Source organism: Zootoca vivipara, chromosome 2 (genome assembly GCF_963506605.1).
Source record: "Zootoca vivipara chromosome 2, rZooViv1.1, whole genome shotgun sequence".
NCBI classification, from domain to species: Eukaryota; Metazoa; Chordata; class Lepidosauria; order Squamata; family Lacertidae; genus Zootoca; species Zootoca vivipara.
In genome coordinates, this window is record NC_083277.1 from 16959958 (window position 1) to 17032046 (window position 72089).

Sequence of the window (72089 nt, forward strand, 5' to 3'; positions counted from 1 at the left end):
CGCACCCCCCCCCAAAAACAAATAAACTCCACATAGGAATAACAACCTAAAACACAACCTCACATAACCAACGTACAGAAAAACCTCCAACCGTCCAAACTTACCCCACTAATCAAAAACCACACAACACATAAACAACAACCACATTCAAACCCATTATCACCTCCATGTAACACCAATTCACTTAAAAAACCCACCCAATACAAAATAACAACATGCCCAACTCCCACACCAATCAACAGCAAACCCCAAAACAGAAAAAAACCCACCAATCACAACACAACAACACCCACCAATAAAACCCCCACAACCCCCACAAACAATTCCACTACAAAGAATATTATCCACCTAACCCAAAACCTCAAAACCAAAAAAAAAAAACCAACCTCCAGTCAACCACACTTACACCACAACCTACACACCCTACAACACACACAACAAAAACCACATTCAAACCCCTTACCACCTCCAACTAACACTGCGTCAAAAACAAACAACACCCTAAACAAAATCACAATACTAACCTCTATAACTTACACAACAAATACTATACCAAAATATCCCTAATTCAGTTTATAAACAAATTTGTACAGGGTGGAGGGAATCACAGGCATGAACTGAGGGGTGGGGGGAGGAGGGGGCAGGATAGTTCATGGGTTGGGACATGGTGGGAACACTCACACGGATGACCTGGGGGGTAGGGTAGGAGGGGCCAGGATACGTCATGGATCGGGACAGGGTGGGGGGAATCACAGGGATGAGCCATAGCAACGCGTGGCCGGGGCAGCTAGTAACACATATACACACACATTTAAACCACAAACATATGCATTTAAACCATAAACAGTCTAAAAAGAAATATACTGCCATGGTGAACAGAGCAGGCTTAGCACGCCCTTCCCTAAATGCACAATACACCCAGAGGCGCCAGATTCTCTGGAAAATTGAGGGGGCCCAACACAGTACCCTGATATCCCAAGTGAGGCCCTCAGAGGCCCAAGGTGTTCATAAACTGAGGTTCCACTGTATGCCTAATAAGCTCATTCACCAAAGACATGAAGAAAGATTGGTTTATTACATGAAATGAAAAGAGACAGCAACGTTATCATTACAGCAAATACAATCTTTCGAGTAAATACACACCTTAATAATATAGAGAAAAGAGAGTCCTAACTACTTAAGCCTGAAAAGTTGAGCGTGATAATGTGTCGCAAAGCCACACTGAAAGTAGAATAAAAAGGGGGAGTGAGTTGGTATACCTAATCAAGAATGAAGCAGAACACAATGCCAGGGATCAGAGATCGGTGCCTAATGTCAGAGTTAAACTCTCGCATTCTAAATCCTATATCAGCAAAGCGGCAGCGCCTCTTACCCATTCCTTGGCACAGTGGTACCTTGCAAGACGAATGCCCTGCAAGACGAATTTTTTGCAAGGCGAATGCGTCTTGCAATCTGATGGTGACTTGCAAGACAAATTCGTTTTGCGAAAAATTCATCTTGCGGATCACGGTTTCCCATAGGAATGCATTGAAATTTAATTAATGCGTTCCTATGAGCAAAAAAGTAAGGGGCGCAGGTGGCGCTGTGGGTTAAACCACAGAGCCTAGGGCTTGCTGATCAGAAGGTTGGCGGTTCGAATCCCTGCGACGGGGTGAGCTCCCGTTGCTCGGTCCCAGCTCCTGCCAACCTAGCAGTTCAAAAGCATGTCAAAGTGCAAGTAGATAAATAGGTACTGCTCCGGTGGAAAGGTAAACGGCGTTTCCATGTGCTGCTCTGGTTTGCCAGAAGCGGCTTAGTCATGCTGGCCACATGACCTGGAAGCTGTACGCCGGCTCCCTCGGCTAATAACGCGAGATGAGCGCGCAACCCCAGAGTCGGTCACGACTGGACCTAATGGTCAGGGGTCCCTTTACCTTTTATGCGCAAAATAAAAAATAAATTAAAAAATTCAATGCATTCCTATGGGAAACTGCAATTCGCAAGATGAATTTTTCGCAAAACGAATTGACTTGCAGAATGAATTAAATTTGTCTTGCGAGGCACCACTGTATGAGGTTCATATATGAGCATAGGGTATGAGCATAGGGTTGATCCTTGAAAACAGAGCAGAGAGGGGATCCCATTGGGGCTTGTGAGCTACCTAACTATTGATAATGTGGAGGGGTGAAAGGTCTGCCTGAGTGAGCAAATAATATGATACCTCAATCCTTTTAAATCATTGGTTATTGCTGCTCATTCCTGCTTATTTGACATTCTGCTTACACAGATAAGTTTGAAGTTGAGGGGACATGATTTTAATTTTGGAAAACCATATGGTTAATTATACGGTTCTTGAATAAAAAATGTATCTTAAAATGAATATCATTGTTTGTGACAAGTCTGTTTCCTACTTACAGGAGAGTGATAATTAAATTTTGCTGGCTAGCACCAGATTAGTATGCTGATCTGACTCTGTATCCACCGCCCATGTGCTAGGGGCTTCCAGATCACTTGGGAAGACAGGCGAACTAATATCAGTGTACTGGAAGAAGCAAAGATCACCACTGTTGAAGCAATGATTATTCAACATCAACTGCATTGGACTGGTCATGTTGTGAGGATGCCTGACGATCGTCTTCCAAAGCAACTACTCTATTCCGAACTTAAAAATGGAAAGCGTAATGCTGGTGGTCAACAAAAGAGGTTTAAAGACTGTCTCAAGTCAAATCTTTAAAAGCGTAGTAGAAACACTGACAACTGGGAAACACTGGCCTGCGAGTGCTCCAGTTGGAGAACAGCCTTTACCAAAGGTGTCATGGGCTTTGAAGAAACTCGATCTCAGGACGCAAGGGAGAAACGTGCTAAGAGGAAGGCAGGCTTGGCAAATCCACACCGTGAGCAACTCCCGCCTGGAAACCAATGTCCCCACTGTGGAAGGACGTGTGGATCCAGAATTGGTCTCCACAGTCACTTACGGACCCATTGTTAAAACCGTGTTTCTGGAAGACAATCTTACTTGGGTACGAGTGATCGCCAAAGAGAAGAAGAGAAGAGTATGCTGGTCCTTTCAGCAAGCATTAAGGGTGTAAGGGTGAGGATACTTGCTTGTATCTACAGGAGTTTACACCAGGGTCATATATAAATTGTGAAAGGTATATTTTTATAATAGACTCATGCTAACTACACTGATGCTATGAACCACATAAATAAACTATGAGCCAAGAACATGCTAGCACCTATTGTTACACATCACCTTGTTATTTTATAAAAGGACAATAGAGTGGTACCTCTGGTTATGAACTTAATTAGTTCTGGAGGTCTGTTCTTAAGCTAAAACTATTCTTATCCTGAGGCACACTTTTCTAATGGGGCCTCCCGCTGCACACATGCCTCCAGTGCGCGATTTCCATTTGCATCCTGGGGCAAAGTTTGCGACCAGGAGCAGCTACTTCCAGGTTAGCGGAGCTCGTAACCTGAAGTGTTCGTAACAAGAGGTACCACTGTATAGAAATGCTACTATACATCAATAAATTGTGCTACACCGAAGGGGCGCACATTTTCACCACAGCTGCTTGATAACTCTAGTTTTCAATTACTGTGGTACCTTGGTTTACGAACAGCCCTGTTAACGAACTGTTCAGTTTACCTCGGTCTACGAACGGAAGCCAAATGGTGGAAGGGCACCAGCGGTGGGAGGCCTCATTAGGGAAAGCGTGCCTCAGTTTAAGAATGTATTCGGTTTAAGAACGGACTTCCATTCGTAAACCGAGGTACCAATGTAAATAGATGGTGTAAACAATGCAAAGAAATAGGATGAATGTACAGAGCAGACCCACAATTCTGGCAAACGCTCCTGTCCAGTATACAGACCCACAATTCTGGCAAACGCTCCTGTCCAGTATACAGTGATGTTCAGATAGAAACCTAGGCACAACTCATTGTTCCATGTCCCTAAGACCCCCTCCAGAGTGGGTTTTTATGGTGGGGGTCTTCTGCAACATGTTCTTGACACAACGATAGTGTATTAGTGCTGGATTTCTTCTGCTTTGCCTTGTTCTGTGATTTCCCCCCAACCATACCACATTATTGCTGCCCAGAGGAGCTATCGTGCCACCAAAGTGGTACAAAAATATACTACAACATTTGTGGTTTTAAAATATCATGGGATTTCATCAGAAAGTTATGGTATATGCATGAACCACTGAGACTGCTCCAAAACCTTTGCAGGTGCAAAATGTGTTGAAAGCAAGATCACAAGCAACCACCTCAGCAGCATCAGGAGCACAAATAATCATCAGTGCACAATTTAAAAAGGAAGTCAGGAGGAGCTCTTAATATAAATTAAAATCTAGACTTGGGAACTCAAGATATTAGCGTAACCCGAGTGTTTCATGATGTTTCTCCCAGTTCTTGCACTCAGGATCCAAAGTGAAATTGATTCAGCCAAATGACTAACCAGCCAACTAACCTGCCATCTCTCCCCAGTTGCATGCATCAACTGTTTTGATGCTACAGCTATATGGGCCCAGTGAAACAAGAAATATGAGGGTGGACCGAAAACTTATTAAAAGGAAAAATAATCCCTTCCAAGTCAGACATTGTCAGGCTTCAGGGAAGCGGCTTCCTCCCTCCCTTTGCTCCTAGATAAGCAGAACAATGCAAAAATACAGTGGTACCTCGGTTTATGAACTCAATTGGTTCCGGGGAGCCATTCGCTCCCCGAAAAGTACTTAAACCAAGCGCCATTTCCGTGCGTGCACACAGGGCTGGTGCTAAAGTTTTTTGCGCCCTAGGCGAGATCACCTTCTGGCGCCCCCCCCCCATTTCCCACAGTTGTTGACCTTTTTAAGAAAAAATAAAAGTGGAATAAAAAATAAAATAAATAGAAAATAGAAAAAATAAAAATAGAAAATAGAAAAAAATAAAAAGTAGAACAAATAAAAATAAAAATAAAAATTAAAATAAAAAAAACAGCTGAGAGGTGCAGCGAGGCGGCCCCAGGCTCGCGCTCCCCGTGCGCCTCCCGAGCTTCACACAGGGAGCGCGAGCCTGGGGCCGCCTCCGCTGAACAGCTGAGAGGCGCAGCGAGGTGGCCCCAGGCTTGCGCTCCCCGCGCGCCTTCGGAGCTTCATGCAGGGAGCGCGAGCCTGTGGCCGCCTCCACTGCGCCTGTCAGCTGTTGAGCGGCTTCAGGCTGCTCTCCGGAGGCATGCGCGCCTCGGGATAGCAGCCTGAAGTTGCTCAACAGCTGACAGGCGCAGTGGAGGCGGCCCCAGGCAGCACCGGGGGCGGCAGGCGGTGGGCAGGCTGGCCAGCACCCCCTCCATTTTGGTGCCCTAGGCAGCCTATAGAGCGCTTCTGCGCGTGCGTGCGCCGCAGAACCTAAAAGTAAACACTTCCAGGTCCGCTGAGTACTTAAACTGAAAGTACTCAAACCGGAGCGTTCTCAAACCGAGGTATGTCTGTAGTCTCTTACCATTTAAAGAGATTTTAATGATCACAGCAAAAGAACAAAGAGTCCATTCTCGGAGTAAAGGTGCTCCCAATTAAGGGAGTCACTTCCTCATCTTGCAACCTGATCTCGTAACCCTTTGGTTTCTGAGCTGTCACCTTATCTGCTCGTCGTGACCTTGGGCTGGGAAGATGTAGGCTCTCCAGCGAGAGTGAGCACTCACACTTTACACTCTAGGTGCCCTTTGCGGGATCGCACGCGGCGCTTCGGACCCCAGGGAACTTACTGGTTGTATGGGCTGGCCTGCCTCTCAGTGTTATTTTTTGGAGGTTCACGCCCAGCCTCAGTTAGTCAATTTACACTGCTGGGAGGTGGGGCCAGTTGCATAAATAGGGGGTGGAGCCGGCAGCAGCCAGGCAGTTGGCTCAGGAGCTTCACCCACCCAACCCTCCCTTTGTTTAATGTTTCTTGTTTGCAGGTTAACCTTTTTTCTTCCTGTTTAGTGGGCGCTGCTACGGTCTTTTGACTGTGTTGTTGAAGAACTGGGAAGAAATTTTCCTGCTTTGGCAGGTTTTGTTTTCCCCGTAGCAATTCATCACAACTTTGGCGGTTTAAGGCCTTGGGTGGAATCCTTTAGTCTTTTCTTCCCTAAAATGGGAGTGGTGGTTGTGACTCACCCCTCCCCACCAGGACGGCGATTCCAGGGTTCCCTCTTAAAACGGTTGTAATATGGGTGTCACTGGCAATACACTGAAAGGTTGTCAGTGATCTGCCCTGCATGCTGGGATATGGGGCGGGGTGCCTGCATACACATGGGTCTTGCAGAGCACCCCCATATCCCATTTACCCTGAGGAGCCCCAGTTCCCCCGGCTGGGGGGGCTGGGGGGGGTACACGCCCAATGCCTAAGCCAAGGTCTTCCTACATTTGAAAGTTTAATAAAGTTGTGGCCAAATTTTAATTCCATAACACGTTGTCAGAGTCATTATTCATTTCTGGTGGTCCTTGGGGGCGGGGGTGGTTACCGCCTGATCACACAATGAGTTAACTCTCCCAGTTCTTCTTCTCCACCCAGTTCTTCCCAACTTTTGTCTTCTGAACTATGTCCCTCTGCGAACCACTGTTCCAAATCTATACTGTCCCACTGCTCCTGGGAATATCCGGGATCCAGAAGAGGGACAGGGGGAGGGGAAGGGGGAGGCTCCCACCATTCCTTCTCAGTGCAGCCCTCTTCAGCATGGTCCCTGACAGACATAAAGAGGTCTCAGAGATCAGAGTATGACCCTGAATGATAGTTGCTGGGAATCACATGTGAATCCTGTTGTGTTCACGTCCTGCTTTTTTGCTTCCCTTAAGCTTCTTAAGCTTCCCAGTAGTGATGTATGGAAGTGAGAGCTGGACCATAAAGAAGGCTGATCGCCGAAGAATTGATGCTTTTGAATTATGGTGCTGGAGGAGACTCTTGAGAGTCCCATGGACTGCTAGAAGATCAAACCTATCCATTCTTAAGGAAATCAGCCCTGAGTGCTCACTGGAAGGACAGATCGTGAAGCTGAGGCTCCAATACTTTGGCCACCTCATGAGAAGAGAAGACTCCCTGGAAAAGACCCTGATGTTGGGAAAGATTGAGGGCACTAGGAGAAGGGGACGACAGAGGACGAGATGGTTGGACAGTGTTCTCGAAGCTACGAACATGAGTCTGACCAAACTGGGGGAGGCAGTGCAAGACAGGAGTGCCTGGCGTGCTATGGTCCATGGGTTCACGAAGAGTCAGACACGACTAAACAACAACTAGCTTCTGGATGAATCATTGAATTGTAGAGTTGGAAGGAACTCTGAGGATCATCTAGTCCAACCCCTAGTAATAAATAATAATAATAATAATAATAATAATAATAATAATAATAATAATAATTTATACCCTGCCCATCTGGCTGGGTTTTCCAGCCACTCTGGGTAGCTTCCAACAAAATTTTAAAATACAATAGTCTGTTAAACATTAAAAGCTTCAGGGGATCGAACCTGAGACCTTGGTGTTATCAGCACCGTGCTCTAACCCAGTGTTTCCCAACCAGTGTGCCTCCAGATGTTTTGTGACTACAACTCCCATCATCCCTAGCTAGCAAGACCAGTGGTCAGGAATGATGGGAGTTGTAGTCCCAAAACATCTGGAGGCACACTGGTTGGGAAACACTGCTCTAACCAACTGAGCTATCCTGTGAGAACAAGATGCTGGACTAGAAGTTCACTGGCCTGATCCAGCAAGCTCTTATGTTCTTATCTAGGGCATTCTGTACAGGCTTCAGCTGATTCATCAACCCACTTGAATTTATCTGAGCGATCGGTACATTATGGCCCAAATATCCCAATGGAACCACTGCCCACATCTCTGCTTCTCTTTAGGGCCACCCCAGCATATTGCCAGAGGCTTATAGCACCTTTCAAACCCAGCTGGGCCAGGTGATCTGAAAAGCCAAGAAGGCTCCTCCCAGTCTCATATAATGGACCATTTGCTCCTGGTTCCTCAAACTGAGCAATGTGTTGCTTTCCGGAGGTTACACGACTACGGCCGCCAGGAATCTGAGTTTGCCTTGCAAGCCTGCTTTCTCTCAGCTGAAATCCTTCAAAACCAGCCTCCTCTCAGTACAAAGAGGCTTTCTGATGCAGCAGGCCTTCTTCTTTGATAACTGGGGGCCAGGATTGGCTCAGAAATGGCTGCTTGCAGTCTTACTCTGCCTCAGGTGTGGAGGTAAGTCCCGCCTACCACCTTTCTTCCTAAAACCAGAGAAATCCCCAGCCTGCTTTTTGAGCTTTGATGGGCAGTTTGGGATGTTTCAGCAGGGACAACCTCTGAGAGGCTAACTCTGGAAGCCCAAAACAAACAGAAGAGGACTATGGCTGCTACTGTGTTGGTAAATACCATCGTGGGGAAGCGGGGCTTACTTCAACATTAAATTGGTGTCTGCAGCCAGCATATCCGCATAACTCACCTTAAATATCCAGCATACTTTATTTGAATCTCCAAAGATATGGTTCAATCTTTTGGGAAATAAATTAGCAGAAAACAAATCTGCAAACAAACAAAAACACACCTTTAAACCAGTGCTGATGGTTCGCCATGGAACTGTAACACAACACATTATGGACTCCCTCAGAAGCATGCCTAATTTCGCCTCCCCAGGGATGACCTTAGGCTACAAAACTCCCGCCTGTGCCTTTGTTGCTATGCTATGCTATGCTAAGTGTAATGCTATGCTAAGTGCAAAGCTATGAGCAATGCAGGTGGGGTACCAGCTGTTAGATTGCTAAAGGGAAGTAACTGGGCTTTAAAATTTTCATGGAACTTTTTCCCCCTCTGGAAGCATCCTCTCTACAAAGACCATGTTGGCTTTGAAGGGGAGGGAGTAGGGCTGGACCTACATTGACCTGTTTAACGTTATCCCCCCCCCATTAGTACAATATTAGATACGTCGTTCCAAAATGTCACAGGCCATAAAAAGGTAAAGGGGCCCCTGACCATCAGGTCCAGTCATGACCGACTCTGGGGTTGCGGCGCTCATCTCGCTCTATAGGCCGAGGGAGCCGGCATTTGTCCGCAGACAGCTTCCAGGTCATGTGGCCAGCATGACAAAGCTGCTTCTGGCGAACCAGAGCAGCGCACGGAAATGCCGTTTACCTTCCCGCCGGAACGGTCCCTATTTATCTATTTGCACTTTGATGTGCTTTCGAACTGCTAGGGACCCGTGCCCATTAGGTCCAGTCATGACTGACTCTGGGGTTGCGGCGCTCACCTCGCATTATTGGCCAAGGGAGCCGGCGTACAGCTTCCAGGTCATGTGGCCAGCATGACAAAGCCGCTTCTGGCGAACTAGAGCAGCGCACAGAAACGCCATTTACCTTGATGCTTTATCTACTTGCACTTTGTTGTGCTTTCGAACTGCTAGGTTGGCAGGAGTTGGGACTGAGCAACGGGCGCTCACCCCGTCGCGGGGATTCGAACCACCGACCTTCTGATCGGCAAGCCCTAGTCTCAGTGGTTTAACCCACAGCACCACCCACGTCCCAGGCCATACTTGTCAAGTATAACTTTTTTAAACCTTTCTCTCTCTTTTTTGGTTAAATGTACTTCTTCTTCTTCTTCTTTGTTTGGTGATCACTCGTAGCCGAGTAAGATTGTCGTCCATAAACCCGGTTTTAACAATGAGTCCGTAAGTGACTGTGGAGGCCATTTCTGGATCCACACGGTCTTCCACAGTGGGGACATTGGTTTCCGGGTGGGAATTGATCATGGTGTGGATTTGCCAAGTGTGCCTTCCTTTTAGCATGTTTCTCCCTTGTGTCCTGAGTTGGAGTGTCTTCAAAGCCCATGACACCTTTGGTAAAGGCTGTTCTCAAACTGGAGCCCTCGCAGGCCAGTGTTTCCCAGTTGTCAGCATTTATACTATATTTTTTACATTTCCCTTTAGACAGTCTTTAACCCTCTTTTGTTGACCACCAGCTTTCCATTTTTAAGTTTGGAATAGGGTAGTTGCTTTGGAAGATGATCATCAGGCATCCGCACAACATGACCAGTCCAACGAAGTTGATGTTGAAGAATCATTGCTTCAACGCTGGTGATCTTTGCTTCTTCCAGTACACTGATATTAGTTCACCTGTCTTCCCAAGTGATGTGTACAGTTTTTTGGAGACACCGTTGATGGAATTTTTCGAGGAGTTGGAGATGGCATGAATGCAGCAAAAATAGGGTAAACCGCCACACAAGGACATATGAGCGGTGTTTCACCAATATAGCAGCATAAAACGATTAAAAATTAAGCAATTAAAAAAGACGAGGTAATAACACATTATGAACATAAATAGCAGGACATCATGTGTCCATTTAGCTTATCGAAAGCATTCCTTAACCTTTCCTTAGTGTTAAAAACCATGATTGTGGACCCGCCCTGGGTTGCACATGGAGAGCTTGGTGCCTGTTTTGCTACATTAGATTCTGCAACCTGGGGTTGATTTCTGGGACAGGCTGACTTGCCAACCGGGCCTCTGCAGCAGCCTTACTGGGGCTAAATTGCTCTAGGGCTTTGTTTCTTAACTGATTCACCAGTTAGAAAAAGTTATGTTTGGTCTTGTCTTCACTGATGGAAAGAAGATAGAGTCCCTACCAGAGAGGAATGGCAAACTAAGCTGTTAGACTATGCTGAAATGGCAAAGCTGACCTTGAAACTCAGAGACCAAGAAGACAAGAAATTCAAGGAAGGATGGGAGAAGTTTATAATTAATTTAGGAGACCACTGTAAGCAGATGAAAACATTAGTAGGATTTAAATCACACTTGTAATGTAACAAATATCATGATATTATGGATATATATAAAACATAGACTATGAAATAATATGCAATTGGAAATGCTGACAATAGGACTCATGGAAGGGATGGGGAGGGGATTCACAAGATTAAGAGAAATCTCATATTATGGATATGTATTCAGCATTGTAATTATTTTTTCATTTGTAAAATCAAATAAAAATATATATATATTTTTATAAAGGTCTTGTCTTCACTGTTCACTAATGTTCCCTTTCTTTCTTTTTCCTCCCTCCCCCCACCCTTTGATGAAGTTGCCCCAGCAGTATCGGAAAAATGGCATACTCTGCGCAATCTGTGGATTACATGTTTAGGAGTCTGGATGTTAGTGATGGTGGTGGATGGTAAAGAAATTATGCAGGCAAGGGCTCCATTGTTCCCACGCAAACCTTTCGTAGTGCTATGGAATGCACCAACCAGACTGTGCCAGCTGCGATACAAGGTGAATTTAGACCTCAGAACTTTTAAAATTCATGCAAATCCCAATGACGATTTGAGTGGCTCCACCGTGACAATATTTTATCACAATCGCTTGGGCTACTACCCCTATTTAAAGAAACCCGCTAAGCCTATCAACGGCGGAATACCACAGCATGGAAACCTTTACAAGCACATCACCAAACTCAAGTCTGATCTCAAAAAGGCCATACCTATGAAGCAATTCAAGGGACTTGGAGTCATTGACTGGGAAGGCTGGAAGCCCCAGTGGATGAGGAACCGGGGCACTAGAAATAAATACAAAATTTGGTCTCTTGAACCTATTAGAAAGCAGAATCCTCACTGGTCTAGTTACAGAATCAGGAGCATCGCTAAGGAAGCCTTTGAAAAGGCAGGGAAGATGTTTATGAAGAACACCCTTATCGAAGCTAAAAGAATGAGACCAAATGGACTCTGGGGTTACTATCTATACCCAGAATGCGGTAATTATAATTTCATGGTTCATCCAGAGAAATACACAGGAAAATGTGGAAAGATTGACTTGAAATTGAACGAGCGTCTGCGTTGGCTATGGAAAGAAAGCACTGCTCTATATCCTTCCATATACCTGCAGCGCAGGATGCAGTCAAGTCGGAACGCTCAGAGATTTGTACGCTATCGGGTTATGGAAGCAATGCGCATTGCTACCATGGCTAGAAAGGACTATGCCTTGCCTGTTTTTGCGTATTCTAGGCCATTTTATGCCAGAACGTTCCATGCTTTGACAGAGGTAAGGGGAAATGCATAGACTAGAATCTATAAACCTCCCAGAACCAGATAAACATTACTTTTGAGCAGGTACCCGATTGTATACACGTGAAAGCTCCAATGTTAGAGAAAGGATTTCATGGAAGAGCCTAGGACAACTTCTGTCACTAAGTAGGCAATGCTCTGAAACCAGAACTCCCTGTTCTGGAGAGTAGGGTTGCCAGACTCAATAGAGGACAGGACTTCTGTGCCTTTAATTGCCCTGCTCTCTTTTGAGTCTGGAGACCTTAAAGAGAAACCAGCAGACCCTTTGCTTGGAAATTAAACAAAGGGTCTGCTGGTTTCTCTTTAAGGTTTCCAGACTCAAAAGAGAGCAGGGCAATTAAAGGCACAGAAGTCCTGTCCTCTATTGAGTCTGGCAACCCTACTGGAGAGTGAACTAGTGTCCTTTGGGCTTCAAAAGTGCAGCGGCCACACCAGGGCCAGAGTTAGGTTTGATGAGGCCCAAAGCTACTGAAGGTAATGGGGCCCTTTATATGTCCAGCTGTCCTTTGTCAACAACAAATTGTCGCTGTTTTTTGTGTTGAATATATGCTATATGGTAATTTATGGACCTAATAGGTATCTAAATCCATTTGCACATAACAAATAGGAGCCTACACAACACAATACAAAACACCGTTGCTGTATGTAGCTTTTATTTTATTTGTTTTTTATCTTATATTTTGGAAATGTACATCCAGTTGTTTTTTCCTTTAAAAACTTTAAAGAGTGGGGCCCTAAGCTATAGCTTGTTTGGCCTATACAGTACGTAAATCTGACACTGAGTCACATGAGTAGACACGCTCTTGAGTAGTTGCTACCTTACAAGTAACTTTCCTGCAGTTTGCTCATACAGAGGAGCTACTTAGGAAGGAGCACTTTGCAAAATGGAAGCTCCCAGGTCTCAGCAGGTTTTGTTTTTTTACCTGGAACATTAGTCCTGCTCCCCAAACCAATTTAGGACTGCTTCCAGGGCAGGCTGGGTTGTCCCCAGAATGGCCCAGGGTGCATTGGCCTGAGCTGAACCCCCGCAATCATATATGTTAGGATTGCTATATTTCAAAAAGTGAAAATCCTGACACAGAAGTTGTTAAGCGTTTCTCCTCCTCCTCCTCCTCCTCCTCCTCCTCCTCCTCCTCCTCCTCCTCCTCCTCCTCCTCCTCCTCCTTCTTCTTCTTCTTCTTCTTCTTCTTCTTCTTTCTCTGGCTAAAGTTTCTGAGCTTTTTTTTTTTTTGCAAAATCTTTTGGTATTTTTAAGGGAAATCGCCAAAATAACACTTCTGGCATGAGTTGCCATATGTCCAGGTTTTCTCGGACATTTGAGCGATTTTCAGGAATTCCACCCGGACGAATCCTGGATATGTCCGGGAAAGGAAAACCCGGACGTATAGCAGCCCTAATATATGTGTACTACAACACATATAAAGGTAAAGGGACCATTAGGTCCAGTTGTGACCGACTCTGGGGTTGCGGTGCTCATCTCGCATTATTGGCCAAGGGAGCCGGCGTACAGCTTCCAGGTCATGTGGCCAGCATGACAAAGCCGCTTCTGGCGAACCAGAGCAGTACACGGAAACGTCGTTTCCCGCCGGAGTGGTACCTATTTATCTACTTGCACTTTGATGTGCTTTCGAACTGCTAGGTTGGCAGGAGCAGGGACAGAGCAACAGGAGCTCACCCCGTCATGGGGATTTGAACCGCCGACCTTCTGATCGGCAAGCCCTAGGCTCTGTGGTTTAACCCACAGCACCACCCTTGTCCCATTTAAACCACAAACATATGCATTTAAATCATAAACAGTCTAAAAAGAAATATACTGCCATGGTGAACAGAGCAAGGTTTAGCACTCCTTTCCCTAAATGCACAATACACCCAGAGGCGCCATATTCTCTGGAAAATTGAAGGGGGCCCAACGCAGCACCCTGATATCTCGAGTGAGGCCCTCTGAATACTGAGGGCGCTCTGCCCTTTAAAAAATAAAAAAGATGGGGGGAGCAAAGTGCCTCGGCCTCCAGGAGCCGACGCCTTTAAACACACCTGAAAGTTCTTCATGTGGTGATGGAAAGTTGGCAACAGCAGAACGTGTGTGTGTGTGTGTGTGTGTGTGTGTGTGTGTGTGATATTTCTAGTGGGAGAGAGTTCCTCAGCAGAGCACCACAGCGAAGTTCTACAGCCACAGCTGACAATGAGCTATGGGAGGTGGCTGCATATTGCGCCACAGTCACAGGATCACATTAAGGCCTCTGCTGCAGATAGTAGCACATATTGGCAGAGGCAAGCATTCAAGTATTGGGGGCCCAGGACCTACTTTACAGACCAAAGTCCAAACCCTGAACTGGGCCTGCTTGCCAATAGGCATCTTGGTGCTGTTCTTTAAGGATTGGCGAGGTACATTCCCAAATTGCACTGCCACCCAGAAGCCCAGAAGCCTCATTTTACACCACCTTCAAGCGCAGGAATTCCTTTCGATGTATCCAGACAGGCTTGCAGTGTTAGGTCCTTGAATACTGCCCAATCTATGGACCTGATCCTCCTGGAAGACTGCAGCCTCATCCAGCCTGGAGGCAAGTACTGCCCGCCACCAGCACTTTCATCTCGACACAGTTCAGTCTCACCTCTTTGGCCCTCACCCAGCTCATTGCTGCACTCAGACTCCGATCCAGCAACCTCATGCCCTCTCCTGAATAACAGCTAGACATCACCTGCATACTGTTGACATGGCGACTTTCCCCAACAGGTTCATAGAGCTGTAGAAAAGCACAGGGCTGGTGGTGGCATGGGAGCTCAAAGTAGACTCACAGAGTTGGAAGGAACCCTGAGGATCGTCTAGCAGCATAGCTGCCAAGTTTTCCCTTTTCTCGCGAGGAAGCCTATTCAGCATAAGGGAAAATCCCTGTAAAAAAGGGATAACTTGGCAGCTATGTCTAGCAGCCCAACCCCCAGCAATGCAGGAATATGCAGTTGCCGGGATCAAACCTACAACCTTGGCATTGTCAGTGTCACGCTCTAACCAACTGAGCTATCCAGGCAGTTTCAGAGTTGGGTTATACAGGTAGCAGGGATATAGTTTTCAGAACACAGAGTTTTTGAGCTTTATGGGTGCTGAAAAGGGTTCGCATTTATTGTGCCCTATCCTGGTCATTTGGATTGATCCCACACTCTTGAAATTGCATGTTTTCACAGGAGACAGACACTAGCCTTTGTTTTTAAAAGAGGGTTGACAGGGTTGTGGGAAACTGCATTATTCCCTCTGGTATGCACATTCATACCAGTGAAATCTCTGGCAAACAGGTGTTGCAAGGGGGGGGGTTGTAGTGTTCAAAAAACCTGTTTCTTTAGTGGTTTCTGCAATGGTGAACCAAAAGAAAAAAGAAAAGCAAAACAAGTGTGTACATTATTATTATGTTGTTGTTGTTTAGTCGTGTCCGACTCTTCGTGACCCCATGGACCAGAGCACGCCAGGCACTCCTGTCTTCCACTGCCTCCCCCAGTTTGGTCAAACTCATGTTCGTAGCTTCGAGAACACTGTCCAACCATCTCGTCCTCTGTCGTCCCCTTCTCCTAGTGCCCTCCATCTTTCCCAACATCAGGGTCTTTTCCAGGGAGTCTTCTCTTCTCATGAGGTGGCCAAAGTATTGGAGCCTCAGCTTCACGATCTGTCCTTCCAGTGAGCTCTCAGTGCTGATTTCATTAAGAATGGATAGGTTTGATCTTCTTGCAGTCCATGGGACTCCCAAGAGTCTCCTCCAGCACCATAATTCAAAAGCATCAATTCTTCGGCGATCAGCCTTCTTTATGGTCCAGCTCTCACCTCCATACATCACTACTGGGAAAACCATAGCTTTAACATTATTATTATTATTATTATTATTATTATTATTATTATTATTATTTCCATACCACCCTTCATCCAAGGATCACGGAATGGTTTACAATATAAAAACACAAAAATACACACCATAGTAATAAACAAAAACAATACCCGCCCCCAACACAGTTTAAAAGGCCATAGATTGTTTAATTAGCCAAAGCCCTGGGAGAAGAAGGTTACTGCTTGGTGCCTAAAACTATGTAACGAAGGTGCCAGGCAATTGTCCCTGGGGAGAGCACTCCACAAGCAAGGAGCCACCCCAAAAAGGCCCGTTCTTGTCTCTGGACCTCTTGCGGAGGAGGCACATGAAGAAGAGCTTTAGGTTATGATCGCAGGTTGGTTCATATGGGGACACCACAGCAATACCTTACCTTTGCCTCTTGTATCACAGTGTATCTGAAGAAGTGTGCATGCACACGAAAGCTCATACCTATGACAAACTTAGTTGGTCTCTAAGGTGCTACTGGAAGGATTTTTTTATATTATGCTTTGCCTCTTGGTTATTATGCATGTTCCTGCTTTACTTTTCAGGAAGACTTGGTGAATACTATTGGTGAGAGTGCAGCATTGGGGGCTGCCGGAGTCGTCCTGTGGGGAAACCATCGGTATGCCCTAAGTAAAGTAAGTGAATCTGGGTTAAGAAAATGTATTTGATTTTGCAAGAATTATTGGGTAACCTCTCATCTTCTTCTCTCCCCACCCCCATATTAATTTTGTTTTTAACATATAATACAGTGGAACCTCGGTTTACAACTACCTCTGTTTATGAACGCCTCCGTTTACGAACGCCGCAGACCCGGAAGTGTTTACATCCGGGTTCCGCGGCGTCGGATGCGCAGAAGCGCTCTATCGGCGCTTCACACACGTGCAAAAGCGTGCCTTCGGGGAGCGAATGCCTCCGTTTACGAACGCCTCCATGGAATGGATTGCGTTCGTAAACCAAGGTTCCACTGTACAGTAAAAAACCAAACTGGTCTAAAGAGAAATAATAATAATAATAATAATGTAATGCAGAAATAGAAATAAAAAGATATAACAGAAGAAGAAAGGGGGGGAGAAAGAAGAAAAATAAATGAACAGAACCGAACAGAACAGAAAAGAAAAGAAAAGAAAAGAACAGCAGTAGCAGCAGCAGCAGCAGCAGCAACAACAACAACAACAACACAAAACCTATCACAATTGTATCTTAATCTTCAGTCCACATAAAAAGGTTAAGGTAAAGGACCCCTGACAGTTAAGTCCAGTCGCGAACGACTCTGGGGTTGCGGCACTCATCTAGTTTTACTGGCCAAGGGAGCCAACATTTGTCCACAGACAGTTTTTCTGGGTCATGTGGCCAGCATGACTGAAGTAAATCCTCCCAGCTCTCACCTGGGAGCTTCCCCCTTCATCAACCTCACACCTTGAGAAAGACCTTTCTTGCCTGCCTTCCTCTTCTGTCCAACACCTCTCCATAGCTGCCAAGTACCCCGTTTTCTCCGGGAAAACCCCGATTTTACTTACCTTTTCCCGGTGGTCCCCCGTATCACTTCGTCTCCCGTTTTTCTCCGTTATTTTCGTCTGCCAGCGGCCAGATTTTTTCTTTCCGATTTGCCCTTCTATGGGCACAACAAATGGCCGCTGCCAGCTTCAAAAGTCGCATCTACACATGTCCGGAAGTGCATAGATGCGACTTCCGGTGTCGGCGGAGGCCATTTTTGGTGCCCATAGATGGGCGGAGCAACACCAGAAGTTGTGTCGATGCACTTCCTGACATGCGTACAAGCGACTTTCGAAGCCGGCGGCGGCCATTTTTGGTGCTCATAGAAGGGCAAAGCGACACCGGAAGTTACGTCGACGCAACATCCAGTGTCACACGGCTGCCGGTCCCGGATTCTGCAGTCCAGGACTTGGAAAGTGAGCACCTCTCTGTATGTTCTTTTTACCCCAAATATAAGTCTTCAGCAGTGCTTTTTTTTAAAGAAGAAAAATGGGTGCCAGTAATCACTATGAAGTAAGTGCCACACTTTTTAACAACAAAAAAAGAGGTGCCGGTGCTGCGTAGCCTTGAGTACCCTCTGAAATAAAAGCTCTGGCCTTCAGAAAATAAAACTTACATATGAATAAGATAAACAGAGGGCTCTCAAGAATTTAAAATCATAAAAAGAACAAAAAAAAGTAAAGGAGAAAGGAGATTCTTTAAAGAGCTGATTTTTATGGCGAAAGCTCTTGGGGGGGGGAGGAAGGAAGGAAGGAAGGAAGGAAGGAAGGAAGGAAGGAAGGAAGGAAGGAAGGAAGGAAGGAAGGGACTCAGACACAGAGCTTTAAAGCCTGGAAAGAGCAGGGCAAAATGTAAATGCAGAGAAGTCCTTAGTATACCATCTGAATGTGACAATCTTGGTGGCTCAATTGAGTGGGCGCTCCTACTAGGCAAACCTGTATACCTGCATGTCATGGTGGTGTCGACAGATCTGGAAATTACAGGAAAAGATGAGGAGCAAAATGAAGAATCCATTTTGATGCTTTCCTCACTACCATGGGCTGTAGAAACATACAGATAAATAAATAAAACTGAGATTTATAGAATCCCCCACCCCACCCCACCCCACCCCACCCCACCCCATTCCCTTCTTTGCCAGAGACACATTCCTTGATCACTCAGACAAGTATCTGACCTGGTCATTTGACAATAGAGATGCAATCTGCAACCCAATATTCCAGTTTATATGGGAGTGAGCCATCGTGGACCCTGTGGGGTTTACTTCTCTGTAGATGTGCAAGGTATCGCTCTGCCACTAAGCCTGTTGTTGTCTTTGTTTTCTTTTAGGAAAGCTGTTTGCAACTGAAAAGCTATATAGGTGGTCCCTTGGGGCGTTACATCATTAATGTGACTTCTGCGGCGACGTTCTGCAGCAAAACTCTCTGCAACTTGAATGGAAGATGCGTTCGTAGAAACAGTGAATCGGATGCCTACCTGCATTTGCCTTCTCACCGTTTTAAGATTGTCTTCGATAACTCCGATGCAAGAAAAGTCCTGGTGAGAGGATATATGAGGAAGAAGGATAGAAAGGCCCTGAAAACCAATTTCATCTGCCACTGTTACCAGGGATGGAAGGGGTCGGCTTGCAAGTGGCCTTCTTCCGCAAGAGGGTGAAAACCATCCTGACAATAAAGGCAACGGTCATTCAGTCTCTCTTACTCAATAATTGCACTGTTTCGCTTTTGATTATTATTATTCATCTATTTTATAGCTCATTTGTAGCCCATTGCAATAGCAATGGGTTTAAAATGTGGTATATATTACATGCCGGCCAAGTGCCCTGTTTTAAGTGGGTGGCGCTGTGGTCTAAAGCACTGAGCCTCTTGGGCTTGCTGATCAGAAGGACGGCAGTTCGAATCCCTGTGACGGGGTGAGCTCCTGTTGCTCTGACCCTGCTTCTGCCAACCTAGCAGTTCGAAAGCATGCCAGTGCAACTAGATAAATAGGTACCGCTGTGGCGGGAAAGTAAACGACGTTTCTGTGTGCTCTGGTTTCCATCACAGTGTCCTGTTGCACTAAAAGTGGTTTAGTCCTGCTGGTTACATGACCTGGAAAGCTGTCTGTGGACAAACGCCGGCTCCCTCAACCTGAGAACTGAGATGAGCGCCGCACGCCATAGTCATCTTTGACTGGACTTAACTGTCCAGGGGTCCTTTACCTTTTACCTTTAAGCAGGGCCGCCCTGCTTTCTTTGAAGGTGCCCTGGGCTCTTCCTTCATCCCAGGGGCCCTGATTTTGCATGGCCGGTGGATGGCGACTGCAGAAGCAGCTCCTGGGATGGCAGCTGCATTGGTGCCTTCCAACATGGCGCCAACATTTGCTACAACTCCCATCAGCCCCTGGGAGAGGGGCCCAAATGTGCATGTGTGTGAAGCAGAGGAGCCTCAGCCACCATTGGCTCAATGGGCTTCCTCTGTCAACCATGTGAGTAATTCGTGCCTGGGGTGGGGTGGGGTGGAGGAAGTGGCTTCCTTCCGCCTCCGGGGCAGAGTGCAGGGAGGCATGCGAGTGGGCCAAGGCAGTCCAACAGGGATGAGTCCATCAGATCCACAAGAAATAGGCAGAGTTGCTAAGCTCCAGCAAATGCTTAAGTGAAAAGATATGCCTAAAGTTGGTGCCTTAAACTCATCAGAATCAGCACTACCCATAGATCAGAGGGCCAGGGGTAGCACAATTGAGGAGGGAATCACCCCCTATATAATATATCTCAGGGGGCTTCAGAATCATCAAGAGGGCCTCTCCCATAGATCTTAGTATGCAGGCAGACACTCCTTCAAGTAATCAGGTCTCAAGTTGTACAAGACTCTATAAGTCAGCACCTTGTTGTCACCTGGCCGTGTGCCTGTCTGGCATATTTGCTGGCTGAAATGGACACCAAATTTACTTCTCCAGCTGGACAAATCACAGGTCGTGCTTTTGATAATAGTCCTTTCCCGTTCAGATAGCATCAGAGGGCCACCGAAATGTGGGACATTGTGTACAGCATTCAGCTGATCTTTTAGGCCATTTGGATTGGTCTGAATAGTCAGTACATTATGTGTCAAAAAGCCCGAGGAACTGCTGCCCACATCTATGTTGCTCTTCAGAGCCACCCCAGCATATTGGCAGAGGTGTCCTCTACCTTTCAAGATCCCCCGGGATGAAGCGAAAAGCCAACAAAGGTTCCTCCCAGCCTTATACAATGGATGTGTTGCTAATTGCCAGGAACACACAGCAGATAGTATCAGGTGGCTTCTGAGGTCTGGGATATTCTGTGCAGCATCCAGCTGATTCTTCAATCTGTTAGGATTTCCCCTAACAATCAGTACATTATGCCCTGCAAAGGCAGAGAGAACCCACATCTCTGCTGCTCTCCAGAGTCACCCCCGGATGTTGCCAGAAGCCCACCAGGATCTGATGAACTTTCAAGCCCACCAGGATCTGATGAACTGGGAAGCCAAGGAGGTTCCCCGGGCCTTATATAAGGGCTGAGTTGAACCTAGCTCCTCAAACTGAGTGATGTCCTGCTTGCCAGAAGTTGAGCTACTGCCAGGTTTTTCAGCCAACAGCCAAACTGGTGGGACCTTGTGGCCATAGTGCTCTGTTTGGATTGAGAACGGCTAACCTGTGCAGGGAATGGGAGTTTAACGGGAAAGTATTTGGGATTCTCTCGATTGAAATGAATTATTGAAGGAAGGGTGGGACTGAAAGATTCTGGCTTTGGGATTTCAGTGGAAAATTAAAAATAAATTGCTGGCCACCAATGACAATGTGAAAAAGTAAAAACATTCTGGGAATCAATTTATAATGAGTTTAAAAAGATGTTAAAATATACATTTCCCAAAAAGTCAGAAAGCTTTCTATTAGGACTAATGGGAAATGAAATAAAAAAAGATCAAAGATTATTCATGTATGCCACCACAGCAGCCAGAATGGTGTTGGCTCAAAGATGGAAAACAACAGAAATTCCAACAATTGAGGAGTGGAGGGTTAAAATGATGGAGTACTCAGAGTTAGCTAGAATGACAGGAAGGATAAGGGAACAAAAGGACCAGAAGTTGCAAAAAGATTGGAGTAAGTTTGTGGAATACCTAAAGGAGTACTGTAAGTCTATAAAGACACTAACAGGATTGACATAAAACCTACAACAGAAACAATATAGATATATTCAAAATATGGTAATGTAATTAAGAAGATGACAGAGATATGGATGAAGAAAGTGTGATATATATGATGATAACTTAGAAAACTGAAGTGGTAAAAGGAGGAAGTTGTGTTTGGCAGAACAATAGAATGTATATAGTAAACAGTAATAGAAATGTAATAGATGAATTGTTTTATTGACGATCATTTTTCTTTTCTGTATTTTGCAATTTTGTGTTTGAGAAAACAATAAAAATTTATTTTTAAAAATGAAAATAAATTGCTAGGCACCAATGGAGTAACCTCCACTAAACTTAGGTCTTACATTTGGAGAGGGAACGGGTCTCCTTTCATAACCTTCTGGTTACTGAGTAATAGGGAAAACCTCAAATGCACTACTGTGGCAGAAAGGGACGTCTAAACTTTCACAGCTCTAGCTAGCCATCACCACTGTTCATTCCTGAAGAGATCATAAGAAGATAGCAACAAGATATCTGCTCCCGCTGCTACAGCCAGAAAGGTGCTGGCCTAACACAAAAGATATGGGAATATGGCCTATAAAGCCAGCGTTCATCCATTCTGTTTTACCTGCAGGTTGATTGAGAGTAGATTGCTCAGCACATCAAGGTGTTACAATTTAAAACTAGAGCCGATCAGAAAACCCAGTGAAAGGAACAGGTGTGTCTTCCACGTAAGATGCCATCAGGCATCTGCTGAGGTCTGTGTCAGGCTGCTATGAGCGACTCCCAGCTGATTGCCTGGAAAGTATAAAGGTAAGGGATGTTTCTTACCATCCTTTTTTTATTCAGTATTTACAGAGAGGGGCTATACAACCCAGCCTCTTGGATAATGGTGTTGTCCCGAGTGAATCTCCACTCCCACTTCCTCATTTCTCACTTCTATGGGTGCTGCTACGTGCCCTCTGTCTTTGACCTCTTTGCTCTCCCACCTTTAAGGCTTGCTGGGTTCTAGGGGGCATGTCTGGAATGCTTTCTAAAGACACTGTGTCCGTCGGATGCCGCCCCTCCGCTGCTTCCTTCTCCTCCTCCTCCTCCTCTCCCATTCTTTCCCAACTCCCCCCCCTGCTCTTAGCTGTGAGCTCCTGCAAACCCCTGTTGTAAATCTAAACTACCTTCCTCTTCCTTCCCCCTGGAAGGGTCAGGCTAGGGAGGCAGTTTCCACCATATCTCCTCTGCCCAGTCCCTGACAGTCCGGAACATTCCATGCAGTATTCAGCTGATCCCTCAGCCCATTTGGATTTGTCCTAACAACCAGCACTTTGTGCCTGAAATGGCCCAAGGCAACTACTGCCCTTATCCCTGCTGCCCTTCAGAGTGACCCCAGCACATTGCCAGAGGCTTCTTGGGTCTTTCAAGGCCACCAGGATGAGGCAAGGAGCCAAGAGGGTTCCTCCCAGCCTTATATAATGGGTACCTTGAACCTGGCTCCTCAAACTGAGCAGCGTGTTCCTGACCAGAGCTTGAGCAACTAATACCGATCTGCCCTGCCAGCCCGTGGTCTCTCAGCTGTCAGCCTTCAAAAGCAGCCTCTTCATACAAAAAGGCTTTCCAATGGGGCAGAGCTTGTTTCTTGAGAACCGGGGCCAACGTTTGGTTCAGGTCTGGCTACTTATGTTCTGCATTCTGCTTTGCTTCAGGACTGGAGGTAGGTATTGTCCCAACCCGCCTGTCCCCAAATAGGTAAAACAAGAATAAGCCACTGTTTTACATAGGTTAAAGACAGCCCCAAGTTATTCCCCACCTACCATCTCCAGTTGAACATTTCGGTGAGAAGAGAGTGGAGCATCCTGGTAATGGGGCAAAATAGACAAGGCAGCTCCCCATGTTTGTAGGAGTGAATCAAATTACCCACCTCTTGTTGTATGTGTATAGCTGGATAGATTCAGGGCTCATGCACACTGCTTCTCATTCTATGAGCTTTTGAGGAAAGGGCCAAGCGGTTTTCCATTTCCCCCACCACTTTCTTCAGGAAAACTCGCTACTTACAGCTGAATCCAAACAAACGTCAATCGGCAGAAAACCCGACTGACGATTGCTTTGATTCAGAGTGTGCCATCTTCGAGAAAGAAGGTCCATCTGTCTAGGTGGAAGGTGTTGCTAGTCTCGGGGCACAGGAGCCTGCCATAAATTTGCATACAATTTCCATACCCTAAAGCTATACACAGAGATGCAAATTTAGTCTGACTTTCCAAGACAAAAAGAATTGTGCTATTGCTGTTGTGGGACCTATTTCTGACAGCTATGTGGGCCAACAGGATTTTTGGTGGGTTAGGTCATTGAAGATTGATGGGTCCCTCCTCAAATGAAATGATGTCTCTTACAACAGATGCTGTGAAATGCAGAATCTGCAATCCAGGTGATGAGACGTTTTGCAAAAAATATGATGTGACATGTGAGGGATCTTACTGCATGAAGATAGAAAGCTTCTCAGGTAAAGAGTATTTACTGTTGACACTCCTCCTTTTTCTATGCTGGGGATCAATATAGAAAACAAAGCTTCGTGTTCCATATTTACTATTCTGCAGAGTGTAAACAAAGCTTCCCCTTTTGGCCACTACAGTTCCCTGTGCATTCCCTTAGCTGTTAATTTTTTTGGTAAGTATTCTGTGGCATAGCATCAGCAGCACAGCTTCCTAGAGATGGCAACCATGATCAAATGGTTCCAACACTTTTTGAAATGGTGCGGTCCTTGCCAAGCTCAGTGCCACCATAGCAGCCAGCAGACTGACAGAGGTTTTTTAAAAAAGGATAGGAAACACATCTACCAGCTTCCAGGTCATGTGGTCAGCATGACAAAGCTGCTTCTGGTGAACCAGAGCAGTGCACGGAAATGCCGTTTACCTTCCTGCCGGAGTGGTACCTATTTATCTACTTGCACTTTGATGTGCTTTCATACTGCTAGGTTGGCAGGAGCTGGGACCGAGCAACGGGATCCCACCCAGTCGCAGGGATTCGAACTGCTGACCTTCTGATCGGCAAGCCCTAGGCTCTGTGATTTAACCCACAGCACCACCCGTAGTAGCCACCCCCAAGTTTCCAAAGTTGAATGAGTTGGCAAACTGGGGGAGGGCATTCCCAGCCACCATTGGGCCTAACATAAACCCTGTCTATGTGTGTAGGGGCTTTTTGGCACTTAAGCAAGGCACTGAACAGAAGGGCCAGTAAGGGAATCAGAAGGCTTTTCATATGCAAGAGCCCTGATAAGCAAAGCCTGACCTTCAGAAAAGGCATGGGCTAGCCCAGCTCTTGCTGATGGGGAGCCTCTATGCCCTCCCCTCTAATGCACACTCCACCCATCACAGTTATAGGTCTTTCACTATTTATTTAGGATGCATCCAAACTGTCTTGAAGGATTCGGGCACATACTTGGAAATTTAGGGTTGTGAAATTAAAAAGGATTAAAGAGCTCCAGAGCCCCATTGAAACAAATGCAGCTTTTAAAACAGACAAACAAACAAATGGACTATTTGCAGTAAAGAAAGTGATGAGGAAATGCATTGAAAAGTGTAGTGGAAATGGGAAGGCATTTCAACACACACCTGCCAAGCAGATCAAAATGAGTGCAGGAGGAATGTCTACCTTCATATAACTTCCCTGCACAGAATTCAAAACAAATGCTCTCAGTAAAGACCAGGCACACTCCACGGACTGTCTTGTTTGGCTAAAGTGCATTTAGTCTCATTAGAGGGCAAATAAATGATAGCACACCTGCTCGATTCAGAAGATGGTTGCTGCAAACTTGGAAAAATGATAAGAACTCCAGCAACAAAAGATTGGATTATAGACTTTGGGACATAGCTTGCATGGTTAAGTTAATGCTCATAGTAAGGGTCCAAAAGGGCAATGAAGTACCCTCTTCAAAAGGGGCATATTTCTTATATTATATACTGGAGCAATCAAATTCAAGAAAATGGGACAACTTATATATTGTAATGCTTTGCTGTTCCTGTTCCTGTAGATACTGGAAAAAGGAAGCCAGACTATCCTCCACCAGGGCCAGGGCTTTTTCAGTGACAGCTCCGACCTGGTGGAATGTTCTGTCCCACGAGAGTAGGGCCCTGCAGGACTTGATCTCCCTCCGCTGGGCCTGTAAGACAGAGCAATTCCGCCTGGCCTTCAATTTGAATTAGCCTGATCCTATATTCCCTTTCCCCTTTCCTCTTCTATGAAGAAACCCTTTCTGGGACCCCACATTTAAATTCTTCCTTGGTCTCTTTGCTAGCCCTATTAGGACCAACTTGGCCGGTTAGCCCTGGTGATCATTTGATGTCTACTGACTGGGGTTTAATTTTTATTGTTTGCCCCCCCCCACGAAAGGATCCCTGAATTGTTGAATTTTATTGATATTGATGCTGCATTTTATGCTGTTTTTAAGTCACATTTTAATCAATGTTTTATATTTGCTGTTAGCCGCCCTGAGCCTGGTTTTTAAATTGGGAAGGGTGGGGTATAAATAAATTATTATTATTATTATTTATTTGTTATTATTATGTTGTAAAACTAATGAGAAAAATGGATAAGAAAGTAAAGGTCTGAGGTAGTATTCAACGAGGTTTTACTCAGAAATACTGAATGTATAAAGATGACTAAGTTAGACCCACTAATTACTCTGAGTAAAGATTCGTTGAAGGCTGCCACAGATATCATGTAACCTTGAGCAAATAAAGATGAATGCTCAGTAAATAGAAGTGCCTCAGGTTTCACTAGAGAACAATAAATCTGCTATTGTACAACAGTTCAGATTTTCCGGTCAGGCTCTGAATTCACTTAGTAATGAACAAAGCGGTCAATGAACAAATGGCAAGGCTGTCCTTTCCTCGTCAAACATTGTGCACTGCTTGGCAGGTGGAAAGTATCAGCAGCGATATGATAAATACTGGACATTTCCAATTAAAGTAGAGTATTAGAAAGCTTTTCCAAAACTCCATTTTGAACATATGGATTCAACTGTGCAGCTGGGGAGATTCATGGACATATCACTGCAAGACAGACTGCGCAACTGTGGGGCAGCAGAACTGGAAGATCTTCCTGGCTTTGGATGCCAGCTATATTTTTGTATTAAACCGCATTGCATGTAGGGACCTTGCTTAAGAACAAGGCTTTTTTCAGCCGGAACTCGCCGGAACTCAGTTCTGGCACCTCTCAGATAGGCACCATTGCCATTTTAAGACACAAGAGAGGAGTTCATGGTGAGTTCCTTTTTCTAGAAAAATTGGACTACTTAAGAAGATGAAATGTTGGAGAGGGACAGGAAAAGTAAGGTTTCTGTTACAGGAAACTAACTGGCATGTCACTTGGAAAGTGGTCCATTTTGCAGTAATGAGGGAAAGGTATTCGCGATCTATCCTAGACAACAGCGGTGGATATTATTATATTTGTTTCTTTTATTTGGACATGTATCTTTCACATGCTTTAACTTTATTTTGTTTTTATGTTGACATTTTGGTGGGGAATAAGCTTTGTCTTCTCTTTTGGAACAGACTATGTACTTATTCAATAAAATTCCCTTCATTCACTAGTTAATCTCAAAACTTCCCTTTCTCTCTCCAGGTTCTGGCCAATTGGTTTCAATCTTCACACACTGTGGCACTGAACGTTTGAGAGAGAAATGTGGTCAGGAAGCAAAGGTCAATGGAGAAATAAAGAAGTTGTCATGCTGTGAAACTGATTTATGTTTCGACTGATTTTACAATTCTGTTCTTGAATTGCTCCTCCTTCCTGTTCTAGATGTAAATGTAGAATAAAGTTGGATGAGGAGTAACCTTTGTCCTCTCTTTTGGTTTGGACTATGGACTAATACAATAAAATTATCTTCATTCCCTGGTTAACCTCAACAAATACTTCTCTATCTCTCTCCAGTTGCAACTGGTGAATTGGTTCAAATATTGTGGCCCTGGTCATATGAAAAGGGCATGTGGAATGGAACTATCAGATGGAGCTAAAACGAAAACATCATGCTGTGAAACTGACTTATGTTTTGACTGATTTTACTATTCTGTTCCAAAATTGCTCCTCCTCCCTGCTCCAGAGAAGAGGACCACCCATTTGTGTCCACTCATTTATTCATTCCATCATTGAAACATCTCCCCACAAAAGTGTGCAATTGACTTCAGCAAGGGGGTGGGATGGGATGTTCCTTGGTGAGTTCATAGATCTCTACCTTCATCCGCGTAGGGCGGATGTGTGTGGATCTTCTGAAATAGCCTCATGGCCCAAATGGGGACGACGAGAATGCTTCCTTCTGCCCAGAGGCCAGAGTTCCCCTCCCCTGCTAGAACTGGGCAAATCACAGAAAATGTTATTAAAAATATTAGCTTGTGGTAGGGATGGTGACAAGATTCATTAAACAAGAGGGTGAACTTGGATGGTCTTTGCAAGACCCATTCCTAGAGAGGGATCGTACATATGGCATAACAGGCACCTGCCCTAATTCTGGCACAACCCTGATGATTTCTCAGCTCTTAACTACATTCTTAGAACATCACATTCCACACAGTCAGTCAGGATGGTCAGGTAAGGGGCTGGAGACACTTCCATCTAGATTATCCTGGGTCCTGTACATCAGATTCTCAATTTATGTCTTTCTGGAGCTCATGGAACCCCTCTGTTCTTCCCAACTCCTCCTTAGTTGGAGAGGTCAAATGTTCTCTTTCCTCTTTCCTGAACATTGCAATGTAACTGGAATGTAGCAAAGCTTTTAAGTAGTGTAGACTGGTGGGAGTTCTATACAGTGGTACCTCGGTTTACAAACACAATTGGTTCTGGAAGTCTGTACTTAACCTGAAGCGTACTTAACCTGAAGCGAACTTTCCCATTGAAAGTAATGGAAAGTGGATTAATCCGTTCCAGACGGTCCGTGGAGTACTTAAACTGAAGCGTACTTAACCTGAAGCGAACTTTCCCATTGAAAGTAATGGAAAGTGGATTAATCTGTTCCAGACGGGTCTGTGGAATACTCAACCTGAAGCGTACTTAACCTGAGGTATGAGTGTAATTGGTTCCGGAAGTCCGTACTTAACCTGAAGCGAACTTTCCCATTGAAAGTAATGGGAAGTGGATTAATCCGTTCCAGACAGGTCCGTGGAGTACTTAAACTGAAAATACTCAAACCAAGGTGTACTTAAACCGAGGTGTATACTCGAGTATAAGCCAACCCGAATATAAGCCGAGGCAACTAATTTTACCACAACCTCCCCCCCCCCCAGGAAAACCTATCGACTCTAGTATAAGCCTAGGGTGGGAAATGCAGCAGCTACTGGTAAATTTCAAAAATTAAACTAGATACCAATAAAATTACATTAATTGAGGCTTCAGTAGGTTAAATGTTTTTGAATATTCATTTCAAAGAAAAACAGTAAACTAGCTCTGTACAAAAACCTTAGCTCAATCAGCAACCAAGCTAAATCACAAGAGTTAAAATCCTCCAAAACTGGATTCCTCCTCCTAATCTGTATCCCCAAACAGAGCTTCAGCTGTAGCTGGTGTGAGGTTATCAGCATGGACATTGTCATCATCGCTGAGTTCGCAGTCATCACCATCACTGCTGTCGTTCTCATACAAAGCGCTGTCTTCACTGCCATCCATAGCACTAATGCCACATTTCTTGAAGGCGTGTTGCACCATGTCCTCTGGAATATCTTCCCATGCATCACGAACCCACTTTGTTATTAATTCTATGTCGGGCTTCATCAGATTTCCAACTTTTGTCAGTCGTGCTTGACCAGATGACATCCATTCATGCCACATCTTTTGCACATGGTCTTTGAAAGGTTTATTTAAACACACATCTAGGGGCTGCAATACAAATGTAAGCCCACCTGGAATAACGGCCATAGTAACTTGAGAAGACTGCCTTTTTTTTTTAATGGCATCAGATGTGTGAGTTCTGAACATATGCCAAACTAGCAATGATTTTTTTTTCTTTAAGGCCGTTCTCCTGGTCGTCCGTTCCAAATTTCTTCCAGCCATTTTTTTTGTTCCGTCTTCATCCAGCCTTTAACCCCCACCCCCACCTCCCAAAATTGCCACTGCATTATAGGTATAGGGAGTTTCACAAGTAGGATGGGGAGAGAATTCAAGTCCTTATATAACAACTGATTGTCAGTGTGGCATTTGCTCTATGAAGCTAGTGATGTAATCCTAGTATGAGTGTGAAAGAGTTAAATGTATATCCAATGAGAACCCAGGGGGCACAGTCAGTTAGGTTATAAGACAAGCCGGGGGGGGGGGGGGCGTTAAGAGGCAGTTGGGGAGTTGAGGGAGTTGAGAGAGTGGAAAGCTCTGAGAGGGGAGTCTGTGGGTTGGTTTAGTCCAGGGCTCCCCAGACTACGGACCGCGGGCCAGATGCGGCCCAATTGGCCTCCCAATCCGGCCCACGACGACCCCCACTGCCCGCTGCCTGCTCTTACGGCGCGCAGCGCGACGGTGCTCTTCCAGGTCGGAAAAAAGCGCCGAAAATTGTTTGTGTGCATGCGTATGGGCCTCTCCCGACCCAGAAGAGGTCATTTCCCGTGCACTTCCGGGTCAGGGGAGGCCCATACGCATGTGCACAAATGATTTTCGGTGCTTTTTCCGACCTGGAAGTGCGCCATCGCACCAGTAAGTGTGTGCGCGCATGCACACAGGTGCACACTCCCCCACCCTCCAGCCCAAAGCCGGGTAAGTTTGGGGACCCCTGGTTTAGTCTGTGTGAGAGAAAGCGAATCTGAGTCAGAGACAGTCAGCATCTGAAAGGATCAGAAGAGAACCTAGGCAGTTTTGGTTGGAAACTGGGAGGAGGTTGGTTGGATTGTGAACTTGAGGGTGGAAGGTATAGGCTGGTATAGGAACTAAGTTAATATATTGACTGAATACTACCTGAGAAACCATACGCTTGTTACTCTGTAAGAAATAAACTGAAGTTTTGTGTTCACTTTCAAAACCCTGACAGGACTCCGTGGTTACCAGGGAGTACCAGGTTAGTGGCAGCAAGTAACTGTGGTGGCACAGGGATCAATCGACTGTCAAACGTCCGGGGACCCTGTGTGATTGCCACAGTCAGTTACATGGATTTTTTTTAAAAAACAGACATGCGAAGGAAATGCATTAGACAGGAGCATGTGAGAGGGGAAGAGTTAAGATTTCCCTCTACATCTGCAGTCTTAGTAATTACCTCTCCCCACATGCACCAATTGACAATTTCTCTTAAAAAAATATTGATAAGCTTCTTCTGGATTGAGAACCAAAAAGTAGCGCTGTGCTTCCCACGACTGCTTTCTGCACTCCCCCACCCTTTAATTACATGTGCTTACATAGCCATATGTTTTTTTCTCCTTTTTTTAGTTGAAAAGTACCACCATGGTTCTCATGAACGCATTCAGCTCTACTCTCCTATTTGTTTTATCCTCATTTCTGTACATGACTTTTTTTCTTTTCTTTTCTCAGATGCGGCTCCATTCTACATAGGTATGCCATGTCTCAGCTCTCTTGTGACACCCCTCTCCAATACCCAGAGGGACTTGGTGTTGTTGTTCCTACCCATGTTCACTCCCTCTTTGCTGATATTTGCTTCCTTCCAAGTGTCATTCTAACAGATACATTTCCACTGCTTTAGCCAACAATATGTTAGGCACAATTCAGCCACACATATTGGCCTCTATTCACAGATGTGTAAATCTGTGGCTCAGTCTGTAGCACAGGGCTGTTTGACCAGAATATCAAGGGTCCTGTGTTCTTTCCATTTACGGTAACTTAATGCTTGTCAGTAGAGATTACTGCCACCTTTCAGCTTTCTATAAATAGTACAGTGGTACCTCTACTTACGAATTTAATGCGTTCCGAACACACATTTGTAAGTCGAAAAAAATTGTAAGTCGAATCCCATAGGAATGCATTGGGAGAAAAAATTCGTAAGACGAAGCAACCCTATCTAAAAATTCGTAAGTAGAAAAAATCCTATCTAAACCGCATCCAAGATGGCGGACGGAGCTCCATTTGTAAGTAGAAAAATTCGTAAGTAGAGTTATTTGTAAGTAGAGGTACCACTGTATTTCAATACAAATTCACTGGAGAGCCAAACATAGGTTTTAAAAAAAGTGTGATGAAAAGCTGATAACCAATTCCTCTTTTTAAAAAAGTTTAATGTCCACGTTTGTAGGAGATTTCTAGCAGGTTGAGAACCACATGATGGGCCATCCCAATTTTGTACTGTAAAATGTTGCCTTGGACAAACAAAGTTAGCATAGCATAAAAGCCACATGGAGGGCACTTGAAGCCGCATAGCAGCTGCTCCATGAGGACTGGTTTCCACTGTTTTCTCTCCTCACCACTGCCACACATGCACGATGTGTAGAAGAGCTGCCGTGCAGAGACAGTTTCAAGTTGTTTCAGCTTACTTTCATGTATGTCCTGTTAAATGCACGATTAATTTCCCTCCAGCTCCTGAGAGCAAATAAAGAGGTTACCATAACCCACTGTAAATACACCACATCAATTGATTTAATGCTTATTTTCTAATGAATACATATTCTACAGAAAATATATGACTCTCTCCAAGTAGTCATTCACATTTTTGTAGCACTGATACTAATTGATCGCTAGTGTCTTTGAAAAGCCACAGGTATGTGCAGCGGTGGGGGAGGGACAAGCAGTGAGAAAGGAGCCTTTTCTCGCCACTCATCCCTACCCCGCCGCCTCTGCCGCTCGCAAGAGCAGGCATAGGAGCCATGGTTCGGAGAGGCACAGTACCTCTCCCAACTGTGGCTCCTGTGGCTGCCCTTACGAGAGGCAGGCGGTGGCAGCGGGACCAGTGGCAAGAAAGGGCTCCTTTCTTACTGTTTGTCCCTCCGCCACTGCCCACCTCACTCGAGTATAAACCGAGGGGGGCTTTTTCAGCACAAAAAATGTGCTGGAAAAGTCGGCTTATACCCGAGTATATATGGTAGTTTGGACTTGTGGGAGTTCTAGGTGGCCAATCATGATAGAGTTCAAGAGTAATAGTTAAAATGATTGCTAGTTTTGTATGCAGAAATAACGTGAGAATAATAGAGCTCATTAATAACCCCTTAGGGTATAATGGGGATTGCGGACGGACCTCATAGAAATGACTGTGTGTGTGTTAAGGGGTGGGTCTAAGCTCTAAGGGAACTGATGATTGGAGAGCGGAGTGTTGCTGGGGTAAATAGCATGTATCCATTCTTTGATTGACAAGGTGAGTCTTTAAGTACTCAGCGTGTTGGGCTAGTCGCCATTCTTGCTAGTGATTTGAATCTCCCGCCCGCCCACCCCCTTTTTTATTGCATGTTTAGAGTGACCCTGCTATGGTGCCGCCTGTATTCAGGGGCCAGTAGGAATTTTTTTCATTTGGCTGATTGGCTGTTGCCATCTGGTTTTTCGGCTACTGCTTAGCAATAGTCACAACTTGTTAGGTTGGCAGGTTAGGCTTTGGTTGATGAGTTTGGGAGGGGCATCGCATGGAGTTGCATGCCCCTCAGTGTTGCTCTTATAGAAGTATTCCGTTAAAGGAATCCTGGGGCTCCGGGGCTCTAGTCCTTACACCCCCGCAATGGTGCGGGGCTGGGGCCAATACAGAGCACGAGCCTTGGGGAACATTTCTGGAGGGGGAGATGGCCTGGTCACAGCTATCTCCTCCACCAGGGGGTGTTTACTTGACTTTCCTACCATAGGAAGTCAGAGCTGGTCCTGTCCCACCGTGGAACAGAAGATTAACCAAAGCCTAAGGCCAACACTCAAATTAATTTGTAATTTTGAATAAAGTTGTGGCCAAAATTATGCCAAAAACAAAACCTAAAATAATGTGTCTGTCTGAGTTATTGGGGGGGGATTTTCTGGGGGTCTTGGCACACAACTTGTGATTTTGTTTTATCGGATGCTTCAGTGCTTTCTTTCAATAAAGTTTAAGTGAATTTGTGGTCTATATTCTATTTTGCTTCCAGTCTGTCATCTGGCTTCAAAGTGGTGTCCAAATGTATGCAAACACAGACAAAAAGCCCTGCTTTTTGATAGCAGCAACCCCCATTTCTTTATATTATTCTTTATAAAGAATAAACAAGTGCATTCCTTTCACATAAGATAGTATCAGGTGAGCATGGAGGTCTAAGACACTGTATACAACACTGGGCTGATCCTTCAGCCCATTAGGATTCTGCTAACAATCAGTACACCATGCCCCAAATAGCCCAAGGGAATCACTGCCCGCATCACTCCTGCGTTTCAGAGACAGCCTAGCATATTGCTGGAGGCCTTTTGTACCTTCCAAACCCACCAGGATCAGGTGAGGTGAGATGTCAGCCAGGTTCCCCCTGGCCTTATATCATGGTTGCATTGTGCCTTGTTCTTCAAACCGGGTAACATCTTCCTTACCAGAAGTTACGCTACTACTACCACTACTTATTGGCTGCCCCACCCCCACCCCCCGCCTACAGGCAGGTGGGTGGATCCTCCTCACCACAACAATGTTTTTGCAGGTATTAGCCAGAGAACGGGAGAGTGGCAGGAAAGAATGAAGGACTCATTGAAATACATTGTTGGAGGTTGTGGGGGATAGAAAGGGTGTAGTTTGGGAATCTAGTGGAAACTTGAAGATAAATCTTTGGCCCTAATAGACCAGCCTCAGCTGAACTCAGTTTTTGCATTTGGAGAAAGGACTGGTTTCCTTTCATATCCTGGTGACTGAATGATTAAAGGTAAAGGTAAAGGGGCCCCTGACCATCAGGTCCAGTCGTGTCTGACTCTGGGGATGCGGCGCTCATCTCGCTCTATAAGCCGAGGGAGCCAGGGTTTGTCCGCAGACAGCTTCTGGGTCATGTGGCCAGCATGACAAAGCTGCTTCTGGCAAACCAGAGCAGCGCATGGAAACGCCGTTTACCTTCCCGCCGGAGCGGTACCTATTTATCTATTTGCACTTTGATGTGCTTTCGAACTGCTAGGTGGGCAGGAGCTGGGACCGAGCAATGGGAGCTCACCCCGTTGCAGGGATTCGAACCGCCGACCTTCTGATCAGCAAGCCCTAGACTCTGTGGTTTAACCCACAGCACCACCAGTGATTGGGATACCCCAAAACTTACTACTGTGGCAGAGGGGGCCCTCTAAATTTCTTTCTTTCCTTCTCTCCCCCTGTACACAATGCTTATTCCTTTGGATCATTTTAAAATGGCTTTTTGCTGAGGATTCTGGGTGCAGTCTTTCTGAGGGAAAAAGGTTCCATTCAATTCGTCCAACTTACAAGCTGTGGGAGTGTGTGAGGCAAGGTCAAAATGGCTGTACAGAAATCCACCCAGTGGCTACATAGTCCCCCAAGACATACAAACTCTAGTTCTGGGGAAATGAACCCTGAGATGCATTTGGCTAAAATCTGCTCTTCTGTATCCAGGCCTTTTTATGTAAAAATTCTCCAGCCCAGGTCTAATGGCCCCCATTCAGATGAAGGATTGTGTGGCGCAACAACCACATATGCCTGGCTGCAGCTTCCTGGTTAAAGGTAAAGGTAAAGGGACCCCTGACCATTAGGTCCAGTTGTGACTGACTCTGAGGTTCCGGCGCTCATCTCGCGTTATTGGCCGAGGGAGCCAGTGTACAGCTTCCAGGTCATGTGGCCAGCATGACAAAGCCGCTTCTGGCGAACCACAGCAGCACACGGAAACACTGTTTATCCTTCCCGCTGTAGCGGTACCTATTTATCTACTTGCACTTTGAAGTGCTTTCAAACTGCTAGGTTGGCAGGAGCAGGGACCGAGCAACGGGAGCTCACCCCATTGTGGGGATTTGAACCACCAACCTTCTGATCGGCAAGCCCTAGGCTCAGTGGTTTAGCCCACAGCGCCACCCGCTTCCTGTTAGAGATCACTTAATCCTTCTATGTAAGATAGCATCAGGTGGCCATGGAAGTCTAGGACATTCTGTACAGCATTTAGTTGATCCCTCGGTTCATGGGGATTTCCCCAAATAATCCGTACATTATTCTCCAAAGAGCCAAAGGGAACCACTCCCCACAACTTTGCTGTTCCTCAGAGAGACCCCAGCATCTTGCCAGAGGCTTCATGTACCTATCAGTCCCATCAGGAACATTTGCTCTTAGATGTCAATATTGTTCTTCTTGGTTTTATACAATGGCTTTGTTCAGCTAGCAACCTATTGCTTATCAGAATATGAACTGTTACTACTAGTTATTATCAGGTTTTTCTGTCTAGAGAAAGATTGGGTTTTATGTCTAGAGACAGATGGGGAGGACCATCCAGACCATAGCGATCCTTTTGGATTGTGATTGGCTCAAAAGTGCAGAGAGCTGATTGGCCAGAGAATGGGACCTTGACAGAAAAGTATTCAGGCCTCTCCTTACATTGAAATTGGTTGCTGATGGAACCTCTAAGCTATGCTAATAAATAAAGTCTAGTAGTCACTTCATCATATGAGTGAATGTGTTCCATAGGAATTATTCCAACTTGACATGTTCTGAAATGAATAACAGATGCCAGCACTGATTTAACTTATAAACTTTCAGCCACATTCTAGGGTGTCAATATACAGTATTCTTAATATGATCATGTGGTGCATTTTAACAGGCCACCTCCGTATCTCTGGATGAGCTCAGTGGCGTATCAAAAGCTTCTGGCCACAGATGTCCCAACTACAACACTTGACCTAACCCCCTGAAAGTGAAGTTGCCATTCGTTCCTATGGGAAGGAAGTCAGTCACTGCACTTGGGAACAGTGGTAGCAAAACGTGCCATTCAGTTCATAAATCTGTTGTCAAAGTTGTCTCTGATGGAGACCCCGCCTGTCCCCGCTTGAAAGCACACACTGTCCACCACAGGATTCATTAGTTAATACTAAGTGTAACACACATATTTTGCGCTCTCCTCTTTCACCCTCATTAAAAGGTTCTTTAATTCCTTCTCACTTTCTGCCAACAAGGTTGTGTCATCTGCATATCTGAGGTTGTTGATATTTCTTCCGGCAATCTTAATTCCGGTTTGGGATTCATCTAGTCCAGCCTTTCGCATGATGAATTCTGCATATAAGTTAAATAAGCAAGGAGACAATATACAGCCTTGTCATACTCCTTTCCCAATTTTGAACCAATCAGTTGTTCCATATCCAGTTCTAGCTGTAGCTTCTTGTCCCACATAGAGATTTCTCAGGAGACAGATGAGGTGATCAGGCACTCCCATTTCTTTAAGAACTTGCCATAGTTTGCTGTGGTCGACACAGTCAAAGGCTTTAGCGTAGTCAATGAAGCAGAAGAAGATGTTTTTCTGGAACTCTCTAGCTTTCTCCATAATCCAGCACATGTTTGCTATTTGGTCTCTGGTTCCTCTGCCCCTTCGAAATCTGGCTTGCACTTCTGGGAGTTCTTGGTCCACATACTGCTTAAGCCGTCCTTGTAGGTGGACATGGTAAATTGATATCTTGGCACATCCAGCAATCAATAGCTTGCTACAGTGGCATCTGTAGCCAATGCTGTGGAGCCACAAACTTCCATGAGTCAGAACGACTGAATCTGTATCCACTGCCCATGTGCCGGTTCATGACTAGGGGCTTCCGGATTTCAAGGTCCTACCCTTGTTACCATTTGCGATCAACATGGGACTTTTTGGGGTTTGGGATGGGTTTTTGGAAGACGCTTGTGCATGAATTTGTTTTATGTGTGTTGATTAGTGGCATACAGACCAACGCACAGTCTTCGCAGTAAGGCTCTATTCCGATGACACAAGTATCATGATAGATTCTTATCTCCTGCAGCTTTCATCCGCCTTCAAAGCCATAGTAACATGCCACCTATCTCCTGCCTGTTCTGCCATTGAGGACTTCTTGGGTTATTCTTTGTCTAGCTCCTCCCCTTTGACCTTACCGCCTTGAGTGACCCTGCTGAAAGTACAAGACTCACAAGGGTCATAGGAACAAGGCGGTGATTCAGCGAGTGAGCCATGAGGAGGCACATAAATGGCAGGAATGGCAATTGCAGTGTCCTATGTCTTTCAGCATGCTCTAAGATACATGCATTATTAAAGGACCACTTATATACCACTCATGGAAGACTAACGGACATACATGGCTGTGCACGCCATTCATTCTGCTGTGGGCACCAATGGAATACAAAAGCGAGCTACTAACACAACTGAGGGCCCCGGTCCTGCCTCTCTCCACCTGGCCCAGGGCGGGGCCTGATGGGCCTCATGAGGACTGCTGCCATTGCTGTTCAGGGAGGACTGGGGTATTTGGGGAGGGGGAGTTTTGTTGGGAGTTTTCGCTGTTACTGATATTAACTGATATTAACTTTTTGTTTCTTTATTTTTATGTGGAAATAGTTCAGTTTGGTTATGTAGTTTTTAATGTGTTTTATAAATATTATTGACTACTTTTCTATGTTTGTAATTAGGTAAATCTTTTCATATTGTAGAATCATAGAATCATAGAGTTGGAAGAGACTACAAGGGCCATCCAGTCCAACCCCCTGACATGCAGGAAACACCATCAAAGCATTCCTGACAGATGGCTGTCATGCATCTGCTTAAAGAAGGAGACTCCACCACACTCCTTGGTAGCAAATTCCACTGCCGAACAGCTCTTACTGTCAGGAAGTTCTTCCTAATGTTTAGGTGGAATCTTCTTTCTTGTTGTTTGAATCCATTGCTCCGTGTCCGCTTCTCTGGAGCAGCAGAAAAATCTTTCTCCCTCTATATGACATCCTTTTATATATTTGAACATGGCTATCATATCACCCCTTAACCTTCTCTTCTCCAGGCTAAACATACCCAGCTCCCTAAGCCGTTCACAGTACTCCAGGTGAGGTCTGACCAGAGCAGAATACAGTGGTACTATTACTTCCCTTGATCTAGATGCTATACTCCTATTGATGCAGCCCAAAATTGCATTGGCTTTTTTAGCTGCTGCATCACACTGTTAACTCATGTCAAGTTTGTGGTCTACCAAGACTCCTAGGTCCTTTTCACAAGTACTGCTCTCAAGCCAGGTGTCTCCCATCCTGTATTTGTGCCTTTCATATTTTTTTTGCCCAAGTGTAGTACTTTACATTTCTCCTTGTTAAAATTCATCTTGTTTGCTTTGGCCCAGTTGTCTAATCTGTTAAGGTCATTTTGAAGTGTGATCCTGTCCTCTGGGGTATTAGCCACCCCTCCCAATTGTAAGCCGCCTTGAGCATTGTTTTAACTGTGGAAAGGAGGCATACAAATAAGATGATGATGATGACGACGACGATGATGATGAACGTATCAGGAATATGGACCATAAAGCCAGCCTTCAGCCTTTCTGTTTTATTGAAGGCTGGTTGAGAGTTTGCGGATCAGCACATCGTGGTATTATAATTTAAAGCTAGAGCTGAACAAAAAACACGATGGAAGGAGTGGGCATGTCTCCCATGTAAGATAGCATCAGGCATCCGCTGAGGTTTGGGACATTCAGTGCAGGATGCAGCTGATCCCTCAGCCCATTTGGATTTGTCCTTACAATCAGCACTTTGTGCCTGAAATCGCCCAAGGCAACCACTGCCCTTATCCCTGCTGCCCTTCAGAGTGACCCCAGCACGTTGCCAGAGGCTCATTGGACCTTCCAAGCCCAACAGGATGAGGCGAGAAGCCAAGAGGGTTCCTCCCAGTCTTATATAATGGATGTCTTGAACCCGGTTCCTCAAACTGAGCAGCGTATTCCTGGCTAGAGCTGCCCTGAAAGCCTGCCATCACTCAGCTGTCAGCCTTCAAAAGCAAAAAGGCTTCATACGAGAAGGCTATCCAATGGGGCAGAGCGTGTTTCTTGAGAACCGGGGCCAACGTTTGGTTCATGTCTGGCTACTTACATTCTGTGTTCTGCTTTGCTGCAGGACTGGAGGTAAGTATGGTCCCCACTGTTCAGGGACAGGTGAAGCAAGAATAAGCCACTCTTCTACATAGGTTAAATATACGAGTAACCCGGAGGGGATGTACTTTGGTGCAAGAGTGGAATATATGCATCCTTCAGTGGGGTTGTGATATTTCAATGTTAGAGCAATTGCCTTCCATGAAGAAAGCCCCAAGGTAATCCCATACCTACCATCTCCAGCTGAACATTTCAGTGAAAAGAGCATGGAGTATCCTGGTAATGGGGCAAAATAGACAAGGCAGCTCCCTGTGTTTGTAGGAGTGAATCAAATGACACACCTCTTGTTGCATGTGTATAGCTGGAGAGATTTAGGGCTCATGCACACTGCTACTCATCCTGTGCTTTTGAGGAAAGGATTTGTTCCTCTTCAATGGAACTTTCCTCCTCCTCCTCCTCCTCCTCCTCCTCCTCCTCCTCCTCCTCCTCCTCCTCCTCCTCCTCCTGCTAGGTGACCCCTAAATTAATTCTGTGGGTTCCCCAATGCTCCAGAGCAGGCATCCCCAAACTGCGGCCCTCCAGGTGTTTTGGCCTACAACTCCCATGATCCCTAGCTAACAGGACCAATGGTTGGGGAAGATGGGAATTGTAGTCCAAAACATCTGGAGTGCCGAAGTTTGGGGGTGCCTGCTCCAGAGGAAAAAATGGGTAAGCCTTGAAGCAGCTGGGGTTGAGGAGCAAAGGGAGAAAGTTCCACCGCAGAAGCATACATTCTTGCAATAACAGAATGATTGCTCCAAATGGAGACAGATCGTAGCAGTTTCTGCCAGTTCTAAATTCCTGTGTCTTGCAGCTAATCTTATGGGAGAATTAAGCTTGTTGTGTTTTTTTTACCAGAGGGAGGAAGATGCTTTGCTTCTGGCTCCTGATCAAAGCATGAAAAGGAGATTTCACTTGTCTGGGTGGAAGGAGTTGCTAGTCTCAGGGCACAGGAGCTTGCTACAAATTTGCGTACTATTTCCATCTCTTAATCTATACACAGAGATGCAAATTTCGTCTGACTTTCCAAGGGAAAAAAGATGATGCCATTGCTGTTCTGGGGTCTCTTCTGACAGCTGTGTGTGCTGATAGGATTTTGGTGGGTTAGGACATTGGATATTAGTTGGTCCCTCCGCCAATGAAATGCTGTCTCTTACAACAGATGCTGTGAAATGCAGAAGATGCCTGTCAAAGGGTCCTGGCGAGCCATGCGAACCAAGAGTTATGACATGTGAGGCATCATTCTGTATGTTGGTAGAAACCTTTTCAGGTAAGGAGACTCTCCTGTTGACATTCCTCCTTTTTCTATGGTGGGCCTCAGTGTAGAAAACAAAGTCCTTGTACCATACTTGTGTCCTTGTGTGTCTGGAGGTAGTTGGAGGATGGATGGTGGCTAACAGTTTGAGGTTGAATCCTGACAAGACAGAAGCACTATTTTAGAGGGACAGGAGGTGGGTGGGTGTGGAGGACTCCCTGGTCCTGAATGGGGTAACTGTGCCCCTGAAGGACCAGAAGGACCAGGTGCGCAGCCTGAGAGTCATTTTGGACTCACAGCTGTCCATGGAGGCGCAGGTTAATTCTGTATCCAGGGCAGCTGTTTATCAGCTCCATTTGGTACGCAGGCTGAGACCCTACCTGCCCCCCCCACTGTCTCGCCAGAGTGGTGCATGCTCTAGTTATCTCCCACTTGGACTACTGCAATGCGCGCTACGTGGGGCTACCTTTGAAGGTGACCCAGAAACTGCAACTAATCCAGAATGCGGCAGCTAGACTGCTGACTGGGAGTGGCCACCGAGACCACATAACACCAGTCCTGAAAGACCTACATTGGCTTCCCGTACATTTCCAAGCACAATTCAAAGTGTTGGTGCTGACCTTTAAAGCCCTAAATCGCCTTGGTCCTGTATCCCTGAAGGAGCATCTCCACCCAGCTCCAAGGGCCTTCTGGAGGTTCCCTCACAGCGAAAAAAATGAGGTAACAGGGAACCAGGCAGAGGGCCTTCTTGGTAGTGGTGCCCGCCTTGTGGAACACCCTCCCATCAGATGTCAAAGAAATAAACAACTATCTGACTTTTAAAAGACATCTGAAGGCAGCCCTGTTTAGGGAAGCTTTTAATATTTGATGAATTACTGTATTTTAATATTTTGTTGGAAGCCGCCCAGAGTGCTGGGGGAACCCGGCCAGATGGGTGGGGTATAAATATATTATTATTATTATTATTATTATTATTATTATTATTATTATTATTATACTGCTGAGTGGAAACAAGGCTTTCTTTGTTCCCCTTTTGGCCACAGCAGATGCTCATACATTCCCTTACTTGTTCCTTTTTTAAAGCTTTCCTTTTTTGTAAGTTTTCTGTGGCATAGTATCAGTAGCACAGCTTCCCGGAGATAGCAACAACTGAATGATCAGATGGTTCAAACACTTTGGGAAATGATGGGGTCCTTGCCAAGCTCATTGCCTCTTGGAATAAAAGGGAGCAGCAGCAAAGGAGACACAAAATGTCGTGCCCTCTTTATAGAGAAAATGGGCACATTTCCTAAATAGTAGAGCAATAAACGTCAAGAAAACGGAACAACTTCTATATTGTAATGTCTTGCTGCCCCTTTTATTGTAGATTCATGATGTGGTAAAACATATGTGGCCTCCACATTGATCATCTAACCTTGAGCAAGTCAGGATGAATGCTCAATAAATGGAAGAGCCCAAAGTTTCTCTAGGGAATACCGTATTGGCCTGAATATAAGCTGCACCTGCAAATAAACTGCACCATTAAAAATTGATGGGGGGGACAAGAAAAAAGACAATACTTAGGCTGCTTCCTGGGGGGAGTTGTGCCGCTTTGCCAGTGGCGTAAGGTCATGAATATAAGCCACAGCCGCACTTCAACTTTTCACTGTCGGAATTTGGGGGGGGGAATGCGGCTTATATTTGGGCCAATACGGTAATAAATTTACTACAACAGTTCAAATTTTCTGGTCAGGCTCTGAATTCACTTGGTAATGTAAGCTGTAACATCTTTTACAAAAGCAATCAATGAGCAATTGACAGAGCTACCCTTTCCTCATCAAACATGGTGGATTGGTTGCATAGCTGCCAAGTCTCCCGTTTCCTCCGGGAAAACCCCGATTTTAAAGCCGTTTCCCGCTGTCATCCCGTATGGGCAAAAATCCCGTCATTTCCCCGGAATTCGCAAACAGAGCCAGGAAGTGCGCGCGCGAGTATCACTCTTTACTTTTTCCTATCTCTATGGACACGTCTGTTCCCGGTACAAAGGCCTGCTTTGCAAACAGAGCCAGGAAGTGCGTGCGCGAGTATCACTCTTTACTTTTTCCTATCTCTATGGACACGTCTGTTCCCGGCACAAAGGCTTGCTTTGCGAGCAGAGCCAGGAGGAAGTGTGCACACTGGGATCACTCTTTACCTTTTCTCTATGGTGCTAGCTGCTTCCGCTCTGCTTCCAATGCTTTGGATTTTTTGTGGGCTTTCTTCCCTTCCCCCTTGGCGCCACGTTTGGGGATCCCTGCTTTTGGTGGGGGTAAGTTCTCTTTCAGAAGAGCAAGTCTGGGCTGGTGGAAGGAATCCTGCAAATATCAGATGGGGCCACTTTACGAGGTTTGGGTGTGTGTGTGTGTGTGTTATCCTTAAATTTTTTTGCATGCACATTTCTTCAGATATCTGATATCAAGTATCTGAAGAAGTGTGCATGCACACCAAAGCTCATACCCATAACAAACTTAGTTGGTCTCTAAGGTGCTACTGGACAATTTTTGGAAGGATTCTTTTAAGGAATTTTTTTAAGGAAAAAAAAGTTTAAGGATTTGATTCTTTTAAAGGAATTTTTTGGAAGAGTTTTTTTAAAAAAATAATCTTTTTCAATAATTTTTTTATTTTGGCTATGGCAGACCAACATGGCTATCCTCCTGTATTTTTAAAAAATAATAATCCCTAAAGCAGGGGTGTCAAACTCAAATTCATCGGGGGCCGCATCAGCAGTTTGGTCACCCTCAAAGGGCCGGTTGTATCTGTAGGACTACGTATGTGTCCACTCTTTATTATCATAAATTATTGTCACTGCATTCAATTATTACTGTTTTTTGTAATAATGTAAGTAATAACTAGCGCTGAAAGCAGAAACATAGTCAGAATAATGGCAAGTAGATATTCAAATGTACAATTATTGTACAATTTATTGAAAAATGATTTTTGGTAACTGCACTGGGTGGTGGAGGCTCACTAGGGTTTCATGCAGGACCTTTGCAGAGCTACTGGTACCTGGAGATGCTGGGGTCCTTCTGCATGCAGGACAGATGTTCTGCCAGTGAGCCACCACCCTTCACCAAAGGGTCTGGCTGAGGTTGACTCACTGGAGCTGCTCTCCTGGTTCCAGGGTTTAAGGGCCAGAAGTATAAAGCAGCATCCTATTTTTCTGAGGAGAGGGAGGGGAGGGGAGGGGAGGGGAGGAAGGAAGGAAGGAAGGAAGGAAGAAAAGAGGGAGTGGGAGGGAGAGAGGAAGGAAGGAAGGAAAGAGGGGAGAGAAAGAAGAGTAGGAAATAAGGAAGGGAATAAAGAAGGAAAGAAAAAGAAAGAGGGAGAAAAGACGGAAAGGGAGAAAGAAGGAAGGAAGTAGAGAGGGAAAGAAAGAATAAGAATGAGGGAGAGGAAGAAAGATGGGAAGGAAGGAAGGAAGGAAGGAAGGAAGGAAGGAAGGAAGGAAGGAAGGAAGGAAGAAAAGAGGGAGCAGAAGGGAGAGAGGAAGGAAAGAGGGGAGAGAAGGAAAGAAAAAGAAAGAGGAAGAGAAGACGGAAAGGGAGAAAGAAGGAAGGAAGTAGAAAGAAAGAATAAGAATGAGGGAGAGGAAGAAAGATGGGAAGGACGGAAGGAAGGAAGGAAGGAAGGAAGGAAGGAAGGAAGGAAGGAAGGAAGGAAGGAAGGAAGGAAGAAAAGAGGGAGCAGGAGGGAGAGAGGAAGGAAAGAGGGGAGAGAAAGAAGAGTAGGAAAGAAGGAAGGGAATAAAGAAGGAAAGAAAAAGAAAGACGGAGAGAAGACAGAGATAAAGAAGGAAGGAAGGAGAGGGAGAGAAAGAATAAGATTGAGAGAGAGGAAGAAAGAAAGGGAAGGGGGGGTGTCTCCGCCTTGATTCAGCGCCAGAAAAGAGCGCGAAGGGACCCAGGGGCAAAAAGCATTTCCCGTGCAGCGTGAGGCAGCGGGTGTCCGTTTTAGCAGACGTGCGTAAAGCCTCAGAGTTGCACGTTCATGAGGCTGAGCCGCTGCTGAGCTCACGTTCATGAGGCTGAGCCGCGGCGGCAGGAGGAGGAGGAGGTGAGGCAAGAGGAGGAGGAGGCAGCTTGTCGGGTCGGTGCCCGGCAGCACCGTATGGAGAGTGCCAAGCCTCTGGGACGCAGCAGTGCTCTGTAGCACTTTGAATCCTCCTCCTCCAACCACGCGGCGCTGCTGGGTGCTTTGTCTGTGTTTCAGCAGCAGCAGCAGCCGTTTTCAGGCGCTGAGCCGTGGCAGGAGGAGGAGGATTCAAAGTGCTACAGAGCACTGCTGCGTCGCAGAGGCTCGGGACTCTCCGTGCGGCGCTGCTGGGCGCTGACCCGGCAAGCTGCCTCTTCCTTCTCCTGCTGTGGCTCAGGGCGCTCCACGCAGCGCTGCTCCCGCCGCCTTTCTACCACCCCAGGCCCCAGCTGTTTGTCGGCGCTTTGTCAGCGCGGCGCTTCAGCAGCAAGGTCCCGCTGCTGGGTCCCGCTGGCTGGGGCGCTCGGCGGGCCACATGACGAGGTCTGGCGGGCCGGATTTGGCCCCCGGGCCTTGAGTTTGACACCCATGCCCTAAAGCCATGTTTCTAGAGCTAGATGGGCCACTGGCCTGATCCCACTCATGCTGGACTATAAATCTCTTAACAGCTTGGGATCAGTTTACTTGAGAGATTGCCTTCCTCCATGTATTCCCAACTCAACTGCTTTGATATGAGAAAACTAGCACAGTTACTGGTTCCACATAAAACACCTGCACTTCTGAGAAATCAATATTTTAGTGTGGCAGCACAGGTAGACTTTGGAACTCCCTGCCTGTTGATTCCAGGCAGGCACCTTCACTACTTTTTCTTTTTCCCTTTTCTTTTTGGTGCTTGCAAAAACAAATAAATGTTTGTTTAGGCAAGCCTATCCAGACATGTAAAATGTGGACATGTATTTTAATCTGCTTTTTAGTATATGCTTCATTTGTAATTATTTTTAAATAGTTGCGTGTAACTTCTTTTACTGATGAAATGAAAATGGTTATAAAAATCAAATTATGATAGTAATAAATGCGCAATGGAATAGTTTTTTTCATAACAAAACAGTTTATTAGAGCAGCAGCATAATAAAGGAAGAGAAAATTAGCAGCACGTATATTAATATGAATGTTTTGGACTGTTGGCAGATCTCTGTCCTCTATAAAACTTATATTCCCTATTAAAGCTATCTAAGGCTTTATACATATCATACTTTTAAAGCACACACACGCCAAGAATTCTGGGAGCTGTAGCTTACCCCAAAAGAGCTATAACTCAGCATCCTTAACGAACTACAGCTTCCTGGGTGCTGCTTTTTCTAGGTGTTTTAAATGTATGGTGTGCACTCAGCCTAAGCCTAGACTCCACTTTCTTGAGCCTTTTATCTTCCTTCAGCACACCTTTAACTCCTTTACCTACCTATACTACTCCTCCTCCTACTAATATATTTAAAGATTTTGTTGGCAGTGATTGTCTTTATGTTTTTAGCAATGTGCTCCTAAAATTTTATGTAATTTTACCATTCCTTATTGTCTGCTTGCATTTCTTTTGCCAAATTCCTGTTCTATTCTGTTCTCGCATGGACAAAACTTCCATTTTTAGGAAACCTTATTGCCTCTAATAGCTTCCTTTGCTCTGCTTCTATACTGGCATATTCTTGGCCTTGGTGGTACCTTTTCTGATCTGCGGTATGCATGCCAGTTCTAATTTTGTGTTTTTAAACAACTCCCAAGCATTTCAGAGAGATTTGACCCCCTTGGTTTTGCCTATTAACTTCCTTTTTATCAATCCCTTCATTTTGGGGTGGTTTCCTTTTTTGAAGTCAAATGTGACCATGTTGAGTTTTCTTAGCAATTTGCATGTATATTTAACATAATAGCTTTATGGCCACTGCTCTCAACTGGTTCAACAACACTTACATCTCATTATATCAATGCTGTCCTCCAAGACCAAGCACACCAGTTTGCCTATTTTGGCTCAGTAAAGAAAGGAGTTCAGAACACTCCTTCCACAGCACCCTGCCTTTTACCACACAAAATATTTATCTCCTAGCTAGATTCACCTTCAAATTGGAGCCTGGCTGATGAAAATGTGAAATCGGAGGAATGACTTGTTAGAAGTAAGCCTTGCAATAGTGGTGGTGGTGGGAGGGTGGGCAAGATTCCATAGTCCTGAAACATGCATTTTAAAATTGGGTGCACACAAATGATTGTGGTGGACCTACACTGCCATTAGTTTGCCCTTATTTGAAATGATTATTAGTATTTTTTTTAAGCATGGTCTACCATGTCCTAAGATCTGTCCTTGGATGGTGTGGGATTCACTGCAGCTTGTGCTTCTCCCGCATTATTCAGATAATGTTGGGAAGATCTGGGCCACATGGGCAGAGCTCATAATAAAAACCAGTGTGCTAAAGTGGTTGGAGTGCTAATCTAGAACCTTGGAGACTAGAGTTCAAATCCCCAATCAGCCATGAAGCTCACTGGGCGACCTTGGGCCAGTCATTCAGCTTAACCTACCTCATAGGGTTATTGTTATTGTTATGTTTTGTTTTTAAAGGATCAAGTAGCAGGTGTTGAGGAAAGGTCTGTATCTGAGAGCATGGAGAACTGTTTCCAGTTAGGGTAAACAGATATTAGATTAGATTTGGGATGTCAGAGAATACCAGATTTTGCTGCAAAACCAGTCCTCAGACCAGTGCAAACAGGCCACAGACCTGCAGTTTAGTTCTTTAGATCTACAACTCTTTCTGAGGGTTGGTTCAACTATTGTACTTAGGAGGTCAACTGAGGGCTTGCTCTCTTTGATTGATTGATTGATTGATTGATTGATTGATTGCTTTAACGGTGCAAAGCTGCTTGGAGCAGCTTTAAGGCATCGTGCCTTAAGTAAAAACACTTTGAAAATTCTGCAGGAAGTGTGTAACTGTTACATAGCTGCCAAGTCTATGTAATCTTCTGATTTCTTCCGGTGCCGCTCTGCCCATGTCTGGGCACCAGAAATCGGCAGCGCCGGCACTGGAAGTTGCTTCTACGCATGTCTGGACATGCGTAGAAGTGACTTCCGTTGCCGGCGCTGCTGATCCCTTATTTTTTTAACCCGGACTTGGCAGCTATGATTGGTTGGCAAGTGCAAAGTCTCAGCAGCAACATGAAAAATACCAAGCATTTCCAATGAAAATGAAGTATTAATTTAGAAAGTATTTCCCCCGACTCCATTTTGAACACATGGATTCAATTGTGCAGCTGGGGAGATTCATGGACATATCACTGCAAGACAGACTATGCAACAGTCTTCAAGCAGTACTGTACTAGAAGAGCTACCTCTTTAGAGTCTTGAGTGCCAGCTATATTCTTACATTAAACCACATTAGGTAGAGCAGGCATCCCCAAACTGCGGCCCTCCAGATGTTTTGGCCTACAACTCCCATGATCCCTAGCTAACAGGACCAGTGGTCGGGGAAGATGGAAATTGTAGTCCAAAACATCTGGAGGGCCAAAGTTTGGGGATGCCTGAGGTAGAGGGACCATGCCTAAGAAGATGAAATGTTGGTGAGGGACAGGGAAAGTAAAGTTTCTGCTTCAAGGAACTAACTGGCATGTCACTTGGAATGTAGCCTATTTTTCAGGCTGAACGAAAAGTATTTGGGATTTATCCTAGACCACAGTGGTGGAGATTCTGGGATTTAAGGGTTTGTTTTATCTGGACATATATTTTGCATATGCTTTAACCTACTTTTATTTTAATGTTGACACTTCAGTAGCTTTAGCAGAATCAATTCAAATTTCTGTTTTGAGTATACTTTTCAAGATTGAGTTCAAAATGTAAAGTATAGTTGGATGAGGAGTAAGCTTTATCCTCTCTTTTGGTATGGACTAATACAACAAAATTATCTTCATTCACTGGTTAATCTCAATGAAGATACTTCTCTGCCTCTCTCCAGTTGAAACAGGTGAATTGGTGAAATTCTTCCAAGATTGTGGCCCTGAAAATATGAGAAGGGCATGTGGAATGGATATATCAGATACAACGAGAATGAAAACGTCATGCTGTGAAACTGACTTATGTTTTGACTGATTTTACTATTCTGTTCCTAAATTGCTCCTCCTTCCTGCTCCAGAGAAGAGGACCACCCATTTGTGTCCACTCATTTATGCATTCCTTCATTGTAACTTCTCCCCGCAAAAATGTGCAATTGACTTCAGCAAGGGGGTGGGATGGGATGTTCCTTGGTGAGTTCATAGACACCTACCAAGCAGTGCTTTACACAGCCCACTCTTACCTTCTCCACACCTGGCCTCATATGAGGTCAGGCGTAGGGCGGGTGTGTGTGTGTGGGTCTTCTGAAATAGCCTCATGTGCCAAATGGGGACAACTAGGATGCCCAGAGGCCAGAGTTCCCTTCCCCCTGCTAGAACTGGGCAAAATCACAGAAAATGTTATGAAAAAATATTAGCTTGTGGTAGGGATGGTGACGAGATTCATTAAACAAGATGGTGAACTTGGATGGTCTTTGCATGCTCGTGAGCAAAACCATCTGCCTCAAGTCATGGGACAGTTTTCTATCTTGGTCTGTCTGTGTCTCACGACTCTCTGCAAACTCTAAATGAGCACAAGCTCATTCTTAGAGAGGGATCGTACATTTGGCATAACAGGCATCTGCCCTAATTCTGACCGGACACTGATGATTTCTCAGCTCTTAACTACATTCTTAGAACATCTCCTTCCACACAGTCAGTCAGGATGGTCGGGTAAGGGGCTGGAGACACTTCCATCTAGATTCTCCTGGGTCCTGTACATCGGATTCTCAATTTATGTCTTTCTGGAGCTCATGGAACCCCTCTGTTCTTCCCAACTCCTCCTTAGCTGGAGAGGTCAAATGTTCTCTTTCCTCTTTCCTGAACATTGTCATGTAACTGGAACGTAGCAAAGCTTTTAAGTAGTGTGGCCTGGGGAGAGTTCTAGGTGGCCAATCACGATAGTGTTCAATAATAATAGTTTAAATAATTGCTAGTTTTGCATGGAGAAATAACATTAGAGTAACAGCTTGTAATCTTGTTTTATCGGATGCTTCAATGCTTTCTTTCAATAAAGTTTGTAAGTGAACTTGTGGTCTATATTCTATTTTGCTTCCAGTCTGTCATCTGGCTTCAAAATGGTGTCCAAATGTATGCAAACACAGACAAAAAACCTGCTTTTTGATAGCAGCAACCACCATGCAAATTGAGATAGGGATACCTGAAGAGATGTCCAAATGCAGGGTGAGAAAAATAACTGTCTGAAATAGTGTGCATGTTTACTTTGGAATATTCTATTCAGCAACAAAGACAGCACATGCCATTGTTCCCGATACACGCACCACCTGCCTCACCTGCATGTAATCTACTCACACACGGCTGTGCACACACCTGGCATCAGAAAATAAAGAATAAGTACTGTAAATGCATGGGGGCGCTGGGAGGTGGAGACCAGTCTGGCAACATTTGGAGGGCACCTCATTGACTATTATTGATTCAGTCCCAATACAATTAGAAATTCTCAGTTATGGGGAGTTCTTAGCCAGGGGCTCCTCAAGATGACCTCTTTATTCAATATTCACCATGATTTGCTTGAAACAAGCTCCTGCAATGGACAGACTGTGGACTTAGCTACACTGGTCAATTATAACGTTAAAAATGTGTTATAAAAATGTGACTCAGAGGGTGCTGTAGAGCAGCGATCTGTCGTCAATGGTAAATTGCATTGGGAGCTATATTTTTAACAGCTTTTTTAAAAAAAGTGTTTTTCGTAGCTGTGTAGATCCAGCCTGATTTCATTCTTTATTGAGCATCCATCTTGATTTCTTTATAGGCCAATTATAGTTCTGGAAGTAAGAACTGAAAAATAAGAACATAGAAGTGAGGATGGGATTTTAAGAGAAACATACATCCAAATTTAAGTAAATTTGTAAAACCTGTGAAAATCAATAAACATTTACGTCTTTCTTTTTTTTAAAAAAAAAACCCTTTGGGTCCCTTCCAACTCTACCATTTTAGAATTCCTTCTGGTTATGGGATGACTGGCATAGCTGCCAAGTTTTCCCTTTTCTCGCGAGGAAGCCTATTCAGCATAAGGAAATTTCCCTTTAAAAAGGGAGAACTTGGCAGCTATGATGACTGGTAACACCTAAAAATTACTGTTGTGGCAGAATTGGGATTCAAGTACACCCTTTAGTGCTAGGGAAATAGGCTCCCAAGACCTGAGTGGGTGAAGGGAAATCTTCCCTTCTGTATCCAGGTCTTTGATATATAAATTGGTCTTTGTCCCACATATTATGGCCCTCATCCAGATCAAGTGATGCAATAACGAACAGCGCCTGGCTTCAGCTTCTGTTGAGAAACACATAGACCTTCCATATAAGATAGTATCAGGGAGGCTCCAAAGTCTGGGACATTATGTACAGCCCATTTCAATTTGTCTGCACTATCTGCACATTTATGCACCCGATTCTCAAGGAACCACTACCTGCGCCCCTGCTGCTCTTCAGAGTCACACCACCACATTGACAGAGGCTTCTTTCTTTTTTTAAAAAATACTTTTTATTAAATTTTCAAATTAAAACACATCAAATCACATTGAAATTATTCCCAATTACATTTTTACAAATCCAAATTAATCTTACAATTCCAATTAGAGAAAACATTCCAATTATAGCCAATTATACGACAGAGGCTTCTTTCAAGTTGACCGGAATGAAGTAGGAAACCAAGAAGGTTCCTCCCAGCTTCATATAATAGGTGTCTTGTGAACTGGGAGGAACAGGCATTCCTTCCACATAAGATAGTATCAGGTGGGCACGGAGGTCTAGGACACTGTGAGTAACGCAACAATAACAAAAACAATAGTAAGCAAAGAAGATCGCACATGGGTGGAGGGAAGCACTGGGTTGTCGGGGAGGGAGGTGAAGGAATTAATTGAAATTGTTAAAGATTGGCATAGGATTTAAGAGACTTAAAATAAGGAAAGAAGCAGCAAGAAATATCACGTAAAGGTATTGGAGAGGAAATCAGTGTAAATGAAAACATGAGACTTATGGTATAGACTTATGGTTTTGCTATACAGTGTATATGATTTTATTTTGGACTTGTCTGTTGTTGTTGTTTAGTGGTGTCCAACTCTTCGTGACCCCATGGACCAGAGCACGCCAGGAACTCCTGTCTTCCACTGCCTCCCGCAGTTTGGTCAGACTCATGTTCATAGCTTCGAGAACACTGTCCAACCATCTTATCCTCTGTCGTCCCCATCTCCTTGTGTCCTCAATCTTTCCCAACATCAGGGTCGTTTCCAGGGAGTATTCTCTTCTCATGAGGTGGCCAAAGTATTGGAGCCTCAGCTTCAGGATCTGTCCTTACAGTGAGCACTCCAGGCTGATTTCCTTCAGAATGGATAGGTTTGTTCTTCTTGCAGTCTATGGGGCTCTCAAGAGTCTCCTCCAGCACCATAATTCAAAAGCATCAATTCTTTGGCGATCAGCCTTCTTTATGGTCCAGGTCTCTCTTCCATACATCACTACTGGGAAAACCATAGCTTTAACTATACGGACCTTTGTCGGCAAGGTGATGTCTCTGCTATTTAAGATGCTGCCTAGGTTTGTCATTGCTTTTCTCCCAAGAAGCAGGCGTCTCTTTTAATTTCGTGACTGCTGTCACCATCTGCAGTGATCAAGGAGCCCAAGAAAGTAAAATCTCTCACTGCCTCCATTTCTTCCCCTTCTATTTGCCAGGAGGTGATGGGACCAGTGGCCATGATCTTGGTTTCTTTGAGGTTGAGCTTCAGACCATATTTTGCGCTCTCCTCTTTCACCCTCATTAAAAGGTTCTTTAATTCCTCCTCACTTTCTGCCATCAAGGTTGTGTCATCAGCATATCTGAGGTTGTTGATATGTCTTCCGGCAATCTTTATTCCAGCTTGGGAGTCATCCAGTCCAGACTTTCGCATAATGAATGCAAAATATATATGTATATTATGTGAATAAAACAATAAAAAACAAAAAACAAAATCAAAAAGAAAGAAAGAAAGAAAAGTATTCAGGACTCTTTCTACACTGAAATACTGAATTGGACATTGAGGGGAACAGAAAGAGTGTAGTTTGGGAATCCAATGGAAAATTGGGGCTCAGCTACAGTAGTAAAGAAAAAGTGCTTCAATACTTTATAACACCAGATGGTGCTGTGGAGTCCCATCTATTTTCCAATGTGATTTCCCTTTATGAAGTTTACAACACGTTTTCCTGAAATGTTTTTTTTTATATGCATCTAGATCCAGCCTAATAGATCCGGCTCTAATAGATCTTTCTCCAATGAACTCTGTTTTTGCATTTGGAGAGAGGACTGCTTTCCGTTCCTGTCTTTCCAGTGACTGAGTGTTTGTAAAAATCCAAAACTTTCTGCCGTGGCAGAGGTGGGGCAGGGGAAGCTTCCTTCTTTCCTTCTTTCCCCCTGTAACACAATACTCAGATGAACTCAATTTTTGCATTTGGAGAAAGGACTGGTTTCCTGTTGTATCCTTTTGGTGACTGAGTGATTGGTATATTCCAGAACCTACTGTTGTGGCAGAGCGAGCCCTCTAAATTTCTTTCTTTCTTTTGTTCTCTCCCCCTGCAACACAATTGTTAGGCTAGAGCCAACAGTGAGCACTTGCAGGCAGGGCCGGTGCTAGGGTTTTTTGCGCCCTAGGCGAGATCACCTTCTGGCGCCCCCCCCTCCCCATTTCCCAGAGTTGTTGACCTTTTTTAGAAGAAATAAAAGTGGAATAAAAAATAAAATGAAAAAAATAAATAAAAATAGAAAATAGAAAAAATAAAAAATAAAAAATAAAAATAGAAAATAGAAAAATAGAAAATAGAAAATAGAAAAATAAAAAATAGAAAGAAAAAAATAAAATAAAAAATAAAAAGAGAGTTCCTTGGTTATTGGTGAGGGGAAGGGGTAAAAAGCAGTCTCTTTACCTGGCCATCAGGGGCGCGGAAGGGGCGCCAAACTCAGTGGCTTCAGGCAGCTCTCCGAGGCCACCTGTCAATCAGCCGCCAACTCGCCGGCGGCGCGGAAGGGGCCAGCAGCGCTCCCGCTGCTGTCCATCACCCCGGTGGCGCGGAAGGGCCCATGGGTCTCCCGTCACCGCTCAGCCTTGGGCCATGCAGCCCACGACGCTCCAGTGGCGCAGAAGGGGCAGCAGCGCTCCCGCCGCCGTCTGTCGCCCCGGCGGTGCGGAAGGGCCTGCAGGCCTCCCGCTGCCGCTCCGCCTTGTGCCATGCAACCCACAACGCTCCGGTGGCGCAGAAGGGGCATGTGGGTGCTACTAAGGGGAAGTAATGTGCACGCCTCACTTTGCGCCTAAGGCTTGTGCAAGCAGCTGCAGCGAAGCAGCCCCTCAAATCAGCACAGAGGCTCTGAGGCGCGCTGGTGGTGGCCACCTGGCTGGCTCGCTGGCTGCAGAGCACGGAAGCCTGCTGGGTCTTGCCCCCGCTGGGCTCATGGCACTCGGACGGACGGACGGCGCTGTCGCTGCTGCGCTGGGCGCACGCACTCAGGTTCCCCCGCCTCCCTGTCATGCAGCACGACCCTGTGCCCCCTGCAGGGCATTGCAGGGAAGCGCCTCTGCAGCCAGCAGCCAGCAGCAAGCAGCAGCAGGAGGGAAAGTGGCGAGCGGCAGGCGGCGGGCAGGGGGCAGGCTGGCAGCGCCCCCTCCAAGACGGCGCTCTAGGCGGCTGCCTAGCTCGCTTATATGGACGCACCGGCCCTGCTCGCAGGTGTCTGACTTGGACGGCAGCCCAGGTCTCAAAGGGAGGTTTGTTATGAGAAGTGCAGAGGAAAAGGCAGGGGAGGGTGCTCAGCTCAGAGAAACACAGGATGTATCAGAAGATAGTTTATCCAGCCTGTTCCGATGCCCCTTAGTGTGCAGGAATGCAGGAGCGGTGGATTAAAAAGAGAAGGGGAAGTTGACGTCACAGAAGCGACGGCAGAAGGAAGTGTTCTCGCTTGGTGTTAAAGGGAGGAGGAGCAACGCCAAAGAGTTAGATGAGTCATCATCAGAGTAGCCATTAGTCATGAGAGCAGAGAGCTCCAGACCTGTGGCTTGGTTGTTTTCACTTTTCTGAAAATAAACTTCAGTCTTTCACCGATTGAGCATGTACATGTCTTGCTGCTGCTTACAACAATACTCATTTCTATGGTTCATTGTAAAATGGCATTTTACTGAAGATTCTGGTACAGTCTTTTTGAGGAAAAAGGGTTCCATTTAATTCATCCAATCTACAAGCTGTGGGAGTGTCTGAGGCAAGGTCAAAAAGGGAGTGTCTGAGGCAAGGTCAAAAGGTTGCACAGAAATCCACTCAGCACCTGCGTAATGTGTCATCCAAACTGTCTCTGATGGAGGCCTGCATACCCCCAAACCCTTCCATTATAGGTCTCATTAGTTCATGCAAAGAGTAACACATCCACACAAAATCCCCCTCCCCCAGGTAAACATTGTAAATAGATACCTTGCATATCTAGCAATTGATAGCTTGCTACACTGAGATCTATGGCCAACACTGTGGGGACATAAACTTCCATGAAGGGGGATGGCGGGAATGACAATTACAGTGCCCCAGGTCTTTGAGCAAGGTCGAAGAAACATGCAATATTAAAGGACCACTTGTTTATCACTCATGGAAGACTGGCAGAAACATATGGCTGTGCATACCATTCATTCAACTGTGAGCAGCAGTGAGATACAAATGAAAGCTGCTAACACAACAATTTGGGAATATGGGCTGGCCAGAAGTCACCTATTCTGTTTCATCTGCAGGCTGGTTGAGAGTTGCCTGCTCGGCACATCGAACTATTACTATTGAAACCTGGAGCGGAACAGAAAACCCTCGTAAGATAGCATCAGGCATCCGCTGAGGTTTGGGACATTCTGTATAGCATGCAGCTGATTCCTCGGCCCATTGGATTTGTCCTAACTACCAGCACTTTATGCCTGAAAGGGCCCAAGTCAACCATCACCTTCACTCTCTGCTGCCCTTCAGAGTGACCCAAGGATATTGCCAAAGGCTCCTTGGACCTTTCAAGGCCACCAGGATAAGGTAAGAAGCCAAGAGGGTTCCTCCCAGCCATATATAATGGATATCTTGAACCCGGCTCCTCAAACTGACCAGAGCTTGAGCAACAAATACCGACCTGCTCTGAAAGCCTGCTGTCTCTCAGCTGTCAGCCTTCAAAAGCAAAAAGGCTTCATACAAGAAGGCTTTCCAATGGGGCAGAGCTTGTTTCTTGAGAACCGGGGCCAACGTTTGGTTAAGGTCTGGCTACTTACATTCTGTGTTCTGCTTTGCTTCAGGACTGGAGGTATGTATTGTCCCCACCCACCAGTCAGTTTTACATTCAGGTAGGTAGCCATGTTGGTCTGACGTAGTCAATATATATACCAGTAGCACCTTAAAGGTAAAGGGACCCCTGACCATTAGGTCCAGTCGTGACCGACTCTGGGGTTGCAGCGCTCATCTCGTGTTATTGGCCGAGGGAGCCAGTGTACAGCTTCCAGGTCATGTGACCAGCATGACAAAGCCACTTCTGGCGAACCAGAGCAGCACACGGAAACGCTGTTTACTTTCCCGCTGTAGCGGTACCTATTTATCTACTTGCACTTTGACGTGCTTTCGAACTGCTAGGTTGGCAGGAGCTGGGACCGAGCAACGAGAGCTCACCCTGTTGCGGGGATTTCCTGCCTGCAGGGGGTTGGACTGGATGGCCCTTGTGGTCTCTTCCAACTCTATGATTCTATGAACCGCCGACCTTCTGATCAGCAAGCTCTAGGCTCTGTGGTTTAACCCACAGTGCCACACGCATCCTACCTTAGAGCACCTTAGAGACCAACAGCGCCACCCCCATCCTACCTTAGAGCACCTTAGAGACCAACTAAGATTGTTCTTCGTATAAGCTTTGTGTGCATGCACACTTCTTCAGAAACACTGAAACAGAAGTCACCAGACCCTTATATATAGTGGGAGGGTGGGGTAGGGTTTTTCTCAGGAGGGTAGTAGGAGGTGGGTGATTGACTCAATGGGTATGGTAAACCTGTTGACGACTGTTAACGACTGCAATTAGTCCTGCAGAAAAAAAGCAAGGGATAGTATGCAGATGATTAGCATATGTAATGAGACAGGATTCCAATATCTCTATTAAGACCAGGACTCTCCATAGTTTTCAGTTTAGTGATAAGTTGTAATTCAGCAACTTCTAGGTTTAGACAGCCCCAAGTTATTCCCCACCTACCATCTCCCGTTGAAAGTTTCAATGAGAAGACAGTGAAACATCATAATAATGGGGCAAAATGGACAAGGCAGCAGAGATTCAGGGCTCCTGCACACTGCTGCTCATCCTGTGCTTTTGAGGCAAGGGCCCAGCGGTTTTCCATTTGCCTCACCTCTTTCCCCAGGAAAACCCACTGTTTACGGCTGAATACAAACATGTCAAACCGCAGAAAACCCAAGTGGCGATTGTTTCGATTCAACAGTTTCTGCCAGTTCTCAAGGTGAAATTCTGCAATTTCAGAGGAGAGTTTGACTTCCCTTTTACCAGAGGGAGGAAGCTGCTTTTCCTCTGGCTCCTGATCAAAGCATGAACACTGCAAGCTGCAGGACAGATTGTGCCATCTTTGAAAAGGAGATTTCACTCGTCTAGGTGGAAGGTGTTGCTAGTCTCAGGGTATAGGAGATTGCCACTAATTTGTGTACAATTTCCATCTCATAATCTATACACAGAGGTGCAAATTCCAAGGGAAAAAGATTATACCATTGCTGTTCTGCGATCTATTCTGACAGCTATGTGTGGCAACAGAATTTTGGTGGGTTAGGACATAGAACATTGGTTGGTTCCTACCCAAATGAAATGCTGTCTCTTACAGCAGATGCTGTGAAATGCAAAACATGCAAGTCACGCGGTCCTGGCAAGCCATGCGAACCAAAGGGGAAGACATGTGAGGGACCATTCTGTATTATGGTAGAGACCTTGTCACGTAAGTCTTTCCTGTCGACATCCTTCCTTTTGCTATGCTGGGACTAGGACGACCTGAGATTTAAGGGTTGGTTTCTTTAAAAAAGGACATGTATCTCTCATAAGTATTAACTTTATGTTATTCTATTGTTGACATTTTAGTAGTTTTAAAATTCTGTTTAATTGCACATTTTAAAATGAAGTCTAAAATGTAATTTACTTAGATGTGGAGTATCTCTTGATACAGACTATGGACCAATTCAGTAAAAATTCTCTTCATTCACTAGTTAATATCAACATACGTGCTACTCTTTCTCTCTCCAGGTCAAACCGGTGAAGTGATTAATCATGTCAAAGACTGTGGCACTGAGAGTTGGAGAGAATTCTGTGGAAAAGAGATGCAAAGGGGAGAGAAAAAGACTGTACATTGCTGCTGGCATACTGACTTATGTTTTGACTGATCTTACTATTCTATTCTTAAGTCGTTTACGCCTATCCAGAAACCTCATGGTAAAGGGTTGGTAACAAATCTTTCTCCTTCTCCTTTGAGAAAGGTAATATTAGAACATTTCATATCATTTCCTTTCAGTGGATTCAATTCAAATGACAGACAAAGGCCCCACACAAATATTCTGATGCCACGTCCAATAATCGCATTCAGGGGATGTTCCACACCCAACAGCCTCACGGTCCTCCACAAACGGGTGGCTGACTGTGTGACCTGGGGCGTCTTCTGTATTTGCAGAGGGCTGCCATACATCTTCGACCAAAGATTTTCCAGCATCCTGAGTGCATTGGGAAGCCTCCACAAGCACAGGAAACCCCCCACTTTGGCTATCCAAGCTTGTAAATAAAACACTCATTCAATTTACAACTTCGTTTCTCCTTCCTGCTCCCAATAGGAGGACCACTCATTTGTGCTCACTCATTTATACACTCCATTGTCTGATAGTTTTAAAAGTAATTTCCCCTTGCAAAATGCATAATTGACTTAGCTATTGGGGTGGGACAGGACGCTTTTTGGACAGTTGATGGACATGGACCAAGCATTGATTAGTCAGTAGGTTTTGTGGGTCTCTTTATGGCTGCCCATCCCTGCATGAACTTGGCAAATCACAGAAGATGTTATCAAATACTATAACCTGTGCTAGGGATGGTGACAAGGTTCATTGAAACAGATAAAAGTACAAACTTGGGTGCTGTTTCCATGCTCTGGAGCAGAACCATCTACCCCAACCGATAGCAATGTTTTGTTTCAGATTAGGGCACCAATTTGTGAAAAACTTCTTTTCACACCAATATTCTCCCTCACAGCTCTGAATCTTGGACTCAAAACTATGTAATCTCTAAACAAGCATAGGAAAGCAAAAAGCCCCTTCCCTAGGCTGTGATATTACATTTCACAGAACAGCATCTCACCTAAATCTGGGAGCAGCCCTGATTGGCCAGCCCTTAATTAGAGCATCCCACCCCATACTCACAGCCAGGATAGTCAATTAAGGAGCTGGATCCACTTCCACCTAGACTCTCCTGGGCCCTGTCTATCAGATTCTCAATTCATCTCCTCTTAGAGCTCATGGAACCCTGTTCCTCCAAGGCTCTGCTTGAGCAAAGAGAGCTTGAATGTACTCTGTTCTCTTTCCTGAACATTGCAATGTAACTGGAACGTGGCAAAGCTTTTAAGTAGTTTGGACTGGTGGGAGTTCTAGGTGGTCAATCAAGACAGAGTTCAATAACAATAGTTAAAATTACTGCTACTTTTGCATGCATAAAAATGTGATAATAATAGCTTGTAATATTGTTTTATCGGATGCTTCAATCCTTTCTTTCAATAAAGTTTGTAAGTGAACTTGTGGTCTATATTCTATTTTGCTTCCAGTCTGTCATCTGGCTTATATGGGCCATATGTTTCTCCAAGTCTTTGCACTCAGAATCCAAAATAAAAGGGCCTCGGTCAACTCAGTAACCAGCCAACCTGCCACCTCTCCCCATTTAAAAGCATGAGCTCCTATTGGATGCAATTTGGCTCCAAGAAATATGGAGGTGGCCAGAATATCTGTTCATGGGATTGACAGGAATGAGAGTCTGTCTTGCAAGTCTGCTATTGTTGCACTGTGCTCTAGGACTTCAGACAAAGACCAGAAGAAGAAAACACCAGGCAGCAAAGTTTCAAAGTTCTAAGAGCAATTTTATTGTTTTTGTCAGACAAAAAGCAATAAGGTGCAGCCGGTTACTTGGCAGACGGCACACAGCGGTTACTTGTGCAATGGGTTAAATACATTTTTCACACAGCAAAGCCCAGCCTCTTGTAATCTTCTTTGGCCTATCAGAGTCATTCCTATATTTGCATGCTCCAGTCAGAGAAGCTTTTAGCTCCTTAGTTGCCTTAGTCTGTTTCAAGCTGCATTGCTGTTTTGCTCCCCCAGGGGGTGCTGAATAACTATTATTGCATCTAAGTAGCTGGCAGTTACCCCCAATGCAGGTGCACATTTGTTTTGCTGAATTTAGATCTTTTTGCGGTCAGCCAGTTTTGGTTTGTTGGGGAGTTTCCAACCGATAACACAACAGGACATAACAACAGGTGGTCGGCTTGTGTGCATCAAGAACATTTCATGCATGAGCGGCATAGCAATTTCTGAACATTGCAAAGCTACACATACAGATATTTCTAAACATTGCAAAGCTACACATACAGATATTTCTAAACATTGCCCTTTGCTAAGAAGAAAGATGCACAGCAAAATGCGGTTTTCAGATAACATGGAGTTCTCCAAAACTTTTGGTCCAGCCTAAAGTTGGCTAGGATTGTTCTGACCCAGTGTCTCTCACCTGGCTGCCTTTAATGCCACTCTCTCGGTACACAAATGACTTTTGAATGGGGCAAGTCTTCTGTCTGAGTGATTGGGGGCCAGGCTTGCTCAGACCTGCTAGTTTGCAGTGTGGTTTGCTCTGCCTCATGTCTGGACTATCTCTGCTACCATGTTGAAAAGAATCAGTCCATGCCTGGAGGAATACTTGGGCAAATGCCAGGGCCCCATCGGGGCCCCATCAGGGCGAATATGCTCTGGCACCACTCTATTGCATATAATAATAATAATAATAATAATAATAATAATAATAATAATATCCCTTCCACCAGATCTTTAAGTACATGTCTGACTACACTCAGCTTTCTCTTGCCTCTGTAATGTGAAACCCAGAAGGACATGACCACTTCCTCCCAAATTTCCCAGTATTTCCACTTCATCAATCAGTTTCTCCCAGTTGCTGCCTGAGGTTTCCTTCTTCTGGTCTTTGTCTGAAGTCCTAGAACACAGTGCAACAACAGCAGACTTGCAAGACACTCTGATTCCTGGAAATCCCATGAACAGATATTCTGGCCACCTCCATATTTCTTGGAGCCAAACCGCATCCAATAGGAGCTGATGTTTTTAACTGGGGAGAGGTGGAAGGTTGGCTGGTTAGTCAGTTGACTGAGATCCTTTTATTTTGGATTCTGAGTGCAAAGACTTGGAGCAAGATACTAACATGCTACGGTTATGTTAATGTTTGGGGTGGCCAATTGCAAATGCTGACTGGGCTCATGTGATTTGTGTATGGGATTCTATTAGAACACTGCCATGTACGATGCAAGAATGGAGGATCTGCTTTGTTGTATTCTTGCCTGTGCCTGCCGGAAGCTGGAGGGGTGCAGAGAGGCAGAGGAAGTGCTGTTGAGCAGACTTCCGGTCTGGGTGCGCTAGACGACGAGTCGCTGAAAGACGGAGCTCTGAAAAGCGGAGCTCGTTTTTCGAGTCGGTGGTCTGTCCGGAGGGGGGTTTTGGCGCCGCAAACCCGCCCAAACGAAGGGGAGAGTACGGGTCTCTCACCGAGCTAAAAGACGAACCAAAAAAAGGGCGTTAAGAGGCAGAACTTCGTCCCGGCACCGTGGGTGGAGGAGACGGAGAGGAGCCAGACGCCATAGAACGAGGACGCTCTGACGAGGCGCACGAGGACGCGCAATAGCTAGCACCCAAGACACACCAACCAGAGGAAAAATCAAGATAACCGACCTGTGAGAAAGCAACAAACATCCGAACGTGCTGATTAAGAAAACTCCAGGCGGAAAGCAAGGATGAAGCAGAAATCGTTGTGGCTGAGATTAAGAGGGATACAGGAAACACCGAATGAACAAATTGATGAAAAGATCATCAAGGAGCTGGCAAAATGGCTCAAAGTGAAGGAGGAAGACCTAGCTTATGATGTAGACAAAATATATAGGATCCGATCAGACAAATCAAAGAACAGGAGAGGCCCAGGAGACTGCATGATCATTCTAAATTCCAGATTATTGAAAGACAAAATTCTACAAAAAAAGAAACAAGAGGAACTAGTGATTGATGGAAGAACGGTGGCCATCTTTAAAGAGACCCCCAAAAGATTTGTTCTTAAACGACAAAAGTATAAAGAACTGACAGAAGCCCTAGGAAAGAGAGGCATATGGTTTATCTGGGAATATCCGGAGGGCCTGACCTTCTTCTATAAAGAAAGAAGAAAAACAATCAGAACAAAGGATGAAGCCGAAAAATTTCTGAGAAGACTGAAGAATGAAGTGGGAGAAGAAGAAGAAGGGGAAAGAGGCAGTGAAAGTTAAGGGAACAGAGGGTAGAGATTAGAAATCTAGGATTAAGAGAAATTATGCTGTATTAAAAAGGTTTTCTTTTTTCTTCCCAAGGGGGGGGGAGTAAGGGAGGGACAGGTTGGATTTCTGTTGTAGGATTGAACCTCGCTTTCATCTCTTCTTTTTTTTGAAGTTTCTTGAGATTTTGTATATGGGAATATTTTTAGGAGTAGCCAACAGAAAGTAAAATTTATAATTGTGTTTATTAAACTAAACAATAAAGAATGAGATTTAATTTGATTTCCTGGAATGTAAATGGATTGAATAAGAAAAGTAAAAGAAACAAGGTGGTACATTTATTGAAAAAGAGATCATGGGATATAATATGTATTCAAGAAACGCATATTTCACAAAAATATGAAACGTTACTAAAAAATGGGAAATTGGGAAATGAATTCGTTTCAGCTGATAAAAAGAAAAAAAGGGGAGTAGTCACGTATGTGAATCCTAAATTAAAAGCAGAAAAAATATTCCAGGACAATGAAGGGAGAATAGTAGGAGTTAAAATTGGATTGAGTATTGGAGAAGTAATAGTAGTCAATGTCTATGCTCCAAACGGATGTAAAGTAGAATTTTTTAAAAAAGTAGAGAAGCTGATAGGAGAAAACGTAAAAGAAGAAGGAATCATACTGGCAGGGGATTTGAATGGTATCATCAAACCAGAACTAGATAGAACAAATGCGGGAAGAAAGAAAGGAGGAAAATTACCCGGAAGCTTCCAACAGTTGATTACAAATTTTGAAATGAAGGATATTTGGAGGGAAAGGAACCCAGGGGTGAAGAAATTTACCCATTATTCGGATGCAAAAAAATCCGCAGCCAGATTGGATGCAATATGGCTGACAAAAAGTCTATTGCCAGGAATAACAGAGTGTGATATATTGCCAAAACTTATCTCTGACCACAATCCGATTATGATTAAATTGGAAGATCAAAAGGAATATATAAAAAGATGGAGATTGGATGAAGATATTTTAAGGGATGAGGCCTTTGTAGAAAAATTAAAATTATCATTAAAAGAATTTTTTGAAATAAATAATAGGGAAGACAAAATTAACAACAATCTGGGATACCAGTAAAGCATTCCTGAGAGGGCTTTACATACAACAAAAAGGAAGGAAACAAAGAGAAAGAAAAGAAAAAATAGAGGAGATTAAAAAGAAAATTGAAGAAAAAGAAAAAGAGTTAGGGAGAAATCCAAAAAAGGGAAAATTGGTAGATCAAATTAAAATATTACAAAAAGAATTGGAAAATGTGGTAGACCAGGAATTGGAGAGAAAGTTAAGATGGAATAGACAAAGATATTTTGAATCTGGAAATAAGGCCGGGAAATTCCTAGCCTGGCAATTGAGGAAAAAGCAAAATGAAAAAATCATAACAAAAGTTAGAGAGGGAGAAAAATGCTGGACAAAAATTGAGGATATACAAAGATGTTTAATGGATTTTTATAAAAATTTATATAAGGGAGAAGTAGGAAAGGAATTGGCAATAAAAAAATATCTAGCGAAATGTAAGGGAGAATTAATAAAGGAAGAAGAAAGGGAATTCTTAAATAACCCAATATCAAAAGAAGAGATAAGTATGGCAATAAAGAAATTAAAACTGGGAAAATCGCCAGGAATGGATGGATTGGGGAGCAAACACTATAAGATATTAAAAGAGGAATTATTGGAAATATACCAGAAAGTAGTGAATGAAGCTTTAAGAAAGGGAAATATTCCTCAATCCTGGCAAGAGGCATATATAACTCTACTGCCGAAAGAAAAAGGGGAAGAAATATCGGTATCAAATTTTAGGCCAATATCCCTCCTAAATATTGATTATAAAATATATGCAAATATACTGGCAGATAGATTAAAGATAGTGTTGAACAGAATAATTGGCCAAAATCAACAAGGGTTCCTTCCAAAAAGGAAAATAGCAAACAATATACGAATGCTCCTGAATATATTTGAATTCCTGGACTGGAACCCCGGGAAAAAAGCGGCTTTTGTGTTTTTGGATGCGGAAAAGGCTTTCGACAGCCTATCGTGGGAGTTTATGAGAAGTGTGATGGGGAAAATTGGTATAAGGGGTAATTTTGCAGAAGGTGTGGGAGCAGTATACAGAAAACAAACAGCCAAATTAATTGTAAATGGGAGAATTACGGAAGAGCTTGAAATTAGCAAAGGAACGAGACAGGGTTGTCCGCTTTCACCCTTGCTGTTCATTTTATCAATCAAATGCCTATTGAATGGAATTAAAGACGATGAAGAAATTAAGGGAATCAGAGTAAGAAAACATATAATAAAGGTGAGGGCGTTTGCGGACGACGTTGTGGTCATGTTAGAAGACCCGGAAGAGTCAGTAATTAAATTAAAAAAGAAGCTAGAGGAATTTGGCGAAGTATCAGGCTTTAAAGTAAATGTAAATAAGACAAAAATTATGACGAAAAATATAAGAAAAGGAGAGATAGAAAATTTGGAAAAATTGACAGGCTGGCAAACAGTTAAAAAAGTGAAGTATCTGGGCATAATGATGACTACAAAAAATATAAATTTATATGAGAATAATTATTTAGAATTATGGAAAGAATTAAGAGGAGATCTGGAAAGGTGGAAAAATTTATTTTTATCAATTTCAGGAAGAATAGCGGCGATAAAAATGGTGGTATTGCCAAAGATCTTGTTCCTCTTCCAAACTCTCCCGATAATAGGTAAAAAAACGGTATTTGATGATTGGAGAAAAATTTTAAGTAAATTTATCTGGGCAGGGGAGAAACCTAGAATTCAGTACAAACTATTAACAGAAATAAAAGAAAGAGGAGGTTGGGGAGTACCTGATCTGAGACTGTATTATGCTGCAGCGGGGTTTTGTTGGATCAAAGATTGGCTTACGCTAGAGAATGAAGAACTCTTAGATGTAGAAGGATTCCGCAATATTAAAGGCTGGCATTCATATTTATTGATGGAGCAAAAAGGGAACCCAAGAGAATTCTCAGATCATGTAATTAAAAAATCTTTGTATCAAATTTGGCAAGAATTCAAAAATTTAGTAGAGCCACAAAGCCCTTGGTGGGCATCCCCTGTGGAAATGACGGTAATGGGTAACATCAGGAGAGAGGGTAAGTGGCCCACCTACAAAGATCTGATAATAAAGGAAGGGGATAGTCTGAATTTGAAACCATATGAAGAAATAAAGACATATTGCTCAAGCTGGTTGCATTATAATCAGATACAAAGTTTATTTAAAACACATATGAAAATTGGCTTCTCCAAAAAGGAATCTAAATTGCAAGAAATAATAATAAATAATGACAAGAAAATATTGGGAAAAATGTATAAATTTTTATTAGATTGGGAATTAAAAGATGAATTAACTAAAAAGGTAATGATAAATTGGGCTACAGACATTGGAAAACCAATTTTAGTAAATCAGTGGGATAAATTATGGAAATTAGATACAAAATTTACAGCCTGTGTAACAATCAAAGAAAATATATTAAAAATGTTCTACAGATGGCATATAACCCCGGAGAGGATTGCTAAATTTGATAGATCAGGGGATAACAAATGTTGGAAGTGTAGAGAAAAGACGGGGTCCTATTACCATTGTTGGTGGACATGCCCTAAGGTGGCAAAATTCTGGAATGATGTATATGAAAAATTAAAGAAGATGATAAAACATACATTTGAAAAAAGACCAGAACTATTCCTTTTAAGTATGGTCCCGGTAGATATACCAAAGGATAGAATAAATATTCTACTATACGCCTGTGCGGCAGCAAGGATACTGATTGCTTCAAAGTGGAAAGAAGAAAAGGTACCGACAGTCCAAGAATGGTTAGAAAAATTAATAGAGTATCTAAAATTGGCGAAACTAACGGCAATAGTAAGAGATGTACCTAAGCGCAAAATAATAGAAGAATGGAAATATGTACAAAATTATCTGGAAAAGGAGAGTATAGAAAACAATATAGTAACGTGTCTAGAATAGAGATATAAAAGGAGAGGGAAAAAGACCAGACAGTAGAAAAAATTAATAAAGGAAGGAAAGAGAATTAGCAGGAAAAGTGATCAGACAAAGGGAAGCGTGTTGTAAAAAGTAGGAAGAAATCTTCCTTTTTTCTTTTCTTTTTTCTTTTTTCTTTTTTATCTGCCTTTTTACTTACCTTTTTACTCTTATGTTGTGGATTCGCTGTTTTGCTCTTTTTGTTTGAATTTTCTTTCAATGTTGGATATGATTTATAAGATTTATTTTGAGTTATTGAATCTTTATGTTTGAATGAATGGATTAGATATGTATGAGTTATAAGGTTATATGATTTACATAATTTAGTTAAATTTTATGTTTTGTGTGAATGGATCTGACATGTATGAGACATATGATTTAAGGATTTGTAAATTTTTAAAAGATTAATAAAGTATATTTTTAAAACTAAAAAAAAAAAGGAAGTGCTGTTGAGCACAGAAGTCTGTTGCAAAGCATGGGATATGGCCCATATAATTAAAATTTCCTCAGTATTGAGGAAAGGAAAATACATGGTACAGGAATTTCTTTTGTGATCAAGATACAATAATTACACAGGAACCAAAATAGAAAACAGACCACAACTAGTTTTTTAAACTTTATTGAAAGAAAGCATGATGTTCTGCATGATAGTTGCTACTATCAAGAAGCAGGTTTTTGTCTGTGTTTGCATACATTTGGACACTATTTTGAAGCCAGATTATAGACTGGAAGCAAAATAGAATATAGACCACAAGTAAGATCAGTCAAAACATAAGTTAGTATGGCAGCATGCAACTTTCTTTTTCTCTTTCCCTGTCATCTCTTTTCCACAGAATTCTTTCCAACTCTTAGCACCACATTCTTTGACATGATTAATCACTTCACCGCTCTGAGCTGGAGAGATAAAGAGAAACACTTATGTTGATATTAACTAGTGAATGAAGAGAATTTTACTGAATTAGTCCATAGTCTGTATCAAGAGATACTCCTCATCTAAGTAAATTACAATTCAGACTTCATTTTAAAATGTGCATTTAAACAGAATTTTGAATTTATGCTGCTAAAACTACTAAAATGGCAACATTAGAATAACATAAGGTTAATACTTATGAGAGATACATGTCCTTTTTTAAAGAAACCAACCCTTAAATCTCAGGTCGTCCTAGTCCCAGCATAGCAAAAGGAAGGATGTCGACAGGAAAGACTTACGTGACAAGGTCTCTACCATAATACAGAATGGTCCCTCACATGTCTTCCCCTTTGGTTCGCATGGCTTGCCAGGACCGCGTGACTTGCATGTTTTGCATTTCACAGCATCTGCTGTAAGAGACAGCATTTCATTTGGGTAGGAACCAACCAATGTTCTATGTCCTAACCCACCAAAATTCTGTTGCCACACATAGCTGTCAGAATAGATCGCAGAACAGCAATGGTATAATCTTTTTCCCTTGGAATTTGCACCTCTGTGTATAGATTATGAGATGGAAATTGTACACAAATTAGTGGCAATCTCCTATACCCTGAGACTAGCAACACCTTCCACCTAGACGAGTGAAATCTCCTTTTCAAAGATTGCACAATCTGTCCTGCAGCTTGCAGTGTTCATGCTTTGATCAGGAGCCAGAGGAAAAGCAGCTTCCTCCCTCTGGTAAAAGGGAAGTCAAACTCTCCTCTGAAATTGCAGAATTTCACCTTGAGAACTGGCAGAAACTGCTGAATCGAAACAATTGTCAGTTGGGTTTTCTGCAGTTTTACATGTTTGTATTCAGCCGTAAACAGTGGGTTTTCCTGGGGAAAGAGGTGAGGCAAATGGAAAACCGCTTGGCCCTTTCCTCAAAAGCACAGGATGAACAGCAGGGTCCATGAGCCCTAAATCTCTCCAGCTATAAACATGCAACAAGAGGTGGGTAACATGATTCACTTCTACAAACATAGGGAACTGCCTTGTCTATTTTGCCCCATTACCAGGATGCTCCACTCTCTTCTCCCTGAAATGTTCACCTGGAAATGATAGGTAAATGATTAACTAGGGGCTTTCTCAATGGAAAGCATGTGCTCCAACACTGAACTATCATGTCCCCACTTTAGGAGACATGTATTCCACTCTTGCCCCAAAGTACATCCCCTCCAGTTGCTCATAGATTTAACAGTGTCTTATTCTTCTTTTACCTATTTGGGAATGGGGAATGGGGGCAATACTTACCGCCAGTGCTGAGCAAAAGCAGAACACAGAATGTAAGCAGCCAGACCTGAACCAGACATGGCCTTTGATTACCAAGAAACAAGCTCTGCTCCATTGAAATGCCTTTTGTATGGAGAGACAGCTTTCGAAGGCTGTCAGCTGAGAAACCGCAGGTTTTCAGGGCAGACAGGAACACACTGCTCAGTTTGAGGAGCCGGGTTCAAGATATCCATTATATAGGCTGGGAGGAACCCTCTTGGCTTCTCGCCTTATCCTGGTGTCCTTGAAAGGTCCAAGGAGTCTCTGGCAATATCCTTGGGTCACTCTGAAGGGCAGCAGAGAGTGAAGGCGATGGTTGTCTTGGGCCCTTTCAGGCATAAAGTGCTGGATGTTAGGACAAATCCAAATGGTCTGAGGAATCAGCTGCATGCTGTACAGAATGTCCCAGAACTAAGTAGATGCCTGATCCTATATTAAGAGGGTTCTTGGCTTCTCGCCTCATCCTGGTGGCCTTGAAAGGTCCAAGGTGCCTCTGGCAATATCCTGCGTTGACAGTGAAGAATAGCAAGGCCGAAGGCAGTGGCCGAAGACAATCACTGCACATGCGAACTGTGGTAGAAAAACTTCTCCTTCAGCTGATGGTAGATTGATACCTTATCACATGAATCAATGGATAACTTGTTAAACTGACATCTATAACCAATGCTGTGAAGCCACAAACATCAATGAGGAGGCCAATGAATGACTCCTGGTGGCTTTGAAAGGTCAAAGAAGCCTCTGGCAATATCCTGGGTTGACAGTGAAGAATAGCAAGGATGAAGGCAGTGGTTGTCTTGGGCCATTTCAGGCACAAAGTGCTGGTTGTTAGGACAAATCCAAATGGGCTGAGGGATTAGCTGAAGACTGCACAGAACATCCCAGATCTCATCTTTTGAATTGCTTGTTCCTATCATTGGGTTTTCTGTTCAGCTCTGGGTTTCAATTGTTACACAAATATGTTTTGAGCAGCCAATTCTCAAACAGCCTGCATGCTGGCTTGATCATCCATATTTCTAAATCGTTCTGCTAGAAGGAGCTCACTTTTTTTATTCTGTTGCTGCTCACAGCAGTATGAAATGTGTGCACAAGTATTTTTCTCTGTCAACCTTCCATGAGTAATACGTGGTCCTTTAATATCACATCCATCTCAGACCATGTTCAAAGACATAGGACCCGGTGATCAAAGCAGGTGAGCCCATGTCATTCATTGGCCTCCTCATGGATGTTTGGGGCTCCACAGCATTGGTTATAGATGCCAGTTTAACAAGTTATCAGTTGATTCATGTGAAAAGGTATCAATCTACCATCTTCAGCTGAAGGAGAAGTTTTTCTACCACTGTTCCCATGTGCAGTGATTGTCTTTCCTCTGATAGGAGTGAATCTTCACTTGCAGGGGAGTAGGTCAAGTGTTGCAGGTGAGAGATCTATGGGCAGAAGTTGAAACCTGTTCTCTGACTTTTGACTGCTATAGCCAGGATGCCCCATTATTTCCCCCTAGTCAGAAAACCAAATCTTTCTCTAGATAGAAAAACCTACTGGTAATAACTAGTACGGTAGCAACAGGTCAGCTTCTGAAAAACAACAGGTTGTTTGGCTTGAGGAACCAGGCAATAGAAGCCAACAGAAGCTTATTAGCATCTCAGGGCACCTGATCCTGATGGGGTTGATGGGTACTAGAATCCTCTGGCAACATGCTGGGGTGTCTCTGATGAACAACAAAGATGTGGGGAGTGGCTGCCTTTCAGGATTGGAGGCCTAATGTGCTGCTTGTTAGGATAAATCCCAATGGACTGAGGGATTAGCCAAATGTTGTACAGAATGTCCTAGACCTCTGTGGCCACCTGATACTATCTTACATGGAAGGAACACCTGTTTTATTCAATTAGCAAGACCTCATTGTGGCTTCATTGCAGTGCGTTTGTAGCTGTCCATTTGCTAAGCAGAAACAGCCCTGGTCAACTAGCCTGCTTATGAAACAGAATGGGTGACTTCTGGCTAGCGCTTTCCTGAATGGTTCTGTTAGTAGGTTTCTTTTGTATCTCACTGCTGCTCACAGTGAAATCAATGGTATGCACAGCCATGTGTTTCTGTCTCCCATGAGTCATAAAGAAGTAGTCCTTTGATAATGCATGTATCTTCAACTTTACTCAAAGATGTGGGACAGGGAGAGACAGCAGACTTGCAAGACAGACTCTCATTCCTGGCAAACTCATGAACAGATATTCTTGCCACCTCCATATTTCTTGGAGCCAAAAAGCATCCAATAGGAAATGATGCTAAGTAGCCAGACCTGAACCAGACGTGGCCTTTGATTATCAAGAAACAAGCTCTGCTCCATTGGAATGCCTTTTGTATGGAGAGACAGCTTTGGAAGGCTAGCAGCTGAGAAACCGCGGGTTTTCAGGGCAGGCAGGATCACGCATCCCTTATATAAGGCTGAAAGGAACCTTCTTCACTTCTCACCTCATCCTGGTGGCTTTGAAAGGTCAAAGAAGCCTCTGGCAATATCCTGGGTTGACAGTGAAGAATAGCAAGGATGAAGGCAGTGGTTGCCTTGGGCCATTTCAGGCACAAAGTGCTGGTTGTTAGGACAAATCCAAAAGATCTCATCTTTTGTGGATGTATTGCTTGCTCCTTTCATTGGGTATTCTTTTTTTGATATGGCCGAGGGAGCTGGTGTCATAGCTGTCAACTTTTTCCTTTTTAAAGGGAAATTCTTGTATTCTTAATAGGATTCCTTGTGAGAAAAGGGAAAAGTTGACTGCTATGGCCGGTGTACAGCCATAGACGTGGCCTTCGATTACCAAGAAACATGACTAAGCTGTTTCTGGCAAACCAGAGCAGCGCACGGAAATGCCGTTTTCCTTCCTGCCTGAGCAATACCTATTTATCTACTTGCAATTTTTGGCGTGCTTTTGAACTGCTAGGTTGGCAGGAGCTGGGACCAAGCAACAGGAACTCACCCCATCGCAGGGATTTGAACCTCCAACTTTCTGATCAGCAAGCCAAAGAGGCTCAGTGGTTTAGATCACAGCACCACCCGCATCACTTAAAGGGGAGGTTTTTTGTTTTTGTTTTTTTGCAGCACATTGCACTCCTGTGTAGCTGCCCATCCAGATACAGACCAGGGCTGTTTCTGCTTAGCAAATGGACAGCTACAAACACACTGCAACGAAGCCACAATGAGGTCTTGTTAATTGAATAAAACAGGCGTTCCTTCCATGTAAGATAGTATCAGGTGGCCACAGAGGTCTAGGACATTCTGTACAACATTTGGCTAATCCCTCAGTCCATCGGGATTTATCCTAACAAGCAGCACATTATGCCCCCAATACTGAAAGGCAGCCACTCCCCACATCTTCGTTGTTCCTCAGAGACACCCCAGCATGTTGCAAGAGGCTACTTGTACCCATCAACCCCATCAGGATCAGGTGCCCTGAGATGCTAATAAGCTTCTATTGGTTTCTATTGTCTGGTTCCTCAAGCCAAGCAACCTGTTGTTTTTCAGAAGCTGACCTGTTG

At 44.3% G+C, this 72089-nt stretch overlaps 1 protein-coding gene across 1 annotated transcript; it reads left to right on the forward strand.

The window, feature by feature from the left end:
• The first annotated feature begins 11081 nt into the window (after positions 1-11081).
• On the forward strand, positions 11082-19020 carry LOC118080137 (hyaluronidase-1-like). Its single transcript, XM_035105068.2, has 3 exons — positions 11082-11996; positions 16419-16508; positions 18694-19020. Exons 1-3 carry the CDS (start codon positions 11112-11114, stop codon positions 19018-19020), a joined length of 1302 nt encoding a protein of 433 aa, XP_034960959.2. The 5' UTR covers positions 11082-11111.
• Positions 19021-72089: the final 53069 nt, after the last annotated feature.

Excerpts from the sequence above, each read along its gene's own strand:
- LOC118080137 (XM_035105068.2), top strand. The coding sequence starts at position 11,112 with ATGTTAGTGATGGTGGTGGATGGTAAAGAAATTATGCAGGCAAGGGCT. Across the intron at positions 11,997-16,418 it reads CGTTCCATGCTTTGACAGAG|GAAGACTTGGTGAATACTAT; the intron begins GTAAGGGGAAAT and ends TTTACTTTTCAG. Across the intron at positions 16,509-18,693 it reads ATCGGTATGCCCTAAGTAAA|GAAAGCTGTTTGCAACTGAA; the intron begins GTAAGTGAATCT and ends GTTTTCTTTTAG.